At 40.4% G+C, this 72,089-nt stretch overlaps 2 protein-coding genes across 2 annotated transcripts; both read left to right on the top strand.

Annotated features, from left to right (window-relative positions):
- Window positions 1-26,177: 26,177 nt before the first annotated feature.
- On the top strand, window positions 26,178-50,787 carry SLC30A5 (solute carrier family 30 member 5). The gene is made up of 16 exons (XM_060761600.2): window positions 26,178-26,460; window positions 28,099-28,221; window positions 32,812-32,878; window positions 33,382-33,467; window positions 34,859-34,946; window positions 35,307-35,394; window positions 37,045-37,121; window positions 38,645-38,815; window positions 40,507-40,795; window positions 41,399-41,607; window positions 43,075-43,232; window positions 44,263-44,392; window positions 46,661-46,877; window positions 47,474-47,700; window positions 48,583-48,711; window positions 49,895-50,787. Exons 1-16 carry the CDS (start codon window positions 26,378-26,380, stop codon window positions 50,063-50,065), a joined length of 2,313 nt encoding a protein of 770 aa, XP_060617583.2. The 5' UTR covers window positions 26,178-26,377; the 3' UTR covers window positions 50,066-50,787.
- A 6,159-nt stretch (window positions 50,788-56,946) lies between these two features.
- On the top strand, window positions 56,947-69,178 carry CCNB1 (cyclin B1). Its single transcript, XM_067464576.1, has 9 exons — window positions 56,947-57,166; window positions 59,618-59,773; window positions 59,880-59,993; window positions 61,859-62,041; window positions 63,216-63,374; window positions 64,516-64,752; window positions 65,349-65,489; window positions 66,594-66,704; window positions 68,125-69,178. Exons 1-9 carry the CDS (start codon window positions 57,146-57,148, stop codon window positions 68,227-68,229), a joined length of 1,227 nt encoding a protein of 408 aa, XP_067320677.1. The 5' UTR covers window positions 56,947-57,145; the 3' UTR covers window positions 68,230-69,178.
- The last annotated feature ends 2,911 nt before the right edge of the window (window positions 69,179-72,089 follow it).

The following is a 72,089-nucleotide window of genomic DNA, read 5'->3' as shown; positions in this document are numbered from 1 at the left end:
ACCAAAAGGGGGATCTTAAATCACTGCTTTAAAAATTAATCCACACGATTTAAGGCATAGTTTTTCAATCCTGAGTTGTGCAAGTAGACATGAATTGTCATGAAAATAAAAACCCAGCTCAGCAGCAGAACCAAGAAAAGACTGGAATATTGCTCAAATGATTTAACAAGTTGAGCTCTTATCAGAAATAAAATAGCTGCTACTGAGATTTATAAAAAATCCCTTTCTAACAACCTTCCCCTTCCTAATGTATTTACAGTAAATGAATATGACCTGGCATGTGAGGCACCTTGTTTTTTCAGATCACATAACCCATCCTTTGCCCTGAAGGTTTATTTCTCAACACAATGAAGCTCTGGATAATATAAACACCGAATGATACTAAAATCCATTTTCAAAACATTTAGGCATATGTGTCGGTGCCCTTCAGTAGTGGCAACATTTTTATTTCAGGGGGAGTCCTTGGAAGTTGACACTGTTCATAGAAAACAGCTGATGCTGCCTTCCCCAAACTTCCAGATGTATTGAACTACAATTTATCCCCAGCCAGCGTGGAAGGTTTCCGTTTGGGGATGGCTAATCTGGAAGAACAAATAATAGAACAGTTTAAACGAAGTTTGTTCTCTGCCCCAATATTTGAGCTTGGAAGGGAAAAAACTGCCAGTGATTATTTTTCTGCTTTAAACTTGGATCTAGACAATTTGAAAGACTGTAACCCATTAGATCTCTAAAATTGTTTCAAGAGATGCTCCTCTCTGTCCCACTAATGTCTCAGGGCCCTTCCACACAGAACTGGGTTGCCCGAGTCCACACTGTTATATAACCCAGTTCAAAGCAGATAATGTAGAATTTTATACAGCTCTGTAGAAGGGGCCCTAGTCTCCTTTGGTAGGAACTAGCGAAAGAACCTTTTTGGTGGCCACTCCTAGATTTTAAAGTCCCTCCCGAGAGAATCCAGAGTGGTCTCATCCTTGATCTCCTTTTTTTCAGCAAATTAAAACATGTCTATGCTCTTTAGAGCCCCCTGTGGTAACAGCTGGACTTGCTGGCCCCTAGCCACAGCCAAGACCTGGCAATGAGTCTAGGATCACTCCCAAATTGTGAACCTGTGTCTTCAAGGGGAGTGTTACACCATACAGCACAGGTTGTAACCCTATACCCTGTTCAGCCTTTTGACTGACCAGGAGGACCTCTGTCTTGTCTGGATTCAATTTCAATTTGTTTGCGCTCATCCAGTCCAACATAGCTACCAAGCACCAGTTCAGGACCTGAACAGCCTCCTTAGTGACAGGTGGGAAGGAGTGACAGATTTGAACATCATCTGCATACAGGTGACATGAAAATGAAGGCACTATATGCACAACAAAAACAACTTATTGAATCACTATTTTTTTTCCTGTCTTAGGAATAGGGTTGGCTATAACACCATTTCATGGTTTATTTGGTTTTGGTTTTATGCTAGAATTTACAAAAAATATATATATGCAAGATTGGGGAAAATGACCTTAATAAACAAGTGGAGGGGAAATGAAGCAATTCCTTAGTTTAGACCAGGGCATCTTAAACTTTTCCACCCAATAAATTTTTGTGTGACCCTAGCTATATATGTATATAAAATAAATATAAAAACCAAACATTTACTGATAACTAATCATCATTTGCAAGATTCACTATCAGCAGTCCTCTAGACTACAAGTGAACATCTTCTGTTTTACACCAATATATTATGGCTCTATGTTTATACATCTTAGTAGCTTCAATGGCTGCTAATATCCTTTGGAGCAATGGTTCCCAAGATTTTCCCCCAAAATTCCAGCCAGTCTCACAATATTTCTGGGTGTCCAAGTTAGGCTTTCCAATTCAGGATAATTCAAGACCATGAGGTTTCCAGGCCATAACCTGAGACATGGTGATAGTCCCTGGTCATGCATACTATGCCTCTATTGAAGCAGCTCCACTGGCTGCCGACAAGATTCTGGGCCCAATTCAAGGTGCAGGTTATCTATATATATAAATTTGTTAGGGGCATCCAACGAGGAAACAAAACTCAAAAACCCCCCAACGAAGCTTAACCAAAATTCCCATGCCCATAACACAACCCACAAGGTACAAACATATCTACTCAAAATGAAAAACAACACAACAACACACTCACAAAACGGCAAAACAACAAAACTCAAAAATCCCCCAACAAAACTTAACCAAAATCCCCGTGCCCATAACACAACCCACAAGGTACAAACATATCTACTCAAAATGAAAAACAACACAACAACACACTCACAAAACACCAAAACAACAAAACTCAAAAATCCCCCAACAAAACTTAACTAAAATCCCCGTGCCCATAACACAACCCACAAGGTACAAACATATCTACTCAAAATGAAAAACAACACAACAACACACTTACAAAATGGCAAAACAACTGAGCATGCGCATTGGCGCCCAGCCGCAAGTTCCCTGGCGCGCGCACATGGCCTTCCGGCCAACGTTCCCTCTGCGGAAACCATGCCCACTCCAAGCCCCGCCGCGCCGCTTCCCACACACACACACACCCTGCCGCACACACACACGCAACCTCACGCTCTATCACTCCCCCCGCCGCCGCACACACACATGCAACCCCACTCCCCCCGCCGCCACACACACATGCAACCCCACACTCCATCACTCCCCCCACCGCCGCACACACACGCAACCCCACTCCCCCCGCCGCCGCACACACACACGCAACCCCACTCCCCCCGCTGCCGCACACACACACACGCAACCCCACGCTCCATGACTCCCCTCGCTGCCGCACACACACACGCAACCCCACGCTCCATCACTCCCCTGCCCCAATCTTACCTTCTTTTACTTCACGCCACCTCCAAACCCCACCCCGCCCCTTCCTGCCCTGTCAAAATCTAGGAAAAACAGGAAGGAAGGAAAGAAGGAAGAAAGAGAAAGGGAGGTAAAGAAAAAGGGGGGAAGGAAAGTTAGAGGAAGAAGAAAAGGAAAGAAAAGGAAAGATGGAAGGAAAGAAAAGAGAGACAGCAGAAGAGAACAAAAAAGGGGGAAGGAAGGAAAGAGATAGAGAAAGAAGAGGAGAAGGAAAGGTGGGAAGGAAGGAAGGAAGGAGGGAGGGAGGGAGGGAGGGAAAGAAGGAGGGAAAGAGGGAAGATTGGCCACAGCAACACGTGGCGGGTAAAGGTTGTTATTTCTATTATTATTATTATGCTATTGTTCCTATGAGACCCTTTTAGGGGGAATGGGAGAGGTGTCAGGTCCCAGAGGCAATGCATTGCATTATTGTTATTGTTATGATGGTGGTGAAATAAAAGGAAATAAAAAGTGAAAGAAGGAAGCAAACAGGGAGGGAAGAAAGGCAAAGGAAGAAAGGGAGAGGGAATGAAGGAAAGAGAGAAGGATGAAACCAAGTAGTGAAAGAAAGAAAGAAGTAGAGAAGGAAGAAAGGAGAGAAAGGGGGAGGAAAAGGGGGAAGGAATAGGTAGGTACCTCTCTTTCATAATAGTCCAGATATCTACCTCAACTTTGATAAGTTTTACTATAGGCCACAGCAACGCGTGGCAGGGCACAGCTAGTTACCTATAAAGATTTATACAGTTTCCTCAATGTCATTTCCTCCCGATGTCATTTCACTAGAAAGTATGGTGAAATGTCAGGCATGAGGGACAAGGCATTGACTAAACTTGGGCATCGGAGCCGGCACAACACGGAAAAGTTCCTACGTTTGCAGGGAACCGTCCAAGGACATTTCCACCTCAATTGGGCGTGAGGCCTCCACCGGAAGTCATATGACATCATGTGATGGCAGGCATGGAGCTCCTTCCCCAAAGCAGGCTGGAAGCATCCTAGGATGCTTGAGTTGATTAGTATGATGAGGTCCTTATTTAAATACAGAGGGAAAGGTTGAGGGATTATATTTTTCTGTTTGGAAATTAAGACAAGAATCACAATTAAAGCAGCAACTTCCAGATCAAAACAAGGTAATGGGATTATTCCTTTTCACTTACATTGTTGTTGTTTATTCATTCAGTCAGTCACTTCCGACTCTTCGTGACCTCATGGACCAGCCCATGCCAGAACTCCCTGTCGACTGTGGCCACCCCCAGCTCCTTCAGAGTCAAACTAGTCACTTCAAGGATACCATCCAACCATCTTGCCCTTGGTCAGCCCCTCTTTCTTTTTCCTTCCATTTCCCCCAGCATCATTGTCTTCTCTAAGCTTTCCTGTCTTCTCATGATGTGGCCAAAATACTTCATCTTGGCCTCTAATATCCTTACTTACGTAATTTCATTTACGTAGGGAGGTGGGATAAGGAACATTTCATCTAGTCTACTTGCTTCCAAGGGAGATGCAATACAGAGTAGAGGATGAGCCTATAACAATTAATTAAAAACCCTAGAAAATCTCTGCCATCTGCAGCTACAAATCAGTGAGAACTTGCAAATTGTAGCAAACTGTTATCCTCCTAGCAGAGAGCTCTTTCTTCTTTCTTGGTGCTGAATCACCAAAATTGGAGAATGTGTGCACTTGTCTTCCGTATGGAGATGACTCAGGTCCAGCAATCTGACAACTCCAGTTCTACTGCAAAGCTTCGGGGGGGGGGGGGGGGATTTGAGTACTACTGCAACAGGGCAACGGGGGACACATTGTGTTTTCTTTTCTTTTAAGGCTTACCTGGACCAGTTTAGTAATATGCCAAACTTAAGATATTTTTTATTTATTATTATAGATCCTCCAGTGGCCATACTGGTTATATGTGGGAGGGTGAGAGTTTGGGGCTGTAGTCCAAAAAGGTAGGGATGCTCTTCTCTATTCTTTTTCTTTGAAAGTATGATTCACTGATTTTTAAGAGACTGTTGTCATAGTGAATAATTTATACCTATTCATTCCAATTCTGAAAACATGGAGTTAAATCCCATTCCTTGGTTTGGCAAATCTTTGCAATCTGAAATTTCTAATTATAACAATTTATACCCCCATTTCTTTTATATAAGGTTTCACATCAATGTAACCCTAATTAAGAATTCCTCTTCGTATAAATTTTCCACTATCCAAACCTTTCAAAAGCCCCCTGAGCACTGCAATAAAGGGAGATTGTGTAGTATTTGAATATGCATTGGAAATCTACCTTATCTCTACAGCACAGCCACTTATACTTTAGCAATCTCTCTCTACAATCATTGTGCCTATTTTCTTTTATGCCTACAATGTGACAAACAAAACCCACATGATAAAACTAAGGTTATTTTGATGTCACATCAGGCTCCATTATTACAGGCTTTTAAGCGTTCTGGCCATGATTCACACATCCATTTTAGATTTAGCAAAGTCCCCACACTGTGATTTTAACTACCACATTTTCATGTAGGGACACCAAAGCAAATGCCGTTTTCTCTAAAGCAGTGTTTCTCAAACTGGGAGTCTGGACCCCTAGGGGGGTCGCGAGGGGGTGTCAAAAGGGTCGCCAAAGACCATCAGAAAACACAGTATTTTCTGTTGGTCATGGGGGTTCTGTGTGGGAAGTTTGGCCCAATTCTATCATTGGTGAAGTTCAGAATACTCTTTGATTGTAGGTGAACTATAAATCCCAGCAACTACAACTCCCAAATGTCAAGCTCATTTCCCCCAAACTCCGCCAGTGCTCACATTTGGGCACATTGAATATTCGTGCCAACTTTGGTACAGATCCATCATTGCTTGAGTCCACAGTTCTCTCTGGGTGTAGGTGAACTGCAACTCCAAAATTCAAGTACAATGCCCACCAAACCCTCCCATGTTTGTCATGGGAGTTCTGTGTACCAAGTTTGGTTCAATTCCATCATTGGTGGAGTTCAGAATGCTCTTTGATTGTAGGTGAACTATAAATCCCAGCAACTACAACTCCCAAATGACAAATCAATCCCCCCCAACACCACCAGTATTCAAATGTCGGTGTATTGGTTAAGTATTTCACATTTCTTCCAATATTGGAATACCTGTATTTGCATACACATACCACATGAGATATCTTGGAGATGGGACCAGAAGATATCACATAAAGGTGGCAACCCAGTATTCAGTCATAACAGTTGGTTAGAGCTGATCTGAAGCCTAAAACATCTGTCAGGCCACTACTGCCCAATCCTAATTTAGAGTGATGTCTGAACTGGATTACAATAATGGCATAGGCACAAGTCCCTTATCCGGAGATTGTATTCAACGCATAAATGAGTAAGATAATCTCCACTGAAAACAGTGAGTCACGCTTTTGAGTAAACACACAAGAGGGCTGCGTTGTTAGGAATCAGCAACATCTGGGAGCATTTGCTTCCACACAGGAAGTTATTCAACTTTGGAGGGGCAGCACAACAGGTGGTTTCTGCATGTGGCAGTTTGAGGCACACGAAAAGCCATCCATGTGGAGAGAACAGAAGCTAAACATAGCCTCTACCTGGCAGCTGTTCCTCAATTCTGGTCGTGAGAAGAGTCATTGTTTTTTCCTTAACTTAGCAAACACGACCTCATGACTTTTATTGTTTTCAGGGCATTTCTGAATCAGTGCCTTCTCTCCCAACCAAACACTGGAAAATAAATAACAAACTTGTTTTGCAAACCTTAAAGGCTAAAGTATTTCATTTGGCATGACATTTCATAGACTGCACTTCACAACATCAGACGCAATAGGTTTTAGTCCACAAAGGCTTATGCCAAATAAAACCTGTAAGCTCTTTAAAGTTATACACACAAACAAAACTTTACTCTTATTGCTACATCAGAATAACAGAGCTAACTTCCTCTCTATCCCAAAAGTGTTAAAAATAACAGTTGAGGGTGACTGAAAAATACTGTATGATCCTCAGTCACCCTCATCCTACTAAACTCACAAGACCCTGAAGCAGGCCCGTAGCCAGGATTTCATTTCAGGGGTGGGGGCTGAATTTTTTTCAGGGGGGGTTTCGGGGGGGGGGGGCTGAGTCTGAGTGAAAGAGGGTCTAGCCTAGCAAACCTTTTGTATCATTACCCCAATACCCCCATGCATATGGGATATATTGAGTATGGTGATCAGATCATGATATGAATAAACATAACAGTTTAAATAATGCACCAGTAAGGTCTTTTCGCAAACCACCATGAGAATTTCGGGGGGGGGGGGGGCTGAAGCCCCCCGAGCCCCCCCCCCCCCGGCTACATGCCTGCCCTGAAGGCAAACCCATATCTTTACATTGGGCTTTTAAAGACCCTGTTACTTAACCATGCATCCACAAGTGTTTTCCATCCTAGAAGTTTTGGGAGGAGGACACAGACCACATTTAAGAAAAGGTATTCTTTCAAAGATAATGTCTAACAAGCAAAAGCATTGTTTGCAATTTTATATCCCACTGTAATGGCACGCCCGAGCCTTTGGGAAAACTATAGTGTCTGGCTTTACTTGGGGGTTATCTGAATACCTTCTGTTAAGATTAAGACCCTTTAACACACAGAGGCACCTTAGGCAAGGTAAAAAGATAACCAAAATGAGTTTACTGCAAACAAGATGAATAAAGGGCTAACTCCCACTGGGACTATCATAAGGTAACTTAAAATAATACATTACAAAAGGAGCCTTTGCTGGCTACAGTCATCTCTCTGGATTCTTCTGCCTCTGGTGCAAAGTGATGGTTATAAACTGTCTCAATCTTCTTTCTTGTGAAGCTTAAACTGGTCATAAGCTTCTGCTGTCCTTTGGACTGCTGGTATAAAAATACTGCTGAATGAGGGTGCTAAGGATGTCTGTTTTAATTGCTTGGGCCTAGGATTACCAGACAATCCCAAGCCTAAATCACAGCAGGGAGGAGTCCAGCAAGAGAGCTCTATACAGGGAAATGGAATAGATCAAGTAAGGCTAGCCTCTGGGGGGATTTTAAGCTTCACCCAAAACTAATACAAAGGAAGGTATCTACACTATTGGTAAAACCTATAAACAAGAGGACTGAAGCAGAGAAGAGGAAAAGGCAGAGCTAAGATTTCACAACCACCCCTTCAAGGAGCCCAGAATTGTGATATGCATAGTTCTGCGCTTTAATTTTATTCTCATAATTACTCTATAAGGTAGATAAGATAGAGGCTGCTTATACACAGCCTTTTAATCCAGGTTGGGACATTAATTAAAGAGAACCATTCGTTTCAAAATGCCTACGCAGACATCCCACAAACCATTTCCAGGCTGGGACCATAGCCACAAAGATCCACTGATTGCAGATCAATCCTATCTAAGGATTTTTCCCCTACCTCGTCCAGCACGATGTGCTGATCAGTAGCAGCCTGATCGATAAGAATCAGCTCTGGATGGAAGCAGGACAAGGAAGAAAGGGAAAGTGTTTCAATGAGAATGCTATGGCTTCATCTCCAGGGGAAGGTCTTTGTTCATTTTCCAGATAAACTGTGCATCCAATTTCTTTCATCAAATGTTTCAGTGCTAGCCATGTCCTTACAAGTGGTCTGCATTTTGGCTTCAGATTCCTTCTCTGCATGGTATGGCTTGGTCCAGAATTTCTGGTGATTGTTTTAATATACTGTTTCTGGCTGGATACATGTTGCAACTCACATTGGGGATGAACCTTTTGTGAACACCACGACCTCGAAATGGCTTCAGACTGGATTCTAGTGCTTGTGTAGAAGGGCCCTGAAAGAGAAAGAATGACTTGGTGCAGCCATCCACAGAACAAACCCTCTTGGAATCACAGCAAGTGACGGCACTATGGTTTCCATTGCCATGGTTCCAACCTACAAAATCCTGGGATGTGCAGTTTAGGGAGGAGTACACAACCTTCTAATAAATACCAGCTGCTGTAGGTTTTCAGAGGAAGGAATTGGTGAAATGACTTCTGAGCATTCCTTGCCTAAATTCATGAGTTGTCATAAGCTGAAAGGCAACCTGAAAGCACATAAACACCTACATAGAATACTCAAAGACCTCTAGTACATCCTCATACTAGAAACCAGAATTTCATAGAATGTTGACATAGTGGAATCATTGTGATTTAAAAAAAACAATAGAATGTTAAAGGGCCCTTATGTGTACTCATTCATTGACTAGGCTTAGAGGTTGAAGGAACTGCAACAATGAAATTCTGGAGGTACAGTAAGTGTCTGGACTTTCCAAAGATGGTTCTGGACATGTGAGAGAAAAAGAGATAGAAGAAATATAAGGAGAAACAAGAGAAATATAAGCAGAAACAGGGAGAAAAGGTGACCTCCATTGAACTGCTTCCAACTTCTAATCTGTCATGCCTTATTGGACTCACAAGAGCAACAGTTGTGGATAACAAACAACCCAGCAATCAACCCTGCCTGAACACCTCTCTTTCTGGTGTGACTCTTGCAAGTCACACCAGAAGCAACTTGCAGTTTCTCAAGTCGCTCCTGGCACAACAAAAACAAAACAAAACAAAACAAAACCTTCACTTTCTGAAGCCTCTTGAAGCCTGAAATGGAAGTCACTTTCCACAAACAAGGACCACAGGTTGGAAATATTACTTTGGACTACAACTCCTAGAATTATCCATCATAGCCTCCATGGCGTCTCCAGATGTTGCTGGACTTCTCACCAAGCCTAGCCAGCATAGTAGCCAATGGTGACAAATGATGGGGGCCACAGTCCAACAACTTCTGGATGTCCGTCAGTTGTTGCTCTACCACAATTATCATGTTAGCAGCAAGCTCTTTACAAAGCAAATCATCACTCATACGGGTGTCTGGTGAATGGAAAATCAGCATTACTGTGCTGTTTGTATAACTTTGAAAATGATTTTTCAAAGAATCCTTCAACTATAATAAATAAGAGTCCACATCAAAGAAAGATGTTCTCTGTGTTCAATGTCATGACACAGAGAGATAATTTTGTGCGATTATGATAAATGTCCTTTTTAAAAGCTAACCGTTTCAAAGGAATATTAAGCACATTTAAGGCAATTATCTTAGGTACTGCCTTGCTGGCCATGTACTGTCTTGTTTTTAATATGCAGCGAATAGAACAGCTTCTGACATTTATGGGCTGCGAAACAGTGGTATTTCTGAGAATTAAAAAAGAAAGAAAGAAAACAATCGTAAGTCTTTTTTCTGGGGGCTATTTTTGGTTAGGTAAGGGGAATTTCCCCCCACACACTGACACGTCTAGCCACTCGTGTGACGGCTCCTATATGAATGCATATGAGTGGGCAGCTGTGCATTAACTTTGGCAGATCCGGTCCTTGTCTTCTGCAGAAGAATTCCAGTGCAAATGCAGTAGGGAGGGTTGTACAACTGATGCAAATGAATTCTTGTCTGTTTTGACCAAGTGAAGCATTTAAAAGTTCACTCCAGACACACTCTGAAAGACATGTCCTATATATAGTAAGGGTACTCTCTGTCTGAACTCTTTGTCACACACAAATGGAAAAAGTACACAAGACCCATTAATGTGAAAGAAGACATCCCAAGTTTTTAGGGGGGGGGGGGATATATTTTCCTAGAATTTTTCAATCAGCATGGTCAGTGACTCTACTGATTCTGGGATGTATAATCCAAAAAGAAACTCCAGCCTTGCATTGCACAAAGCAAAGATAACAGTGCATACACAGAGCATTCTGCATAGAAAATAAACCAGAGGCTGTAAGTGCAGTCCTCCCTTTGCACAAGGGTTGACGTGTAGGATAAAGTTTGCATGATTTACTAGGGGTCTTTGACAAAGTGTGGTGGTGCCTCACCAAAATACAATTCCCATGATTCCATAGTAATGAGTCATGGCAGTTAAGGGATGTCAGTCTGAATTATATTTATGGTGTAGATGCACCCTAGGTGATGGTAGCATGCAGTGGGGTGTGTAGAACAACCTATGGTATCTTCACTGTGCCATACAACCTGGTGATTTTCTGGTTACCACAGCTGCCCCTTTTCCCTTCACCACTACTGCCTCCTATAACTTTCTAATAAATGCTGACTGTTGGGTTGCCTCCAAGAGTGCATCTACACTATAGAATCAATGCAGTTTGATACTCCTTAAGCTGCCATGGTCCAATGCTATAGAACAGCATTTCTCAATCTGGGGGTGAGGATCCCTGGGGGGATCATGAGGGAATGTCAGAGGGATCGTCAAAGACCATCAGAACACACAGTGTTTTCTGTTGGAATGGGGGTTCTTTGCGGGAACCCTACCAATTCTATCATTGGTAGGGTTCAAAATGCTCTTCGACTGTAGGTTAACTATAAATCCCAGCAGCTACAACTCCCAAATGTCAAGACCTGTTTTCCCCAAACTCCACATTTGGCCATATTGAGTATTTGTGCCAAATTTGTTCCAGATCCATCATTGCTTGAGTCCATAGTGCTCTCTGGATGTGGGTGAACTACAACTCCAAAACTCAACGTCAATGCCCACCAAATCCTTCCAGTATTTTCTGTTGGTCATGGAAGTTTTGTGTGTCAAGTTTGGTTCAATTCCATCGTTGGTGGAGTTCAGAATGCTCTTCTCATTTTAGGTGAACTATAAATTTCAGCAACTACAACTCCCAAATTACAAAATCAACACCAGAATTCAAATTTGGGCATATTGGGTATTTGTGCCAATTTTGGTCCAGTAAATGAAAATACATCCTGCATATCAGATATTTACATTACGATTCATAGCAAAATTACAGTTATGAAGTAGCAGTGAAAATAAGTTTATGGTTGGGGGTCACCACTACATGAGGAACTGTATTAGGGGGTCGTGGCATTAGGAAGGTTGAGAACCACTGCTATGGAAGCATGGGATCTATAGACTTTAGCCTTCACTGCCAAAAAGTGCTGATGCCACTCTAAACTATAAATCCCAAATTCCATAGCATTGAACCATGGCAAAAAATGATGTCAAACTACATTCATTCTACTGTGTAGATGCACCCCAAGTTATAACCCCAAAATATCCAAACAAGAGTTTCATAAAGCAAAAGAAAATTTCCTCCTAGTGTTCCCTGTCCATTAATTTCACACAAGTCAGTCAACTGGTCCACCCCTTTTTCCCAGGTTGGAGAAGAAGGTATTAGTTTGGTTTAGTCTTAGCATGCTGTTTTCCACCTCCAATCCCCCCTCCTCCATAACAGCATATGCCAGCCCCCAAATTCTCTGCTTCTTGTGGAGATCCTGTTACTCTGTGGTGGTATTAAAGAACTGAACCCAGGCCATGGAATGCAGCCGTCTGCATGCTTCCCTTCCAAGAGCTCACTCCACTTTTGTATTTATGTATTTGAAAGCCTCACGTGGAAACTGTGGCAGCAGGCAGCAGAATGAGGAACCAAAAATACAAAAGCAAAGCCTTAGCATATGTTATAGCTTCTCAGGCTAAAACATGCTGGGCAGAGGGAGGCAGACAGATATACACCCACCCTCCACATGCTCAAAAACTCGGTTACTCAGCTGTCTTGTCTTTGACACTTCTTCCGGTTGCCATTGCTTAGTAAACAAAACAAAGTAAATTAAGGGTAGACTAAAGTTTAAAGAAACAAACTCCAAACTGAATATTTTTCATAGGCAATCTTCAAATTTATTCGGCATCTGTCTCAAAACTTTTTTTAAAAAACCAATATCTATTATCTATTTCTATCTATCTATCTATCTATCTATCTATCTATCTATCTATCTATCTATCTATATCAGTGATTCTCATGCCAATTAACAATCAGAACAGGGGGGCATGGCCATGCTTCCCCTTTTTGCCCCTCATTTAGACCTTAAGAATAGAGACAAGAGCTCCCTAACAAGGTAGGACACTTCCCTTAGCTCCATGTCACTTGATAATGATGTTACAAAACTTTGGAAGGGGAATTCCCAGGAGGCAGTTCCTACAGCAGCCATACCTGAAAGGTCCGGATCTTTGTAGGTATTTTTTAAACCCAGAATAAACCTGGATAATCAGGTTAAAACAGATTAGCCTGGAGCGTCATTTGAACACCTCAGGCAAATCAATTTCCTATGCTATATTACGTAGCAGCGTACATGAGGCTACATTCTGTTCACACATGCTACTTGGCACAGTGTGTGTGTACACCTCCATTTGCAATCCCTGGCTGGGATAGATTTCAAAATCCAATAATCATGATCACAGAATCATAGTTTTGGAAGAGGCCACAGGGGCCATCCAGTCCAACCCCCTGCCATGCAGGAAAACACAATCAAAGCAGCCTCAACAGATGGCCATCCATCCTCTGGTTAAAAACCTCCAGAGAAGGAGACTCCATCATGCTTCGAGGCAGCAAATGATTATCCGACTAATTTCTCATGTTGTGATCAATGCATTTTTTCATGTCAGCAGCAACTTGAGAAACTGCAAGTCGCTTCTGGTGTGAAAGAATTGGCCGTCTGGAAGGACGTTGCGCAGGGGACACCCGGATGTTTTGATGTTTTACCATCTTTGTGAGAGGCTTCTCTCATGTCCCCGCATGGGGAGCTGGAACTGACAGAGGGAGCTCATCCACACTCTCCCTAGATTTGAACCTCCAACCTGTTGGTTTTCAGGCCTGCTAGCACAAGGGTTTAACCCTTTGCCATTGGGGGCTCCTATGCATTATTAATCAGTAAGACTCACAACATGGACTTTTTTTTATTACTGCCTGCATTACTGGATTACTCCATGCTGGCTGGAGATTCTGAAAGCTGTAGTCAAAAGAGCAACTTTTCTAAGCTCTGGTGAGACTGAACTCTGGAGCGGGGCCAATCCCCCCCTACTGTGACAGCCGTCCTGTTTGTACATTACATTCATGTCTATGCTTTTAAGACCAGCGCCTGTCCCCAGAGGCAAAAGCCTTTTAAGTACCATGCAAACGAGTCACTCTTGTCTTTCCATACTTCAAGCCAGTGTCTTCCTAAGGTCAAGTTTTCAGAACTTCACATATGAATCCTGCCGTTTGGCAACATCTCCCCCTTCTGGATGGAAACTGTGTGCTATTAAAACCCATAATCATTGGAAATGTATACAATTACAATAGCGTGACGGGGTATTAAGACGATCACTAACAACCTCGGCGAGGTAATGAGTGGTGCTGTTCCCACAAAAGCTACCTTGAAAGCTGAGATTTACTGGCTGCGAGGTTCTCTGCTCCATGCCTTGCTCACAAGTGAAAGGGTTGGGTTTCCATGAATGGAAGGCCTCTGACTCACAGGACAACAATGGGATACTGTAGAAAGTGGCTCGCCATCTGGCATCTGCATGGGCGAGTTTAAAAATGGACAAGGTCAGCAAATACAGACAGCAGCTACAGTCTCCATCCTGACGTCTCCTTTGAGAACCCAAAGTAATATAGATTGTCAGTTGTTTTGCAATCTGCACAAAGGATCTTAAATCCCTCCTATGAGTCACTGAGACCCGGGGGGGTGGGGGTGGGCGGGGGATGCAATGTCTTCCCAAACTCTTTGCTGGAATTATTTCCTTTAAGACAGGGGTGGGCACTTTCAAAATATCTGGGGTACATGCTGCCCAAAAGAGCACACTTTGCCCATGGATATGATCCAAACTGTATGTCCCATGCCCATTCCTGATTAATGGGAAATGTGACATAAGGTCCTCCTCCATCCTGACCAATCCTTGGAAATGTCACTTTTAAGATCACTTCCCATTTGCATGGTAATCCAGAAAAAAATAGCATTTCCAATATGTGGTTCTAATCATCAAAATATGGATTGGTGGATTATGATTCTGCATGTGCATTCAAGCAATTTGTCTATGAAACTGTGTGTCAAAGCATTCTTCTCTTCACAAAGTAAGAGCATTGTTAGTAAGAGTGATTTCCATTGACTCAGCAATAGTGAAGAATTCTGCTAATCATATAATAAAATCACATACACAGTAGAGTCTCGTTTATCCAACATAAACGGGCCGGCGGAACGCTGGATAAGCAAAAATGTTGGATAATAAGGAGGGATTAAGGAGAAGCCTATTAAACATCAAATTACGTTATGATTTTACAAATTAAGCACCAAAACAAATCAACAGAAAAAGCAATTCAATACATGGTAATATTATGTAGCAATTACTGTATTTGCAAATTTAGCACCAATGTATTGAAACAGCTGTGGATCCGGGTGGAAGGCAGATTGCGTTGGATAATACAAAATGTTGGATGAGCGAAAGCTGGATAAACAAGTTTCTACTATATATGAAAATATTCATCTTGAAAAATACATAAAGTGTCATTATGTTTATGTCACCATTTTATATATACCATCCTATAAGAATTACAATCTGACACTAAAGAAGGTATCGTGTTGCTGTGAGTTTTTGGGCTGTATGGCCATGTTCCAGAAACATTCTCTCCTGACGTTTCACCCACATGGAAATGGAAAGGAAAGAGTAACAGAGGCAAAACACAAAGATACTTATTCATTGGAGTTCCTAGTAAGTAATAAAGGGTTAAGTAAGAAACTTCACAGAAAATATGGAATTTGATGGAAGATTTGAAAGCAGAAGGACAAGTGCCAATATGTTTGAAAAGCAATGTTGCACATGGGGAAAAGGAGAAGCTAACATAAAATGCCAGCGATCGATTTAAAATGATCCAATTAAAGGTGTTTTCACGCTACCATCTTCCACCGATTAAATCTGCCAGGAAGAAAAGGTTGCTGACACCATTCAGAACTCTAAAACAGATTCTCTCTCAAAAAGCTCTATAGCAGATTTTATAGCACTGGTCCATAGCAGTTATTTATTTATCATGTCAGAAGTGAGTTGAGGGTACAGTTAACATGTATTTAAAAACACAACGTTTTAAAGACTTGGCATTTAAAGACTTGGCATTTAAAGACAAAGGACATTGTGCTAAATGTCCTTTGACCAATAACTGGCAACTTGGAGTGCCTCTGATATCGCTGTGAGAAGGTCCTCCATTGTGTATGAGGCAGAGCTCAGGTTGCATTGTAGTAGGTGGTCTGTGGTTTGCTGTTCTCCACACTCACATGCCATGAACTCCACTTTGTAGCCCCATTTCTTAAGGTTAGCTCTGCATCTCATGGTGCCTGTTCAGTTCTTGTTCAGTGCTTTTCAGGTCGACCAATCTTCTGTGTGCCCAGGAGGGAGTTTCTCACCCGGTCTCAGCCACTGATTAAGGTGCACCCGTACCTTGGGAAGTCTGACAGCCATGGTTACATCCCATATAGAGTACTGCAATGCGGTCTACATGGGGTTGCCTTTGAAGACTGTCCGGAAGCTCCAACTGGTCCAGCGAGCAGCAGCTAGGTTGCTCATCGGAGCGATGCTCAGGGAGCATACAACTCCTCTGTTGCATCAGTTCCACTGGCTGCCAGTCTGCTACCAAGCACAATTCAAAATGCTGGCTTTGGCCTATAAATCCCTAAATGGTTCTGGCCCAGACTACCTGTCCAAATGAGGATGAGAGACAGGGCCTTTTCCGTGGTGGCCCCTTGGTTATGGAACTCCCTCCCTATGGACATCAGATAAGCCCCCTCCCTACTACCCATCAGGAAGGTAGTCAAAACCTGGCTCTGGGAGCAGGCTTTTGAAAATTAGGGCAATGCAGTATGCCGAATGTAAAATTATGTGCAATTTGACCTTGGAATGGCCTTAGACCTTGAAATCTGGATGGCGTGTTTTTAACTTTGAATGAATTTTAACCATTTCAAATATGTTGTAATTTTAAACTATTTTAAGGTTAATTTATTGTTTTGAGGCACTGTGTATGTGCCATTGTAAGCTGCCTTGAGTCCCCCTGCTGGGGTAGAGAAAGCTGGGGTATAAACATGGGAAATAAATAAATTCAAGTCCCATGGGTCTTCAAGACTTCCTAAACTGGAAATCTCAAGATTCCATAGGATGCACCCACTGTTGTTCAAGAAGAATCATAACATTTTAATTGTGCCCTAATCAATGGCTTAATAAGGGAAGCCTTTAGATTTTAATACCAATGTACAATCCCAGCTCCTTGAGTGGAAATAATGTATAGGTGGAAATTCCTATAGTGTCTGTGGCAGGCAAAAACTCCATACATGGATCCTGCTGTATTGGTGAGTGCTCCTTTCACTGAATTTCTGCTTATCAGTCCTATTAAACATATCAAACAAGAAATAAAAATTGGGAGCCCTCTCTCCAGAAAGGCTGTAGCTCTTTGGAGCCGTAGACCCTTCCCTCCAAAGAGATGTCACTACAAGAATGTTAAGAGGTAATTAATCTGAATGAAATGATGTTGGGACAGTGTGTTCCGATATTCATCTCTGGCCCACGTGGTCAAATCTGTTCACTGTGGTTGAATCACACAGAGAAAGCTTTGTCGATGCCGGGTGTCAAATGGCCACCCTTTGCCCTGGAGGGTGGCATGAATGTCTGCACTAACAGGGTCAGACGTGGCGAGTTTCAGGCTCGCCTTTCACAGCTGCTGGTCTGGCCTGAGAAATGGCCTCTTGCAGGGGCGGCCAACTCTGGCCATGTCTGCCAGAGAGAAGTCCAGCTGGCAAGCATGGGACAAGCAGGCAGGCAGGCAGAGACACAGACCTGTATGGGCATGACAGTGGTCAGGGTTGGGTCACACTGGATCAGGGGTGAAACCGAATGTAATTTCACACGCCGAAGCTCCCTGGCCTGGATTGCAAGGTGTGAAATTACACTCGTTCCTCAGGCCAACGAGGCAGGAAAAAAGAGAAGGTGGTGCGAGGAGAAGAGAGACCTTGGACTGCAGCCCCACCCTGATTTAATTGAAGAGAAACTTGAATGTGGAATAGTTTGGGAGGGGATTCAAGGTTGCAATTTCTCAAATTCTCCCAACTTACAAGAGGACTGTGGGATCTATAGTACAAAAAGGAACCAAGCTCCAACTACCATCATGCAAAAAAGTAGGAAAGAATTGCCCAACTGATTGGATAGAAGTGATGAAAAATAAATGCTGTAGTATTAGTAGCAATCGATCAAAATAAAGTTTCAGATTATTCTCTTTGCATGTTAACACATCACACAAAAGCTGCCAAATGTGATTTTTTTTTACATTTAGAAAATTTGTTTGGAGTGGTCCAATTTAAACTATGAGTTTGGTGGAAGACGTAAAATTCACTTTGAGGAGCAATCATGGAGATACTCCAATTATTTTTTACAGAATTTTTGAACAAATCTAAAGGATATGTTTGGTATGGGCTCACTTAAATAAATACAAAATCAATTTGGAAGCATTCCAATTACTCTTCCATTCATACAAAGTGGTGCAGCCCATATTTTGATTTTGACAAGTTGGGTCCAAAATTAATTTCCTTAATGTATTGCAGTAACAATATAAATAACATTTAGTTTAAGCCTATCATGTACCTCATGGCACATAACCAGCTGGATAGATATTCCCCAGATTTGGGTGAGGATGTTTGGGATGGTCTGATTTACCAAAAGGGATGTGGAATTCACTCGAGGAGACTGAATTTGAACAACCCAAATGTATCTTCTAAAATCACCTCATGTGGTAAAGATGTTTACTATATGTTGTTCCAAAATAGTGCAAAAAAGTTGGAATAGAAAATGCCAGAAGTCCAAACTAGATTCAGGAAACTAAGAGGCACTATGAATCATATTGCAAACATATGCTCAGTAAGGAAGAAAATCAGCCTATGACTTATAGGTTATAGCAAAGCCTTTGATTGTATAGATCAGTGGTGCCCAACCCACGAGTGGTCCCCAAGAAGTAAAATGGAGGTAGGTGTGAATGTTTCAATTGGCCACCTTGATTAGCATTTCATGGCCAGACAGTTTTTAGGTGTGGCTTGTTACTGCCTGGGAGAATTCTTTATTGAGAGGTGATTAGCTGTCCCTGATTGTTTCTTCTCTGGAGTTCTCCTATGTTTGGGTTTTGTGCTTTATTTACTGTTATAATTTTTAGACTTTTTTTAATACTGGTAGCCAGATTTTGTTCATTTCCATGGTTTCTTCCTTTCTGTTGAAATAGTCCACATGCTTGTGGATTTCAATGGCTTCTCTGTGTACCCTGGCATGGTAGTTGTTAGAGTGGTCCAGCATTTCTGTGTTTTCAATTAATATGCTATGTCGAGGTTGGTTCATCAGGTGTTCTGCTATCACTGACTTCTCTGGTTGAACTAGTCTGCAGTGCCTTTCATGTTCCTTGATTCGTGTCTGGGCAATGCTGCGTTTGGTGGTCCCTATGTAGACTTCTCCAAAGCTGTATGGTATATGGTAGACTCCTGCAAAGGTGAGAGGATCCCTCTTGTACTTTGCTGAACGTAGCATTTGTTGGATTTTGTTGGATTTTTAGCGGGTCTGTAGATTGCTTGTATGTTGTGTTTCTTCATCAGCTTCCTAGTTCAGTCAGTGGTTCCCTTGATGTATGGCAATAACACTTTGCAGCTCTTCTGATGTCTGAGGATGCTTGCCATAGATACAGGTGAAACGTCAGGAGAAATGCCTCTAGAACATGGCCCTATAGCCCGAAAAAAACCCGCAAGAACCTAGTGATTCCAGCCATGAAAGCCTTCGACAATACAAATAACATATACTAAGAAATACCTTGGAGGCACACAACAAGAGTAAATGAAGCCCAAGGATCCATGAATATTGAGGTCCAACCTAATATGCTTGGTAATGTAGGAGGCGGAAAGCCAGTGTGATGGAGTGGTTTGATCATTTCACTACAAATCTGGAGATCAGCACTTGAAATCCCCACTCACATATTGGGTGATTTTGGGGAAGTCCCAGCCTCAGAGGGAGAAAAAGTCAACCTCTCTCTGGGCAAATATTGCCAAAAGAAAAGCCCATGATAGGTTCGCCTTAAGGTTGCCATAAGCTGGAGACAACTTGAAAGCACACAACACAAAGGTAGAAGGCAGTTGGAAAGGAGGACCGCTTTCCAGATCAACAAACTGGAAAGGCGCTGCAGGGCAGTTGAGGACAGAGTGACCTGGGAGACTTTCATTTATAGAGCTGGCAAGTTCAATGTTGACTTGACAGCAGTTAACAAGATCAACTGCCAATAGCTTTAATAGTAATAAGACGCTAAATGGACTCTTCTAGCATGTTACATCTTCTACATCCAGTGGGGTTACTTTTGAGTACAGTGGTATCGCTGGGGTTTGGTCCCAGGACTCTCATGGATATCAGAATCCATGAATTTTCTGTCCTATATATAAAATGGCAAAGTAAAATAGTACCCTGCATATTAAATGGCAAAATACATGTATGCTTATATACCATGGCATGGTAAAAACTGAAATAAGAGAGTGCACAAAAAAGTATAGACTTATTACAAAAGGGACAAAACTTCAACTCCTGAGAATACTAAAACTATCAAATATTAGAAAAATTGGGGAAGGCAAACTCTTGCAGTATAAGATTTATAGGCATTTTCTGACTTGGCCACAGTGGTTCACGCTTTGGTTACATCCCGTTTAGATTACTGCAACGCTCTCTACGTGGGGTTGCCTATGAAAACTGCCCGGAAGCTCCAGCTAGTCCAACGAGCAGCAGCCAGAATTCTAACACGAGCAGGGTACAAGGGGCATACTACTCCTCTGTTGCGCCAGCTCCACTGGCTGCCAATTAGCTTCCGAGCACAATTCAAAGTGCTGGTGTTAACCTATAAAGCCCTAAACGACTCCGGCCCAGTTTACCTGTCTGAACGTATTCTCGCCTATGAACCATCTGGAGGGGCCCTGCTCTCGGTCCCACCGGCCTCACAGGCACGTCTGGTGGGGACGACGGACAGGGCCTTCTCAGTGGTGGCCCCTCGGCTCTGGAACTCTCTCCCACTGGAGATCAGAACTGCCCCTTCCATCTTGATGTTCAGAAAACGGGTGAAAACTTGGCCATGGAGTTTGGCTTTCGACGAGTGAGTCAATATTCTGTGATATGGATGGATTATGACGAATGACGAACAACGGATTTACTATGACGACTGACCATTGTAATTATGTGATTGCATTTTACTATTTTAACATTTTAGTTTAATATGCTATATGATGTTTTTAATGACGGTTTGTGATATTACTGTTGGAAACCGGCCCGAGTCCCTCGACAGAGGAGAAAAGACTGGTATACAAAATTGCTAAATAAAATAAATAAATAAACAAATAAATAAATAAATTTTCTTTCCACATGTTGCTTTCCTCTTTCTTTGTATTCTTACTTCCTGTATATAAAATAGCACACTCTGTGTATGCTCAAGCCTCTTTATATACAATGGCATAATGATATGGCATCCTGTATATAAAATAGCACACCCTGTGTATGCTGAAGCCTCTTTATATACAATGGCACAATGATATTGCATCCTGTATATAAAATAGCACACTGAGTATGCTCAAGCCTCTTTATATACAATGGCATAATGATATTGCATCCTGAATATAAATAGCATACTCTGTGTATGCTCTAGCTCCTTTATATAAAGTGGCTGGTACTGTTGCATTAATACTGTGGAGGCTACTAGGCGGCGCTAGGATAGTCCATTTTATGAGGGTGGAGTAAAATCATCTATATAAATAAAAATGTAATGTTCATTTGTGGGATTAACATAACTCAAAAACCACTGGACAAATTGACACCAAATTTGGACACAATATACCTTTCAGGCCAATGAGTGGCTATCACTCATAAAAACACTGAAAAACACAGTGGAAGAGACTTAAAAAGCCAAAACAAAACATACATTACAACACATGTGCAATACCACATGTACACATACATACACACACAAAACACATATTCACAGACTGGGCCACAGCTACACGTGGCAGAGGACAGCTAGTTTATAATAATAATAATAATAATAATAATAATAATAATAATAATAAACAACTTTATTTATACTCCGCCACCATCTCCCCAAAGGGGACTCAGGGCGGCTAACATGAGGCCAAGTCCAAAATTACATTTCCCCACATTTTCCTATTTTCCCACCACCCATGTCCCTGTTTTGGAAACACCCCTCTTTATGATATGGAAAATGGGGAGGGGGGAATAGCCAGAGAAAAGGGGAAAATGTTTTTCCTCCTCAACTCCCCCTGTAAAATGGACTATCCTCCTCTCTTTAGCACCCCCTTGTGGCTTCTGCCCAGATAATGGAATAGTACCCTGTGGTCTAGTAAAATGGTATCCTGTATATAAATTGGACATTTTCAAGCCATGGTGGTATCTGTGGATACTGAATCTGTGGATACGGAAGTCAGGGCCTCCCTATTGTGTCAGAAGCTAATTCAGAATACAGTTAAAATGCATTAAAAAACCACAAAGTCAAAAACTTGGCATTGTACTAAATTTCCTTTGACCAGAACCTGAACACTTCAAGTGCCTTTGGTGTTGCTGTGAGAAGGTCGTCCATTGTGCATGTGGCCAGGCTCAAACTGCCTTGTTGTAGATGATCTGTGATGTGGTGTTCTCCATACTTGCATGTCGTGGACTCCGCTTTGTGGCCCCATTTCTTAAGATCAGCTCTGCAACTCTTGGTGCCAGAGCACAGCCTGCTCAGCGCCTTCCAAGTCGCCCCATCTTCTGTGTGCCCAGGAGGGAGTTTCTCATTTGGTATCAGCCACTGATTGAAGTTCCAGGGTTTAGCCTGCCACTTTTGGACTCTTGCTTGCAGTGGTGTTCCTGTGAGTATCTCTGTAGATCTTAGAAAACTATTTCTTGATTTAAGACATCGGCATGCGGATGATATCCGAACAGAGGATGGGCCAGAGAAGCCAATGCCTTGGTCCTTTCATTACTGGCTGCTACTTCCCGACAGGAATCAGGTTGTGCAATACCAGTTAAACCAGGCATGGACAAACGTAGTTCCTCCAGATGTTTTGGACTTCAACTCCCACAATTCCTAACAACTGGTAGAGCTGAATAGGATCATTTTTCCAGCAGTGTTGGGCATAGACATCCTGTGATAATGCAAAATGTCTCATTAAGATCCATATCCACTGTTTTAACGTGGTGAGATGTATTCCACACTGGGCATGCGTAATTCAGCAGCAGAGTAGCAAAGAGCAAGGGCAGATATCTTCTTCACTGTGTCTGGTTGTGATCCCCAAGTTGTGCCAGTCAGCGTGCCCAGATAGAAAGAAACAGGGCAGCTCTGGGTTTGCTGTGAGTTTTCCAGACTGTATGGCCATGTTCCAGAAGCATTCTCTCCTGATGTTTTAGCCCACATCTATGGCAGGCATCCTCAGAGTTGAGGGGTCTGTTGGAAACTAGGCATGTGGGGTTTATATATCTGTGAAATGATGTCCAGGGTGAGAGAAAGAACTCTTATCTGTTTGAGGCAAGTGTGAATGTTGCAGTTGGCCAGCTTGATTAGAATTGAATAGTCTTGCAGCTTCAAAGCCTGGCTGCTTCCTGCCTGGAGGAATTGTTTGTTGGGAGATGTTAGCTGGCCCTGATTGTTTCGTGTCTGGAATTCCCGTTTTCTAAAGACCCTTCCACACAGCTGAATAAAATCCCACATTTTCTGTTTTGAACTGGAATATATGACAGTATGGACTCAGATAACCCAGTTCAAAGCAGATACTCTGGGATTTTCTGCCTGAGTTATATGGCTGTTTGGAAAGGTCCTGAGTGTTTTCTGAGGGCTCTTCCACACAGCCATATAACCCAGAATATCAAGGCAGAAAATCCCACAATATCTGCTTCGAACTAGGTGATTTGAGTCAACAATGCCACATATTTATTTATTTATTTATTTATGACATTTATATGCTGCCCTTCTCACCCTGAAGGGGACTCAGAGCGGTTTACAAGATATATATACATACAATCTATTAAATTATTAGCATAGTACAATATCAGTATTCTATATTACTATATTGTACTACACCATTATATTGTAATGTTATTAGTAATATTAAAATCCTGCAAATCTCTAGGGAAGACAAGTGGACAAATGTCAGTGTGCTGGGAGAGGCAAAGACCACCAGCATTGAAGTGATGGTCCTCCACCATCAACTCCGCTGGACTGGCCATGTTGTACGGATGCCCGACCACTGTCTCCCAAAACAGTTGCTCTACTCCGAACTCAAGAACAGAAAACGGAAGGTTGGTGGGCAGAAAGAGAGATTTAAAGATGGCATAGGCACTGAGAACTGGGAAGCCTTGAGCACTCCAGTTGGAGGTCAGCTGTGACCAGCAGTGCTGTAGAATTTGAAGAGGCACGAATGGAGGGCGAAAGAGAGAAACGTGTCAAGAGGAAGGCACATCAAGCCAGCCACTTGGAAACCAATGCCCTTACTGCGGGAGAAGATGCAGAATAGGGCTCCACAGTCACCTACGGATCCACTGCCAGTACACCGATCTTGGAGGACTATCATCCTCGGACTAAGAGGGATCACCTAAGTAGTATGTAAGCAAGTATTACATCTATATAAATAAAAATGTAATGTTCGTTTGTGGGATTAACAGAACTCAAAAACCACTGGACGAATTGTCACTAAATTTGGACACAAGACACCTAACAACCCAATGTATGTCCTTCACTCAAAAAAAAATGATTTTGTCATTTGGGAGTTGTGGTTGCTGGGATTTATAGTTCACCTACAATCAAAGAGCATTCTGAACCCCACCAATGATGGAATTGAACCAACGATGGCACACAGTTCCCCCATGACCAACAGAAAATATTGGAAGGGTTTGGTGGGTAGTGTCCTTTGGTTTTGGAGTTGTAGTTCACCTACATCCAGAGATAACTGTGGGCTCAAACAATGATGGATCTGGACCAAACTCTACTTGAATACTCAATATGCCCAAATATGAACACTGGTGGAGCTTGGGGAAAATAGAATCTTGACATTTGGGAGTTGTAGTCACTAGGATTCACAGTTCACCTACAATCAAAGAGCATTCTGAACCCCATGAATGATAGAATCGGGGCAAACTTCCCACACAGAACTCCCATGACCAACAGAAAATACTTAAGGCCATCCAATCCAACTCCCTTCATCAGGGCAAGAAAACGTAATCAAAGTCCTCCTGACAAAGAGCCATCCAGCCATAGATATAGATATAGATATAGATAGATGTGATTCACACACAGATATAGTATCATAGATTTGAAAGGAACCCTTAAAGGGACACCGGGATTGTGGCGCAGCTGGCTGAGTGTCAGCTGCATTAAGATCACTCTGACCAAAAGGTCATAAGTTCGAAGCCAGCCCGGGTTGGAGTGGGTGTCCAGCCATTGTGTAGCCTGTTGTCGACCTTTGCAACCCGAAAGACAGTTGCATCTGTCAAGTAGGAAAATAAGGTACCACCTTGTGTGGGAGGCTAAATTAACCAATTTATGAGGCCATAAAGAAAAGACTCAGAGGAATGTGGAATGCGGAAGAACTTCATCAGTGTTGCTGGTGGACGATGAAAGCAGCAGCTCCCCTGGCGGCCAGAAATAAGTTAAATAGCCTCTGTGTATTGTCTGTATATGTTGTTTGTCAAACTGGCATTGAATGTTTGCCATATATGTGTATACTGTAATCCACCCTGAGTCCCCTGTGGGGTGAGAAGGGTGGAATATAAAAACTGTAAATAAATAATAAATAATAATATTAAAGAAGGATAATGATATGTTGCATGTTCCAGGGTGGGCAAACCAGACACTCTCCACATCAACACTGACAAAGAAACAATAAGAAATACCATTTACCCACAAGCATAAAGAAACTACATGTATTAGAAACCAACACTTTCTCATTACTTTATTTTCCATATCAACAGACTGGGCCACAGCAATGCGTGGCAGGGGACAGCTAGTGTAATATAAAATATATAATTATACAATATATTATATTATATTAATTATATTATATTAATTATATATTATAATTATATATTATGTTATGTTATGTTATGTTATGTTATGTTATATCATATCATATCATATCATATCATATCATATCATATCATATCATATTATATTATATTATATTATATTATATTATATTATATTATATTATATTATTAGTAAATATATATTCCAGTTCAAAGCAGCTGTGTGAAAGGGGCCTCAAGCAGCTTTGTCTCTCTCTCTCCCTCTTTCACTTTCAGGACTGGGGCGATAGGTGGCGCTGTTACGACACAGTGCCCTTCCCATTTTTTTACAGCCCCCTCTGGGCGAATCCATTACTCTGCTATGGGAGGGGGGGAGAGGGAGAGAGGAGAGGAGGCGGAGAGGCGCGCGCCCAATGGACCGCGCCAACTCCCCCCCCCCCCCCCCGCTTCCCCAATCAGCAGTTCCGGCGGCAACTGAGGACGTGGCTCTAAGGAAGCGCGCAGTTTGCCGGCTGCTTCCTGTTCCGTCGCGGGCCGAGGTCTGCTTTCCTGCGGGCCTGGCCTTGGACGAGGATGAGGAGGAGAGCCCGCAGAGGAGGCGGCGGAGGAGGAGGCCGAGAAAGTCGAGGCGGCGGCAGCGGCGGCTGAGGGGAGCCGGCCATGGAGGAGCCCTTCAGCGGGAGCGGCGGGGAGGCCCTGGCCGGAGGCGGGAGGCTGGGGCCCGTGGATGTGCCCAGCGCCCGGTAACTGGAGAGCTCCCATGCACCACTCTGCCTTGTATAGGTTGAATCCCAGAAGACACTGGCCCTGTCAGACTTTTGCAGCAAAAACAATGAACCTGTAGAGATGGGATCACTTGCGTGGAGTCTTCAGTGGAGTGTGTGTGCCAGTCACAAAGGCTTCTGTTAAGAACCTGTTCAGTCAGTTCCAGTGCTGTGCAGAGAACTCTTTGTTCTTGCTTGTAGAGACACAGGGCCCTTCTACACGTCTGAATAAAATCCCACATTATCTGCCTTGAACTGGAATATAGGGCAGTGTGGACACAGATCATCCACTTCTAAGCAGATATTGTGGGATTTTCTGCCTTGATATTCTGGGCCAGGGGTCCTCAGTAGGAGGATAGTCTTCCAGGATCAGAATTCTTGTGAGTCTGTAGGTGTCTGTGGAGCCCTATTATACATGTACATACAAACATACATAGAGAACCACTACAATGAAGTCTATGGACCCTTCCACACAGCCCCTATATCCCAGAATATCAAATCAGAATATCCCACAATAGCTGTTTTGAACTGGGTTATCTGAGTCCACACTGCCATATATTCCAGTTCAAAGCAGATAATGTGAGATCAGCTGTGTGGAAGAGGCCTAAGACTATAGCACTTTGTTGATACATTAGATCAGTGGTTCTCAACCTGTGGGTCCCCAGATGTTTTGGCCTTTAGCTCCCGGAAATCCTAACAGTTGGTAAACTGGCTGGGATTTCTGGGAGTTGTAGTCCAAATCACCTGGGAACCCACAGGTTGAGAACCACTGCATTCGATGGATATATCTTTATCACTCTGCTTTCCTTTCTTGAATTACTATCTAGAAAAGTGCTTCAAAAACCACCTGATATGATGCTCCAAACTTGTACCATATTTGTGCCACATTATTATTGCATTTATTTTCTTGGAGACTTGACACGTACTAGCAGCTAGTGGGAACTATGGCCCACCTCATTCAGAAGCACTGCTCTGCAGTGGTTCCCAACCTTTGGTCCCCCAGCTGTTTTGGACTTCAGTTCCCACCGTTTCTAACAGTTGGTAAACTGGCAGGGATTTCTAGGAGTTGAAGTCCAAAACAACTGAAGGACCAAAGTTGGGAATCTCTGTAAGTAGAAACATTCAGAGCATATAGTAGTTTAGATACATTTGAGATAGTTCACAATTGTACATAGGGAAATGTTAGTGGATGGCTGGTCAGTGGTCATGTGGCCTGTGTTCACTTCCTCGGATAACTTTTTGAGTACTCTTGGAAATTCAGTCCATTTATTATCATTCTGTATCATCTCACAGTTTGGAGCCCCTGGTGGCGCAGTGGGTTAAACCCCTGTGCCGGCAGGACTGAAGACCGACAGGTTGCAGGTTCGAATACGGGGAGAGGCGGATGAGCTCCCTCTATCAGCTCCAGCTCCTCATGCAGGGACATGAGAGAAGCCTCCCGCAAGGATGATAAAACATCAAATCATCTGGGCGTCCCCTGGGCAACGTCCTTGCAGACGGCCAATTCTCTCACAACAGAAGCGACTTGCAGTTTCTCAAGTCGCTCCTGACACGACCAAAAAAATAATAATCTCACAGTTCACCATTTCATATAATCTCTTTTTTTCTTCTTTCCAGCCTGACAAAATATATTGTGTTGCTATGTTTAACCAAATTTTTGAAAGCATTGGGCTTGTTTGAATCCTATGACCTCCTGAAAGTAGTTCATCTTGTACAGTTTATCTTCATAGTAAAGCTTGGGTAAGTTGATTTTCACTTGAGCAGATTCAATGGTTGTGCACTGAAATGTCTCCTTTTCTTTTTTGTTTGCATCATAGAAAATTAGCTGTAGATGCCATAATGGACAGTTCAGTTCTGATGTTTCCTTATTGCTATGGAATGCCTCCCTTGTACGATTTTCTTTTTGGTGTTAGCTTTGATTGCAATAAACCCTCCACTTTCGTGGCCATTGGGGAGGGGGGCAGGAGGACTCTTAAAATGAAGGAGCCATGCATAAAGTAAACTACTTATTTTATCTGAGAGAATAGCTTTGTAGGAATCTTATGTCCTTCAACCCAGCGGTATGTTCAGTGGTTGACAATAGGATTGTACTAAAGGATTTATATTATCTCTAAGAACCTCTAGGTCCTCCAGCATGACTCTATGGTCAGTAAAACCACACTTGCTTTTTAAGTGGAGGTTTGATACAAAAATGCAGTTCATATTAAAAGTATTCTCTGCTTTTAATATTATTGCAGTCAACAGGCCATAAAACAGCATGTTAAATACAATATAACACAGCACATTAGGGCATTCAAGTTAAAAGCTAAAAGTATATCAATAACATAAAATGATAAACTTTAGATTGAAATACAAAAAAGCAATTTCAGTAAGGCCTTTGACAAGTTCCCCCATGACTCCAGCAAAGGATCACCGCCTTGTCGGGGCGCTGGAGCTTGAGCACCTCAATGATGTCATGAGCGAAACCGTGAAGGGCCACCCAAGACGGGACGGTCGTGGCAGAGAGGTCAGACCAAGCGTGATCCCTGGGGAAGGCAATGGCAAACCACTCCAGTATCCTTGCCAAGAAAACTAAATGGACCAGTACAACCAGAGATATGTCGATATGCCATTGGAAGATGGGACTCCCAGGTCGGAAGATGGCCAAAATGCTACTGGGGAGGAGCAGAGGATAAGTTCAACTAGCCCCAGATGTGATGACGCAGCTAGCTCAAAGCCGAAAGGAAGGCTAGCGGCCGACGGTACTGGAGGTGAACGACGAATCCGATGCTCTAAAGATCAACACACCATAGGAACCTGGAATGTAAGATCTATGAGTCAGGGCAAATTGGATGTTGTTATTGGTGAGATGTCAAGACTAAAGATAGACATTCTGGGGGTCAGCGAACTGAAATGGACTGGAATGGGCCACTTCACATCAGATGACCACCAGATCTACTACTGCGGACAAGAGGAACATCGAAGAAATGGAGTAGCCTTCATAATTAATAAGAAATTCGCTAAAGCGGTGCTTGGTTACAACCCAAAAAATGACAGAATGATCTCAATTCGAGTGCAAGGAAAGCCTTTCAACATCACAGTGATCCAAATATACGCCCCAACCACAGCTGCTGAAGAAGCAGAAGTAGATCAGTTCTATGAGGATCTGCAGGACCTACTGGATAATACACCAAAAAGAGACATTATTTTCATTACAGGAGACTGGAATGCCAAGGTGGGAAGTCAAATGACAACTGGGATCACAGGCAAGCATGGTCTGGGAGAACAAAATGAAGCGGGACGCAGGCTGATAGAATTTTGCCAGGAAAACTCACTGTGTATAACAAACACTCTCTTCCAACAACCTAAAAGACGGCTTTACACATGGACTTCACCAGATGGTCAGCACCGAAATCAGATTGACTACATCCTTTGCAGCCAAAGGTGGCGGACATCCATCCAGTCGGTGAAAACAAGACCTGGGGCTGACTGTAGCTCAGATCACGAACTTCTTATTGCTCAATTTAAAATAAAACTAAAGAGATCAGGGAAAATACACAGACCAGTTAGATATGATCTCACTAACATTCCTAGCGAATATACAGTGGAAGTGAAGAACAGATTTGAAGGACTAGATTTAGTAAACAGAGTCCCAGAAGAACTATGGACAGAAGTCCGCAACATTGTTCAGGAGACGGCAACAAAGTACGTTCCAAAGAAAAAGAAAACCAAGAAGGCAAAATGGTTGTCTGCTGAGACACTGGAAGTAGCCCAAGAAAGGAGGAAAGCAAAAGGAAACAGTGATAGTAAGGGGAGATATGCCCAGTTAAATGCGCAATTCCAGAGGTTAGCTAGAAGAGATAAGGAACTATTTTTAAATAAGCAATGCATGGAAGTGGAAGAAGACAACAGAATAGGAAGGACAAGAGACCTCTTCCAGAAAATTAGAAACATTGGAGGTAAATTTCAGGCAAAGATTGGTATGATAAGAAACAAAGATGGCAGGGACCTAACAGAAGCTGAAGAGATCAAGAGAAGGTGGCGAGACTATACAGAAGATCTGTATAGGAAGGATAATAATATTGAGGATAGTTATGATGGTGTGGTGAATGAATTAGAACCAGACATCCTGAGGAGTGAGGTTGAATGGGCCTTAAGAAGCATTGCTAACAACAAGGCAGCAGGAGACGACGGGATCCCAGCTGAACTGTTTAAAATCTTAAAAGATGATGCTGTCAAGGTGATGCATGCCATTTGCCAGCAAATATGGAAAACACAAGAATGGCCATCAGACTGGAAAAAAATCAACTTATATCCCCATACCAAAAAAGGGAAATGCGAAGGACTGCTCCAACTTCCGTACAGTGGCCCTTATTTCTCATGCCAGTAAGGTAATGCTCAAGATCCTGCAAGGAAGACTCCAGCAATACATGGAGCGAGAGTTGCCAGATGTTCAAGCTGGGTTTAGAAAAGGCAGAGGAACGAGAGACCAGATTGCCAATATCTGCTGGATAATGGAGAAAGGCAGGGAGTTTCAGAAAAACATCTACTTCTGCTTCATTGACTATTCTAAAGCCTTTGACTGTGTGGATCATAATAAATTGTGGCAAGTTCTTGGTGGGATGGGCATACCAAGCCACCTTGTCTCTCTCCTGAGGAATCTGTACAAGGACCAAGTAGCAACAGTCAGAACTGACCACGGAACAACAGACTGGTTCAAGATTGGGAAAGGCGTACGGCAAGGCTGCATCCTCTCACCCAACCTTTTTAACTTGTATGCAGAACACATCATGCGATGCGCGGGGCTGGATGAATGCAAAGCTGGGGTGAAAATTGCTGGAAGAAACATTAACAACCTCAGATATGCAGATGACACCACCCTGATGGCCGAAAGCGAGGAGGAGCTGAGGAGCCTTCTAATCAAGGTGAAAGAAGAAAGCGCAAAAGCCGGGTTGCAGCTAAACGTCAAAAAAACCAAGATTACGGCAACAAGAATGATTGACAACTGGAAAATAGAGGGAGAAACCGTGGAGGCTGTGACAGACTTTGTATTTCTAGGTGCAAAGATTACTGCAGATGCAGACTGTAGCCAGGAAATCAGAAGACGCTTACTTCTTGGGAGGAGAGCAATGTCCAGTCTCGATAAAATAGTGAAGAGTAGAGACATCAGACTGGCAACAAAGATCCGCCTAGTCAAAGCCATGGTATTCCCTGTAGTCACCTACGGATGTGAGAGCTGGATCTTAGGGAAGGCTGAGCGAAGGAAGATCGATGCTTTTGAGCTGTGGTGTTGGAGGAAAGTGCTGAGAGTGCCTTGGACTGCGAGAAGATCCAACCAGTCCATCCTCCAGGAAATAAAGCCTGACTGCTCACTGGAGGGAAAGATACTAGAGACAAAGTTGAAGTACTTTGGCCACATCATGAGGAGACAGGAAAGCCTAGAGAAGACAATTATGTTGGGGAAAGTGGAAGGCAAAAGGAAGAGGGGCCGACCAAGGGCAAGATGGATGGATGGCATCCTTGAAGTGACTGGACTGACCTTGAGGGAGCTGGGGGTGGTAACGGCCGACAGGGAGCTCTGGCGTGGGCTGGTCCATGAGGTCACGAAGAGTCGGAGACGACTGAACGAATGAACAACAACCCATGACCTTCTGGCAAACAAACTGGGCTAGGCAAAACTATGGTTAGGTGGATCTGTAATTGGTTAAGCAAACGAACCCAAAGGGTGCTCACCAATGCTTCCTCTTCATCCTGGAAAGAAGTGACAAGCAGAGTGCCGCAGGATTCCATCCTGGGTCCTGTTCAACATCTTTATTAATGACTTAGATGAAGGGTTAGAAGGCATGATCATCAAGTTTGCAGATGACACCAAATTGGGAAGGATAGCCAATACTCCAGAAGACAGGAGCAGAATTCAAAAGGATCTTAACAGCTTAGAGAGATGGGCTAAAACCAACAAAATGAAGTTCAACAGGGACAAATGCAAAATACTCCACTTAGGCAGAAAAAATGAAATGCAAGGATGCAGAATGGGGAATGCCTGTCTCAACAGCAGTACGTGTGAAAAAGATCTTGGAGTCCTCGTGAACATGAGCCAACAATGTCATGTAGGTTTTATGATTTTAAAAATCCACGATTGAAGTATTATTGCAATTATATGTAGAGAGCCCGGTATATTAATTACAAAAAGTCCTATAGTCCTTAATTCATAATTAGCAGCTCAGAGTTTGTTTTCTTCTTATAGCACTAAGAGCAAAACGCAATGATTGTGTGAGACGAGCATGTTAAGATGAGCCTTTGAACACTGATTGTGAATGTCACTTAATCTAACAGAAATCCTTATTTGCACAGGTCTGCATTTTTTATGATTCTGTTTCAAAAGCCATTTTCATCTGGAAAGCCTGTTACCAAGCATCAGGTGAGTAATTTCAATAAGAAAGCTTCTTTACAACATTCCAGCTTTGAACTTTTCTGTTAGCATTTTAAATTGTAGATATCTTGATATTCCTATGTGTTGAAGACAACGTTATGAAAGTTACTGTAAAACTTTCTTATTCCCTGCTCTATCAGGACTATGGAAACAACTTTCCTTGTACAGTTGCTTTGCAATTTTAGGAAGTGATGGGTCTTGACGGAACTGTTTATTTGCTGGCTGATATTGTTAAGCTTGTTATTTATAAAACAGCTTTGTCTACTGTGATAATTACAATAATTATTTTGCAACGTCATGGAACCATTATGTTGACAATAGTTTGATATGGGACCATTGTGTTGAGAATAATACTGACGCTGTTGATTTTAACCCCATTTGGATTGTATGTTTCTGAATTGGCAAACAATGTATTGAATAATAATGCTTTTTAAAATGACTTGACAGTAAAATTTTGTACAGGCGTGTTGATGCTGCTTTTTCTTTTGCAGTGGATCAAAATAATTAAACATGCTGTTGTTGGCTGCATAATTTCACTTTTGTGGTTTTTTGGCCTCACCCTTTGTGGACCTCTAAGGTAAATATGTCTCAAAAACAAGTTGTTAGAAATGACTGGCAATCAGAGTTTTGTCATCTAAATATAAATGGACTACAGCACCTTTCACTATTTTTGGGGGGTCAGAATAATTAGAGTTACAGTCCAACTACAGCTGGAAAGCCATACTTTGCCCACCCTGCTGCTTTATTAGACAAAGATAGCAGATACTTTGGCTGTGGAAAGCCAATATACCATTGAAATAGGTCAGAGGTTCTCAACTTGTGGGTCTCCAGATGTTTTAGCCTTCAACTCCCAGAAATCCTAACAGCTGGTATTTATTTATTTATCAAATCAGAAGCGAACCAAGGGTAAAGTTGTAAGGTATTTAAAAACCCAAAGAACATTTTGAAACATTACTTTATACTAAATGTCCTTTGGTAAACTGGCTGGGATTTCTGGGAGTTGTAGGCCAAAAAACCTGGAGACTCACAAGTTGAGAACCACTGAAATAGGCGTTCTTGCATTGCTAAGTGATGATTACTCTGACTAAAGTTTGTTTGTGTATTTTTAGGTAAATATAGAATGATATTTTGAAAATCTTTGTTCTTAGATCATGTTTGACTTCCATTAAAAGCATCTGTGTATGTTTGATGGAATCACATAAGGGAATGATAATACAAGACTTCCAATAATAGATATCGAAGTGAAGATGCCCTTCTAGACAATTGGTTTTCAAAAAGCAAGGGAGCATCCCTAATGAGCATATGGTATCTATATATCTATCCTTTCTGTTTGACCACAACAACAGCTTGATTTAACCATGCAGTATGGCATTAACACAGTATTGTGTGACATCCTGAAAGTTTGTTGTTTTCCGTACAGCTTCCTACATACTGATATATGCCTGGGATGATATAGAGAAAAAGCATCCTAAGCATTCCTGCACCTCTATGCTCCTTGCACCTGTTTATGATCAGTCTCTGAGACACCATTTTGTATAGATCACTTTTTTGCATTAAACTAGATAACCAGGGCAGGCTTCTGCAACATTTCAGCTAATGATTTCCAAATTTGTGGTAGTTAGAACTTTGTCCTTCAGGATATACATGCATAGGACAGGAAGAAAGTAAATGTTGTGGCATGTGCTCACCTGCGGATAAAATCCATCAAATTTGGGACTGCAAAGTAGGTGTGCATAAGATGGATCTTTAGCTCCTTGGCTTTCTGTTGCACACCTACACACAGAGATGTTTTCTCCTCCAGAATTCCACCCTTGCTAGGATGAGTGGAGTCCCCAAAGTTGTTCTGGGCATTGGACTTACTTTTGAGGGTTCCCAACGGCCAGAATCCTCAGCCAACACCTCAGCAAAGCATCTAGATTTTTTTAAATTAAATTTTGTAATGAGATTATTTGAATCTTTTGTTTTCAGAACTGTATTGCTTTTTGAGCATAGTGATATCGTTGTCATTTCACTGCTTAGCGTACTGTTCACAAACTCAGGAGGAGGACCAGCAAAGGTATGCCATTTCTTTTGTGAATAATATACCATAAATAATTAAGAATCTAAAAATTGTGATGATAAAATCTGCCCAAAATTCACAAAATTATCATTCTAGCTAGAATGTATGATTTTTTTCTTCTTGGACTGCAAGTACTTTCAGAGGAGAAACTAATTCAAGATGAAATACAGCAGAGCAAACTCAGAACATAGTATATTGAAACCCATTTCACAAGATGACTTGTTGTGAATTCTTCTTGCTGTTTCATATATATATATATATATATATATATATATATATATATATATATATATAAATGTATGTTTAAGAAATGTTCTGACTTTCTTTTTTCCAATTTTCTGACTTCCTTTTTTCCAGACAAGAGGTGTGGTCTTTTTCATTACTGCTGTGATCTGCCTCTTGCTTTTTGATAACGATGACCTCATGGCTAAAATCGCAGAACACCGTATCCTTTCTGAACATGTTTGGACTCAATACTGGTTGGCCCAGCTCCATCAGTATTTTGATGGGTCAACAACAGACCTAATGCAGTTGGACAAGAAGGCGATTAGAGATAAAATCCTTGAGATGGATGCATCTGACAACTTGAGGACTAGTAAACAGCAGGATTTCACTACTTGGTATCCTCTACTAAAGAGTGACCAATATTATCAACAATATCTTCAAGAATTAATGTCTGTAGCCCTTAAAAAAGAATTTGTTGCCCTGTGCTTCCAAACAATGCCATCAGGCTGGCTAGAGGGAAGATACAGGGGGACCCTTCATGCCCAATGACTTTGTATTTGTGGGTTGTGGGGAAAAAAAGATTTAATACATTATCTGTTACATTGCCCTTAGTATAATGACCCTAGAAACAATCTTCTGGGAACCCTTTTGGAAGAAAGGGCAGCATGGCAACAGTCAGCAGTTATGTGTGACTTCTTAGTGGATTATTCCAAAATATAACATTTATAAATATAAGCCTCTGGTGGCACAGTGGGTTAAACCGCTGAGCTGCTGAACTTGCTGACTGAAAGGTTGGCAGTTCGAATCTGGAGAGCAGGGTGAGCTCCTGCTGTTAGGACCAACTTCTGCCAACCTAGCAGTTCCAAAACATGCAAATGTGAGTAGATCAATAGGTACTGCTTCTGCAAGAAGGTAATAGCACTCCATGTAGTTATGCTGACCACATGACCTAGGAGGTGTCTATGGACAACGCTGGCTCTTTGGCTTAGAAATTGAGATGAGCACCACCCCTCAGAGTTGGACATTACTAGACCTAATGTCGGGAAAGCTTTACCTTTACCTTATTACATTAAAGGTTGCCATATTTGCAGTCGCAGCCCAAACAATCCAAGCTAAATTAGTAAAGTCCACAGTGGAAGCTAGAAATGGAAATGGAGATAGTTTGGGATGACAGAAATCAGACATTGTTATTATTATCATGTCACTTCTACTGTAATTTTAAAAAGACAGTATACAGAATAAGTTTTAATATTTATATTGGAAAGTGCTTATTGTACCTTTAAAGGTTGTATATTATTTGATGTCATGGCCTATGGCTGGTACAATAAACCATTCATTCATTCATGGATCAGGCATACATTATTATTGTTTCACTTGTCTGAATGAATCAAAATACTTTCCACAGTTGATTCCTGGTACTGAAAAATGCTGAAAGATTTAAAAGAATTGCTATAATTTTTCTCTGTCTAAATCTTTCTCTGCAATTTTCCAGTTAAATATAATGCAGCAAAACAAGTGGGGAGTCTGGAGCTCCTGAGGAAACGTCTTTGGTTGCTCACCTCTGGTCTAAACAGGCAGTTTCATTTGTTCTTATGTGCAGGTTGAAACTTGCCTTAGAGGCCACTCCATTTTACTTGAATTGATATTTTTCTTTTTTAAATGCAGTATATTGTTTCTAACAGAGGCTTGTTATCTACCAAAGATCCTATGTATTAATACAACATGCTATATATCTGTCATTAACATTTTTACCCTTTTTTTAGTTTCTTCAGGGATGGTATTTATTTATGAGAAAAGTTAATGCTTCACTGAGCCTGGGGGCGGAGGGGTAGGATTCCTCTAGCGTTTTCCTGAACGTTCTTTTCTTTAGCTGAAGGGCACCATGATAGTGCTCTAACCCACATACTTTATACAATCATCGCTTTCTTAGGAGTTGCAGATCACAAGGTAAATGCTGCTGCTGATATGATCTATCATTCATACTATTTGATGTTAGGAAGCTGAGTGAGCTTTTTAACTAGTTGCCCTTGGCAATTATCAAATTTTTAAATAGCTTTTAATTTTGTTAAAAAACATATTTGGGAGCCAGAATAATTATTAAATATATTTATGTATTGTTTATTTATTTATTTAATAGTGAATTTAATTTAAACGTAAAATACAGTGCAATATGTGCAAATACATTGACCTCTGATTTTAGTTTTCACTAATATAGTACTTTTAATTTTATCGATCGACGCTGCCCATTGTTTGTATTCAGTCAAATCATGTATTGTTTTGATGATATCCAATTCTATTTTATGTGTGGCACCTTGAGTGCTTTGGGGAGATGGTGGTGGGCTCCAAATCAAGTTTTATTGTTTTATTATTGCTTCGTATGCTGCCATTCTCCAGTCTCAACACTTTTTCTATGCAAAAATATCATTTTAATTGAAACTTATTGAATAAAGATTAAATTCTTATGAAAATCCTAAGAACCTTGTCAGAAAAGATATAAATTATTTTTATGCTTTCATTTTCACTACTTCTTGAGATCGTAGACTCCATCTTGCCACTAGAAGTACAGAAACTCTTTAAAGTTTAATAAATAGTCTAATATTTAAAGTAAAAGTATGCTGAAGGGAGAAAAACACAATAATAGAGCAGCATAACATATTCAGGGTTGCAGTCACAGTCATGCATTTGTAAGATTAAATGCTTTGGTAATTAGAGATTTCCAGAAATTCACCAGTGTTTGGATCATGATTGTAGAGTATGGAAAGAAGAGTTTGGAGAATGCAAATTGCAGTGTGATCAGCTAGAACAATGTAAACCTTTATGTTCTGTTTACTTATTTATTTACGACATTTATAGCCCGCCTTTCTCAACCATACGGTAGCTCAAGGCGGGTTACAGATTGATATGATTCGATGCCATGCATTCATAAAAGTGTGATTAAAAACAGTCAACATTACAATATAAAAACATAAATAGAAACCATTTAAATGTGTAGTCACCAATGTCATCTTGTCAAAATCGTTTTCCAGTAACATCGTCTGGCCACTCCATGTTCATTGTTCATGTTATCTAGTCCGCTGCATTCTCAAAAGCTTGCTCAAAGAGCCAGGTTTTTACCTTTTTTTTTTTTTTTTTTTTTGGAAAGTCAGGAAGGAGGGGGATGATCTAATATCCTCGGGGAGGGAGTTCCATAGCGTCACCACTAGGAAGGCCCTGTCCCTTGTCCCCGCTAGTCACGCTTGTGATGCAGGCGGGATCGAGAGTAGGGCCTCCCCAGACGATCTGTTCCTGTTTGCCAAGAATGCAAGTGCATCTTAAGGAGAATGTCTGTTCATACATTGTTTTTGAACCTTGTAAGGGTTGGAAGGAAGGAGATTTTTTCCCTACTGGCAGTAGCATGTAAAGAAGGTGGGAAATATTTGATATACATACCAATATATGTTGTCGTTCTGTCTCTTTTGTTGTTGTTGCAGGGAGGAGTCATCTTACTAGTTTTAGCATTGTGTTGCAAAGTTGGTTTTCACACAGCTTCCCGGAAGCTTTCGGTAGATATTGGTGGAGCCAAACGCCTTCAAGCATTGTCTCATCTTGTTTCTGTCATCCTTTTGTGCCCGTGGGTCGTTGTTTTATCTCTGACAACAGAGGCAAGTATCACTACAGCTGATAAGCAAACAGTTTTAATGTATGTATTTTTAAAATCACATTTTATATATAAATTGCTGTTCCTTTTAAACAGGTGCCCAAGGCAAAGGACTGGTCTAAAAATCTAGTGAAATGTAAGATTTTGTTTAAAGCCTCTGATGCTAAATTAAATGGAACACCTGAAGAACACTAGGTTTTAATAAGATTTGAAGTTTAGAAATGAAGTAATTTGGTGAAATTCTGTCAGATAGAACCAAGGTGGAGAAAAGGGTCTGCTCGCAGCTTCAAGCAGCGAGGTGCAAAAGCAGAGTCTCACTTGATGATCCCAGTTCAAGCAAGATTGGTGTCTGGCTTAATACCAGTGCCTTGCATTGTATCCAGAAACAAACTGTTCAGTAGTACATGTCAGAGAAAGCTACTATTATTATGCTCTGCTTATTTTGAAATGAGGCAATTAGCAACTTCCTGCACTCGTTAGAACGTCATGTATGTTTTGAAGCACAATTCCCTGAAGAGATGGAAAGGGCATATTGCACTTTTCACCAACATAACACCCCAATCCTTTCTTGGGGGGTGGGGAGATGAAATATATATATTTCTGGGGTAATGGCTTTGCATTTAGACAGGTTCTATGGGTTCCACATGCATGACCATTTGTTTCCAGCTTTTTAAAATTGAGGTGGGTTGGCTGGGGGTGTGGGGAGCTTTGTTTTGCTTCATGTAAGCATTTGGTTAGCCCTACCAAATTTGCCCACCTGTGCCCTAGAAGATAAAACAATAGTCATGTGATGAAATTATCAGGTCATTTTTGTTAGACCCAATGGCGCAATGGGTTAAACCCTTGTGCTGGCACGACTGCTGATAGAGAGGTTGGCAGTTCGAATCCGAGGAGCAGGGTTAGCTCTAGCTTCTCATGCAAGGATATGAGAGAAGCCTCCCACAGGATGGTAACACATCCAGGTGTCCTCTGGCAATGCCCTTGCCAATTCTCTCACACCAGAAGCAACTTGCAGTTTCTCAAGTCGCTCCTGACATGAAAAAAGTCAGTTCATTGATGGATTATTCCATATTTTACATTATTTATTGCAAAGTAAGAAATATGACATGACTTGGATGCAGCCAATTCTTACTTCTTACTGAAGCCAAGTATCAGTGTCAAATTTATCTGTTTTAATCAGTTTTTATTTTTGAAATACTTACTGTGTCAACTTTGGCCACATATTTCAAATAAAGACATTTTATTACATTTTTGGTGGTATACTGGGCAGTGGAATAAGCAAACCTCTTTTAAATATGCTGTAGTATACATCAAATATGGTTAGAAGGTAAGCTTTGGACTGCTAAAATACAAAATGCCAGTGCTTGCTAGGATTCTTACAAAGAATGCTAGAATCAGTAGACCTTGGTTTGATCAAACAAGGTAACACCTATATTCTTAAATAAGAGTACTGTACATATATGAAATCACTTAATATGTTATTCCTAAACTGTTAAAACATGCTGAAAATGTCCTATTGCTTTAGAACTTCAAAGTGTTTTTGATAAACCTTGCAGATTCTTGTGATAAGGAGGAAAAGTAATGAGAATGTCTGCCCGAAGTTTCACAAGGCTCTGAATATGAACTAGTTTTGCTGCCTATGTTACAGTTACTTTTTTAATAATCTTCCTTAATTTTTATATCTTTTCTTTGCAGAGTAAAGTAGAATCCTGGTCTTCTCTCATCATGCCCTTCCTAACGGTTATCCTTTTTGTTATGGTTTTGGACTTCTATGTTGAATCTGTATGCTCCATCAAGATGGAGGTCTCAAAGTGTGCCCGTTATGGCTCCTTTCTAATTTTTATTAGTGCACTACTTTTTGGAAACTTTTGGACACATCCAATAACAGACCAGCTTCGAGCAATGAGCAAACCAGCACACCCAGAAACCACAGAGCATGTTATTTCTGGAGGAGTGATTGTCAGTGCCATCTTCTTTATATTATGTATGTATTGCGTCTCCTTTCGGAAGAATGGTGAAATATTACTAATCTGTTTTCCATATACAGATAGAAAGTGATTCATTATGCTTTGATATGTTGATGCTATGAGTAGTGTTAGCTTTAATTGTCATTTTGAGCTTTAAAATCATCACTAACAATTTAAGATAAAAAGTTTGCAAAGTATCCAAAGTTTGGGTTGCTGTGAGTTTCCTGGGCTGTATGGCCATGTTCCTGAAGCATTCTCTTCTAAAGTTTTGCCCACATCTGGGTGAAACATCAAGAGAGAATGCTTCTGGAATATGGCCATACAGCCCGGAAAACTCACAGCAACTCAGTGATTTTGGACATGAAATTCTTCAACAACACATTATCCAAAGTTTCTAGCATAAAACACAATGCTTTGAGGCATCGGATTGTATTCTGACATGAAAACTAATACTTTCCAATGCTGGTATGATTTGAAGTTAATTCAGTTAGATAATTATGCAATCAATGTGTGCTATGAAACCACTCTGTTATTACTGAATGCTTTTGGAAACATGTATAGAAGAAATGCTTGTATTACACTGTTGATATAAAATGCAAACAAATTCATTATCTTTTCAGCTGCTAATATTCTGTCGTCTCCAACACGGAAAGGACAGAAAGGCACTCTCATTGGTTATTCTCCAGAAGGAATACCACTATACAATTTTATGGGTGATGCTTTTCAACACAGCTCTCAGTCTTTACCTCGATTTATTAAAGACTCGTTAAAACAAATTCTCGAGGAGTCTGACTCAAGGCAGATCTTCTATTTTCTGTGCCTAAATCTGGTAAGTCCCCAAAACTTTGAACAAACTTTTCAGGTCATTCAGGGAGATGTATAAATGTAGTTGTAATATCCAATATGCTGGATGTGATGTAAAGCCAGGTGAAAATACTTAACTTGGCATCTGGTCCTGCTGCTCAAGTTTTAAGGTATGATGACATTATCTCTTTCATAATTATTCAGTGATAGCTAGTCAAGTTATGTAAGAAGGAAGTTACACAATCTCTTAAACTTGATGAAGTGCCCTAAAGTCCATGAAAGCTTATGCTGCATTGTACCTGTCTGAGAGTTGCTACTACATTCTTCCTCCTACCCCATCCTTTTTCTTTCTTCCCTTGGTATTCACTGGGTTTGGGTCCAGAATCTCCAATGAATGCCCAGTTCTGTAGATGCTCAAGTCCCATTATATACAATGATGTAGTAAAATTGTGTACCATATATAAAATAGCAAAATCCAATTTTGTTTTGGGGGATTTTTTTTGGGGAGGGGGTTACTTTTGTCATGGATGATTGAATCCATTGATACAAAGTCTGTGTATACAGGCATCCAACTATTACCAAGGCTTTCTCATTGAAAACTGACAAGTTTACTACTCCATTTAAGGGAGTTCAGAAACTCATGGCCAATGACCATTTAAACCATTGTCCCACCCTTTTTGCCACTTTGGGAATTTGCTTTCAAACTGAGGGAAGGTTCTAAACGGTTCTAGAGAGCATGTAGTGTGTTCAAAGTTTCTTTTAATCTTCAATGTTGACAGTTCTTGGCTGTTGTGTTATAGATGTTTCCTTGTTAATAATCAGTTTGCTTCATCCAAGATTATATTATCACCAAACATCAGGAATACATATATTGACTTTAGAAAGAATGATCCTGTCCCCATTTTGAGTATAAACAGCTTTACACCATTCAATCCAGTTAGTAATAACAAGGAAGCTGTTCCACCTGGAAAGGAGATGACATTTTGTCCCATCTTGCCATGGACACAGCACTCAGCCATTTTCTTCAGTAGCCCTGCTAAGTTGGGTGTTAAGACCACGTTGCTATGCCCTCAAAAATTCATGTTCTTGCTAATAATGCAAAAAGAGATAGATAGGAACATATCCTTTTGTCATTATCACAGTTAGAAAATAAGGCTATATCAAAAGAGGTTTAGACAAAATTGTGTAATAAAATATGGGAGAGAGTGAGACATTATAAAACTTATCTCCTCATTTTAATAGCCTCAGCAAACATATTACAAAGCAGGGTTTTAAGATCAGTATTCAGAATGCACTTTGTGACACAATATGCTGTATTGAGTATTATATATCTATTTTCCTTATTTTTTTATGACAACCCTTTCATTAATATGAAGTATAAAATGAATAAGAGATAATTTTACAAAATCTGTTGACCATTTACTCTTACAATACATCATTTTATGTTTTATTTTCAAGGACAAAATCCAAATTTTCCTCAAATTTGTTACAGGCTTTTACTTTTGTGGAACTCTTTTATGGTGTATGGACCAACAGTCTAGGACTGATATCAGATGGATTTCACATGCTGTTTGACTGTTCAGCTTTAGTTATGGGTCTGTTTGCAGCATTGATGACGAGATGGAAAGCAACACGTATCTTCTCCTATGGGTAAGCCCGTTGAATTTATTACTAAAACATATTAAGAGATGTCAGTTGAGTGACAGCTGGGCTGTGATGGGAGATTCTGTGAGCTGTAGTACAAAAAGAAAAAAATTACAGGAGCGAATAATGCCAAACACCAGGGGAAGTTGTTTTATGTTTATCTGAACTGTGCATCAGTTTTGCCCAGTATCATTTGATATGTTTCTTTCTTTATTTCCGGCATTTCTGACCTGTCCTTTTCAACCACCAGAGGGGGACTCAGAATGGCTTACACTCGGCAACAATTTGATGCTGCAACACATAGTAAATACAAGAACATAACAATTTAAAACAATAGATAAAACATTAATTAAAACCAATTTAAATACATTATTATGAGCCATATAACCATTCCAGTTCAGTTCCACATCCAAAGTGCTGTTATGCCTGCTGTCCAAATGCCTGGTCGCAGAACGATGATTTCAATTTCTTCCTGAAAGACATGAGGGATGGAGTCGACCTTATCTCGCTGGGAAGTCAATTCCACAGGCGGGGGGCCATCACCGAGAAGGCCCTGTCTCTCATCCCCACCAAACGCATTTGCGAGGCTGGCGAGACTGATAGCAGGGCTTCCGCGGATGATCTTAAACTGCGAGGCGGGACATAGAGGGAGATACATTTGGACAAGTAAGCTGGGCCGGAACCATATAGGGCTTTATAGGCCAAGACTAGCACTTTGAATTGTGCTCGGAGGTGGACCAGCAGCTATGGTTTGCCTAATTGTTAAGAAAATCATTGATGTTTTTTACATCATTTGAAGGAACTAGCATTGTTCCTTCAATCTAGCAATATGCCATATCATAATAGACTGTATAGTTATACCATTAGGGAGTCTGGAAATCAACCAAATGCATAGAGGCCTGGCTCATTTGTTTGATTTTCTTGATCAAATGATTCTTATTCCCAGCATAATAATTGTGGGCTTTAAGGCATTTGAGGACACTGCAACATGATCTCCTACTTACGGTATTTTTATTCCTCCCTTTCTGAATTGCAGGTTTGGTCGTGTAGAAATTCTCTCTGGGTTTATTAATGGCCTTTTCCTCATGGTAATAGCTTTCTTCGTCTTCATTGAGTCTGTGGCCAGGCTGGTTGATCCTCCTGATATTGATACAAATATGTTGACTGTAAGTTTGACACCTTATTTTCTGTTTAACATTGAATTTACTTCTGCTGAGCATATTAACCTATGTGGTGAAAACAAGGATTCAAGCATTGCTGGTGCTCTTTCCATTTCATGGATGTTAACCTAAGGTAGTGATGCATGAGAGGCAATAAACTATACTTGGTTCGAGCCAAATTCCCAGAGTACTAAAAATAAAAAAAGCTTTTAGCTGATATATAGAAGGAAGACTTATTAATGCTTATCCTCCTCTGAAAAATATATGGTAATAAGATAAAGTATTGATCCACATTGGTAATGTTTGCCAAATTTGAATATAATATTCTTACAGTGTATGTATCAAGTTTTTCCTGTTATATAAGCTCCATCTATCCTAAAACCAAAATAGGCTCTGCTTCTGTAATGTGGCACATTGACTGTAAATTGACTAGACTTCTGTTCGATAGGGATTCTCTCCCTTTAAGGCAGAAGAAATAAGTTCTACAAGTTTAAACGATTATTGAGGAGCTTTCCACACCTTGTCTCTTATCACCCACAATAGTTTGAAAGAAATATGTGAAAATAAGTGTTACCAATATAGCATCAAATGAGAAAATGTTGCTTTTCTTAAGATGAGTTTTAAAGGCCATTTTAGTGCATTTACTGTATTCTAATTCTGTTTTTACCACACTGTTATTTAATTGTTTTTTAACTTTTGTATTGTACCTTTTAAACCTGTTTAGCGTAGAGTGTTAGCTGCCTTGAGTCCCCATGGGGAGAAAGGCAGGTTATAAATAAAGGTAATAATATTAAAAAGTAATTTTTGCAGCAATAGCGGCTGCTCTTGGCTGAGGGGTTCTAGGCATTGCAGTCCAAATATGTTTATGAGCTCAGGTCTGGGTTCAAGGGATACTGGCATTATTTAAGGTAGAACAATGTAAATATGTAGTTTTTAATACTTGACATGTTTTTAGCGGTTGGCTTTAATGTATATGTATATTTTGCTGGATGTTTGTTTGTGTGGCATTGAATTGCTGCCTATATGTAAGCCACTCTGAGTCCCCTACAGAGTGAAAGGGGCAGGGTATAAATATGATAGATAGATAGATAGATAGATAGATAGATAGATAGATAGATAAAACAAGACAGTATGTACTGAATTTTAGTTGAATGCCACCCATGTGGCATTTGTTGAAAGCAAAGATGCACGAAGCAATATGAATCCAAGTGAAAATAAATTATCTACAATAACGCAAAGACATCTCAGTCATTACTTAGAGGCCAGGGAGAATGATCTGAGATCAGGCAGAAAACTAATTTTTTGCATATAGCAAATGGGATACAGTAAGGCTAAAACATATGTGGCCCCACATCACATTGTTTGAAAAGCACTGATATACTGTTTTAGATCATTATAATTTTTGTGCCTGCTTAATTTTTGTTTTTATTAAAATGAAAATTAATTTTTTAATGTTTGCTTGACGTAATAAGAACTAGTGGAGACAAAGCAATTGTTTTAATAATGATGATTACATCTTCTGTTCTTTTTTCTTTTTTGCCTGATTTTCATCAACTAGCAAAAACAAAAGGAATTACACTTTTGGCATATCAGCCATAATTAGATGCTAAGTCAACTTACATATGATTTTTTTTTGTTCCCAAAGTAGCAGAGTGTACTAATTCTTCCTTTTTCTGTTTTTCCAAAAAAAAAAAAATCTATTTTGCTTTTTTTTAAAAAAAACTGAGGTGGAGGAGAGTTTTCCTTGCAATATCAAAAATTCCAAAAATGTTACATCTCTATCTTAGCAAATCGCATTTTGCTCAAACAAGGTTGTAAAACCTTCAAATACTGTAACCATTGCACATGAGTGCCTCACACTTTACATCAGCACAGAAATTAGGTTATTTATGCTAACTATGGTTTACATAATGCTTCAGATTTCAGGTCTGGCTTCATGTCCTAATTAAATTTATAGATCACCCCATGGAGGAGTTGTTGCTATGTGACAACTGGTTTGGGGAGCAGCCAGAGAAGCTGGCTATTCAGTAGAGGTGATGGAGTGGCTTCTCATCTCTCTTCTGTTGAGAAACCTCTGGTTTTCTAATTTTCATTGAACTACAACTCCCATAATCCTGACCAGTGTCTCTATTGATTAGGACTGATAGGAGTTAAATTCCAGCCACAGCTGAAAAGCCATAGGCACTCTGCTTTTATTACACATGCATCTTTCTTAGGCTTTATGGATGAGAGGAAATCATGTTTTAAAGGTATTTTTTCCTATCATTTGTGCAGCCTGTCTCGGTTGGAGGATTACTGGTAAACCTTGTTGGTATCTGTGCCTTTAGTCATGCCCATTCCCATGGACCTTCTCGAGGAGGATGCCATGCACATGAACATGGTCATTCACACCATGGCCATAGCCACAGTCATGGCCATTCCCACAATGACTACGGGCATGGTCATAGTCACGGACATTCATCAGGAGGTGGCATGAATACCAATATGAGAGGTAAGCCAAGGCAATGGATTTGTTTGCCCTTTGAGTTCCTATTGTTGAGAGTAGGAAACAGTATGACAATGCTAGACTGGACAATGATTCACAGAGGTACTGTGGAGTAGCATGTGCTCATAATATGTATTTGGTAAAACTTGAGTTATGATATTTGACTTGTAAGTTGATCTACAGCTGACAAAGATCCAACCACATAAATGTTGTTGTGTTTTTAATTGTCCTTCTGGAGTGGCGCAGCAGGTGGCGCAGCAGGTTAAACCCTTGTGCCGACAGGACAGTTTGAATTTGGGGAGAGTGGATTGAGCTCCCTCCCTCAGCTCCAGTTCCCCATGTGGGGACATGATGGAAATATGGTAAAATATGGCCTTCAGGCTGCATGTGTCCTGATGGCCATTTTGTATAGTCCCCAAGGTGAATTTTGCAGCACTCAGACCTTTTCTCACAGCCTGCTGGTTGTTTTTTCTATAATCTTTCCAATTTTTTTCTTGGCTTGTCCAGCCCATACTGGGTCTTAAGGATAAATAAAATGGATCCTGGACACCTGGAGTGTTCCTATCCTTGAAATAAATGTTTTGCTTTGTTTCCAATTTCAGGAGTATTTCTGCACGTCTTGGCAGACACCCTTGGTAGTGTCGGTGTAATCATATCGACAATACTCATTCAACAGTTTGGATGGCTGATAGCTGACCCCCTCTGCTCTCTCTTTATTGCTACGTTGATTTTTCTCAGTGTTATTCCACTTATCAAAGATGCTTGCCAAGTACTCTTGTTGAGGCTGCCACCTGACCATGAAAAAGAATTGCATATGGCTTTAGAAAAGGTAAGAATAGCTCTCTGTTTTCTGATTTCCTTAATTCCTTGTCACATGCTATGTGTAGAATCCCAGAGAGTGCTTAAGTTCCAGTTTTATTATCTTAATACATTAATCATTGCTGTTTGCAGTGTGGTGGTAATTGGGATTTTTTTATTTACATTTTGTTTAAGTTGTTATGTTTAAGATGTCTTTTATGTGGGGTTATTCTGGGTTATTATATTTGTACTTATTTTCATTGAGGCATTGAATGGTTACCCTTTTGTTTGTTGGAAGCTGCTCTGAGTGCCCCAGGGGAATAGGGCAGAATATAAATAAAGTTTAGTATTATCTTTTGAGGAAAATCCATATTGGGAGATTATTTTTTTTAATTGAAAACCTGGAGGCGTGGGAAAACTGTCTCTTGATTTTTGTCATGGGTCCATTCTGTGGTGGTTCCCTCTGTGTTCCTGCTTCTTTTTGTTGTGCATCTTTTTCAATTTTTCAGATTTATTTGGCTCCTCTTGTTCACTTATCTTCTCCTCTTCTTTGGGGGCCAAGTCTGTCATCCTCTAATTGCTATTTAATGGCTCCTTATGATATATTGCTTCCTGGTCTTTGGTTTGTACATCTTCTTTCTTTCTTTCTTTCTTTCTTTCTTTTTTTTTTTTTTTTTTTTTTGACAATTTTATTCCCTTTGTTCATATTCCTGTTCTTCCTCCTCTGGGGCCAAGCCTGCACTCTTCAAGTTGGTATTAAATATTTAAATTCCCAGTGTTGCATTCCCCAAATGTAATGCCTTTGTTTTGAAACTTCGTAAGTTAGCAATAATCTAACCATCCAGATTGAGCATTCCTTTTGAATATTATTACATATTCTGTTACTACATAATCGTTGTTGTTGTTTTTACAGATCCAGAACATTGATGGTGTCATTTCCTACAGAGACCCTCATTTCTGGTGTCACTCTGCTAACACTGTAGCAGGCACTATACATGTCCAAGTGATGTCGGAAGTCATGGAACAGAGAATCATACAGCAGGTAACTTCATGTACCAATTCTTTATCCACCGCCAGTGCCCATGGTTTCCAGTTTTTCTACATATGTAGGCTGTTAGGACTTGTGGGAGTTGAAGTTCACACCGCTGGAGGGCTGAAGTTTGCCCATGCCTTGTCTAGCCAGCCTGGTGGGAGTAGGACTTCCTCAGCATTTGGGGCTCCAGAGATTCACCACCCCTGTGTTGCAGACTCAGAATTTTAGCCTTCTTGAGTAATTCTTATGTATATCAGACACATTGGGAAAGGATAGGGGAATTCAAAATAAATGTTGCATTTTGTTCATTGTTACTTAGGAGATAAAGTTTATTATTTGATTGTTTTGTTTGGTTTATATCCTGCCTTTCTCCAACATTGGAATCCAAGGCAGCATACACTTTTTAAAGCACAACACAGTTTCAATATTGTGAACTGAAAAGTTAAAACTCAAATTAAATTTCTATGTTAAAAAAGTTAATAATAGCATTGAAAACAAGTATAAAACAACATTTGAATATGTTTAAAAACAAAAAAACCCTATACCCTCAATAAAGCTGTGTCTGCTGTATACACAATAAACAAAACTTATTTAAGTGAAAAGTCTTTTATCTACTTGCAGAAAGACTGCAGGGGTCAAACAGACCTCTTGGAAAAGACAGTGTCATAAATTGGGATTAGTCACAGAGAAAGCTCTCTTGCTGGGAAAATGATGGTACTAAGAGAAAATCTTTCCCCGCAGATCTCAACATGTTGAGGGTCATACAGAAAGATTTTTTAAAATCCAATGGGGTAACCTAAGACTCCAGGGCAAGAGCTGTCATGGAAAATAAACATTGAGCTATGTTTTGGTGAAATAAAGTTTTTTATGTATCCATTTTGTGTTTTCTGGGCATGTCAGATATAGATTCTGTGTCGGATCTCAATGAGCCCTGCAGGTATTTTATCCATTCCCAACATGGTCTCTCAATTGACCACTTTTTGATCCTGTGCTCTATTAGCAAAGTATAGATAGTTGTTAAGCTTTTGAGTTCAGAAAGATTCACATGTAATACTGTTCTCTCATGCAATTCTTTGTGGAAATATAATTGTGATGCAAATTGCTATCTGTCCTACATATGAAATATATTTTGCTTAAAGCTGCAAAGAGGCATTTCCTAAAGATTTAATGTTCATATTTTCATTCTGCTCAGGTTTCAGCAGTTCTCAAAGATGCTGGTGTCAACAATTTAACAGTCCAGGTAGAAAAAGAAGCCTATTTCCAGCATATGTCTGGCCTCAGTACAGGATTTCATGATGTCCTTGCTATGACAAAACAAATGGAATCTTTGAAATACTACAAAGATGGGACTTACATCATGTGATTCAGAGCTACGTCTGTCAGTTCCTTATCTGGATGATATCAGGGGAATTTGCACATAAATGTACAGAAACATGTATATTATATATTTGGATTTTTAGGGGGGAAAGTATTATAACATTAAAACTTAATCAGGTGGTTTAAGAAGTAATGGGACACTCGGAACATATGCTGTATATGTGGACATGGTGGCGATGTAAAAATACTGTATTTGGTGTCTATTAAAACAATTGTTGCTATCTGAGTGTGGATGAGCACAAATGTATTGCACACTTTCCCCAAAAAGGAATATTGACCATTTCTCTTCCATCTCAGACCTAAAGGAAATCATTCTAGGTTTTAATAGAAACAAATTAACTCCAAAAACAATGTCTTCAAAATTATTTTGAAGTAGTGCTGCTGTCTGTGTATTTACACATAAAGGTTAATGCAAAAAGGTGTTTCTGTTCATTAGATACAATGGAATCTGTACAATTTTATATTTATTCCATTTCTGTATAAAATCATATTTTCTAAGCTCAGCTTTGTAAAATGAAGGGTAATCGATTCTACCATTTAAAAATCGTCAATGAGCTAATTTTTTAAGAGAAGAAAATCTGATAGACATATTGGCAATGAGCCAGGGAGAAATAAAACTACATCATTTTTTGATACACTCCTCTGTTTCTGTTCAGTTGCAAAAATTAATTTGAACCACTATGTAAAATAAACATTTCATAATTTTTATATATTTTCTAGTGACATATTATTACTTAAACTACAGCTTCAGAAGTTCGATCTGTTTTGTAAAATGCAATGATACATCCATGCTATCTTCTATTTAGAGTGTGACCTAAATCACACTCATCACATGCACTGTGAAAAAAGTGGTCTGATACAAACATTGCATAGAAAATGCAAGGTTGAAATAGCAGAAAAACTACAACTTCTCTCAGTTTACAACAGTGTTTCTCAACCTAGGGATTGGGAGCCCAGGGGGGGGGCACAAGGGGGGGTTTCAGGTAGATGGTCAAAGACCATCAGAAGACACATGTTTCTGATGGTCTTAGGAACCCCTTTGGCGGAGAAAGCTGAAGATCTTTCCGCCTGCCCTCTTCTTTTTTGGTGTTGGTGAATTCAACTCCCAGAATTCAAAAACAGCCTCTCCAACCCCAGCAGTATTCAGTGTTGGCCATGTAGGTAGGGTGCCAAGTTTTGTGCAGATCCATTGTGGGCTGGGTTCGGAGTGCCCTTTGATTGTAGGTTAACTATAAATCCCAGCAATTTCAACTCCCAAATGTCATGGTCTATTTCCCCCAATCCCCACCAATGTTCACATCTGGGCATATTGAGTATTGTCCAGATCCATCATTTGAATCCAGTGCTCTCTTGAGGTAGGTGAACTACAACTCTAAAAGTCAAGGTCAATACCCACCATACCCTTTAAGTATTTTCTCTTGGTCATGGAAGTTCTGTATGCCAAATTTGGTTCAATTCCATTGTTGGTGGGGTTCAGAAACTATAAATCCCAGCAACTAAAACTCCCAAATGACAAAATCAATCACAACCCTCCCAACCCCACCGGTATTCAAATTTGGACGTATTAGGTATTTGTGCCAAATTTGGTCCAGTGCATGAAAAAGCTATGAAGTAGCAACAAAAATAATTTTATGGTCGGAGGTCATCCCAACATGAGGAACTATTAAGGGGTTGCAGCATTAAGAAGGTTGAGAACCACTGGTTTAGAAAGTATGTATGCTTCTATTAATGCAGATTCTAGCGAAAAATGAGGAAAGTTTGAATAAATTAGGCATGTTTAGCTTTGAAAAGATGATAGTAAGGACCAGATGACATATTTCCAGTAACCCAAGAGACTATGAAACAATAAGTTGGCAGGACTAGATCGTGAATGCTAGGAGGGTGGTTTTTGAGTGAATGTTAAGAAAAACATCATGACAGAGCAATTTTATGAACTCATTTGATGTAATGGCAGATTTTCCCGGATTGGAAGTCTAACAGAGATGGAGGGGACCTAAAAGGCCATCTAGTCCTGCCTCCTGCTCAAGTTATAAAATATCCCCAGCAAAAAGCTGTTCATCTTCTTTTCAAAGATGTTCGGAGAACACAACCCCATCACCACTTTAGGCAATTGATTTTCATTGTCAAATCATACTGTCAAAAAAATTCCTTCTGTTCAATTGAAATTAATCAAACCATTGGTCCTGGGGCTGCAAGAAATAGGCCTGCCCTCTCTTTTCAGTGACAGCCCTTAAGGTATTTAAAGAGGGCAATCATATCACCTGTCTACTTTTCACCCGGCTGAACAAGCCTAGTTCCTTCCATTTTTCCTCATGTTTTGTTCACCATACTTCTCACAATCCTTGATCCTTTCATGCTATCCTGTCTGTATCCTTACAATGAGGTACCCAGAATTCACAATACTCCAAGTGAGTCCTAACCAGCACAGAATATAATGGGTCTATAACTTCTGTCATCTTCGAAACTATGCTTTTATTAATGCAGGCTAAGGGATGGTACTTGTTTTCATGGCTATAGCATCATACTGGTGGTAGATCTTCAGTTTATGACCATCGATAATCTCAAGGCCCTTTTCATTGTAGTTCTACTGAGCCATGTTTCTCCCATCCTATACTTGTGCATTTGGCTTTTGTGGCATAAACATAGAACGTTGCATTTGTTTCTGTTGAATTTTATTCTATTAAATGCTAGTGCTATATTTTATCTAGGTCCTTTTAAATTATATTCCTATGTTTTAGCCACCCTTCCCAGTTTTCTGTCATCTAAAGGGGCATCTAAACTGTAGAATGAATCCAATTCGACACCACTTTAACTGCTATAGTTTAATGCTATGGAATCCTAGGTGATGTAATGTGGCAAGATACCAGCACTCTGGGAATGAAGATGAAAGAGCTTACAAAACTATATCTCCCATGGTTCCATAATACTGAGCCATGGCAGTTAAAAGTGGTGTTAAACTGCATTAACTCAACAATGCAGATGCACCCATAGTCATTTATGAAAAAGTTGAAGGGCAAAGACCCAAGGATCGAGTCCTGAAGCACTCAACTTGTGACCTTTCAGTTTCGAGCACAGTTCTGCAATCAGATATGGATCCATCAGACAGTGTTCCCATTTATTTAATTAATTTTCTAATCAATGCATAGGAGACCTTTGCTAAAATCCAGATTTGGAGCATACAAGTCATTCCCTCAATCTACTAAACTTGTGACCTGATTAGAAAAAAAGATGTAAGATTAGTTTTGCAGGATTTGTTCTTGACAAATCCATGCATTGTCATGAAGATACTTGCAGAACAGATTCACTATTTGTTCATTTTTCCCCTTGTAATGAAGTTAGGCTGACTAGTTGCCTGGATACAGTAGCATCTCGCTAATCCAACAAACAGACCGGCAGAATGTTGAATAAGCGAAAATGTTGGATAATGAAAGATTAAGGAAAAGCCTATTAAATATCAATCAGATTTTCCAAATTAATCATCAAAATATCATGTTTTACAACAGATTGACAGAAAAAGCAGTTCAATACACTGAAAACATGTAGTAATTACTGTATTTACGAATTTAGCACCAAAACATCGCAATGTATTGAAACAGTTGTGGATCTGGGCAGACTGCATTGGGTTATACAGAACGTTGGATGAGCGAAGGTTGGATAAGCAAGACTCTACTGTATTTCTCTTTTGAAGAAAGGGATAATGTTCCTTTAAACTTTCTTCCACAACAGCTTTATCATTCTCATGAAACTTAGTAGCATCAATTCAGTTAGTCCAGAGCTGCTTCCAGGTGAAGTAGAGCTCAGCTACAATCAAGTCATCCCATAAATGGATTTGTAACCAAGCCCACCAGATGTATTGCGCTTTTGAGGGCAGTGGACCCTCACCAAAAAATCACAAATCGGAGGCAAGCACATCTGGGGAAATAGTTAACACAGCATTTATAAGGAAGCCTTTATTATAAATGCTTTATGTAACATTTCCAAGTGTTCAAAGCATTTCACGTACATAATCTTGATGTTATCCATACAATTATTCCATGGGGTTTGTTTCTATCCACAACAGTTTTCAAAGCAGCAAGAGCATAGAGCAACTTACCCGGGGTACATCTACAGTGAAGAATTAATGCAGTTGGATACCAACATAACTGCAGAACCACAGGAGATGTAGCCTTAGAAGGCCTTCCACCTTCTCTGCCAAAGAGTGCTGGTATATATAGGATCGACCAAAAGTCACAAAAGAGTTTTAATATTTAATGTTGTGTTTGTTTTTAATTTACAATAGCATAGCATCATATACAGTATATAAAGAAATAAATGCATGTAAATCGTGTTCAATATCTTAGCATCATATACAGTATACTCTGTGTGTGTACAGGAACCCTTTGTGACTTTTGGCCCACTCTATATATATATATGTGTGAGCATTGATACACATATGTATATATACATATAGTGTAGGGCAAGTTTAAAATATTCCATATCCCTAAATTAAGTATCCTAGGAATATATCCCACACTCCAAAATTTTGTTAATCTTGAGTCTAAACTCAGCTTTCTCAGTTTAATTAATGAAGAGCCCTGTTGTGACTTTAAGGTTAATGATTATTAAGTACATTGACTACAATCTACTTCTTCAGGTGTATGGAGTATAATCATGGAAGTGGGCCATAGATTGCAACAGGTCATGCCAAAAATAATTTACTTTTAAAGATGCCATAAGGCTCTTTCTTTAGCTGTAACAGAATCATATGGCAAACCTTTTGAATTTTTTCGCTCAGCTGGGTGGGTAAAAACCCCAAATCTTAGCATTAATAAGCACCAAGACATAAAAGGTCTATCCTCTGCTGAATTAAGAAAGGCGGCAAAGTGTTTACTTCACCTGTTTCCAATGTAACCCTACTTTCAGAAAAGCGACGCTTGTTAATACTTATTTTTGGAATGCACATTGTAGACTCCCCTGAAACACTGGACAATTATTAGTCCCTTACATCATGAAGCAAAACAAAACATTTATTAGTCCCTCACATCACAAAACAAAAAAAAACCTTCCCCAAACTGTCGTGAGAAACATTAAAATTGCCTAATTTTTATAATTCCCATAAAATGTTTTTGCTTGCCTAAGGCCACCTGGGTACCAAAATATTGATAGAAAAGGAATTTGATCCAGAAACCTTTTACGATTAATGCAGTTTGATACCTTTTTAGGTTCAATGGTATGGGATCGTGGGATTTGTAGTTTGCTCCTAGCCCTCTTTGACAGAAAATGATGGGAGTTACAGCTCCCATCATTCTATATTACCAAGTCATGGCTGTACAGGTGATATCAAACTTTACTAATTCTACAGTATAGACTGGGCATGGGCAAACTTCAGCCCTCCAGATGTTTTGGACTTCAACTCCCACAATTCCTAACAGCCTACCAGCTAACAACCTAACAGCTGGTAGGGTGTTAGGAATTGTGGGAGTTGAAGCCCAAAACACCCGGAGGGCCGAAGTTTGCCCATGACTGGTGTAGATGCACCCCTTACACATATAGGGTTTTTTCAAAAAGACCTATTTAACCCTTTTATAGTCTAATTTTGTAGGATTATTTCTGCCTTCCTCCTCCTTAGAGATAGACCTCCTTTATGATTAAAAAAAACATTTTATTGCTGAGTCTAGCCTGTCTCAAGGTACTCCCTTGCCCTATAATTTTAAGGGCTGTATGAGAAGCAGAAATTCAACAGGTTAAATGTATTATCTCAAAACAGTTAAACTCTTAAAGCGGTGTTGAATCTTTCATTGTTATGTAGATGTTATAAGGGAAACAGAAAAAAATAAGTAGACATCTATTAGATATAACAATGAAAAATTCAACATCGCTTTAAGAGTTTAACTGTTTTGAGATAATACATTTAACCTGTTGAATTTCTGCTTCTCATACAGCCCTTAAAATTATAGGGCAAGGAGGTACCTTTCTTATGAGAATTAAAACTGATTTCTCTTTCCACTTTTTTATTTTTTGGGGAGACAAAGGTAACATTTATGTGTGAGAAAGTCGCCAGTGTGATGTCTGTACTCTTCACTACTTTTCTACCCTTATGTGTGAGAAGGAAACAAAGGATTTATTATAGCCTTTCCCTTTATAATCCTTGTATACAAGCTGGTGGTGCAGCGGGTTAAACTGCTGAGCTGCTGACTGAAAGGTTGGCAGTCTGAATTTGGGGAGTGGTGTGAGTTCCCGCTGTTAGCCTCAACTTCTGCCAACCTAGCATGCATGTTTTCGAACTGCTAGGTTGGCAGAAGCTGGGGCTAACAGCCGGAGCTCACACCACTCCCCAAATTCAAACTTGCGAACCCGCACCTGAGTTCTGCAATGTCTGTACTCAAAGCAACATTCTGGAAACATCATAACGCTAGCAGCATTGGGTCCCAGCTATTGTACTATCACCAATATTACAGTATAGTGGTATAGTACAATATAGTAATATATAATACTAATATTGTGCTATGCTAACAATATAATATCTTGTATGTACATATAATTTGTACGCCGCTGAGTCCGCTTTGGATTCAGAAGGGCAGCATATAAATGTTATAAATAAATAAATACATAAATAATAAAACATCTGGGGACCCACAGATTGATAACTATTGTATTGCATTGATTCATGGCTGCAAAAAGTCACTGGATTAATCCTACACTAGTGTAAATACGGCCTTGCTTCAATTGAGGATTAGGCCCACCTTCCCCTCATTATCTCAACAGCCTTCTCTGCTCCAGCTGAGTTTCTAATCTGGGGGTGGGGCGCGAGATGTCACGTGACCCGACGACAGCCAATCGCTTCCCTTTTTTTGAACGCTAGCAAAAAGAGTGTGAGGGGGAAAAAAGGGCCTGCCGTAGCCGTAGAAACGCATTCAAGGGTAGCCAATCGGGAGCGATCGAATCCGGCCAGGCAGCCAATGAGAGCAGCCGGAGCGAATTTTAAACTGGCGGTGAGAGCCATCGGACACTCGTGCATCAAACGGAGGCAGGAAGGCCGGCGGGCGGTTGTGAGAAGCTAGTGCTGCAGGAAGCGAAAGCCGGAGCCATGGCGTTGCGGGTCACTCGGGTAGGAAGAGCGACCTACACGCAGAGTTAACGGGGGAAAGGGTGCCTCGCCATCTCTCCTTGTTTGGGCTGCAATTGTATTATGAGTTACTGCTATAACCATATTTATATTTATTTATAGTCGCCTGGCTCGCTCTTAACTACTTTCTCCAACGTTGTATATAGGTTTTAACTCCTGAGAAAACTTAGTGAACTTAGGCTGTTTCTACATGGTAGAATTAATGCAGTTTGATACCGCTTTAACTGGCTCAATGGTATGGCATCATGGGAGTTTTAATTTGGGCAGGCAGTAGCCCTCTTTGGTTAAGAGGGCTAGAGAGAGCTTGCAAAACTACAATTTCAAGGATGCCGTAGCAGTTAAAGCGGTATCAAACTGCATTCATTCCAAAGTGTGGATGCAGCATATCTTTCAGATATGTTTCTATCACCCAACAGTCTCTCTTAAGCCAAAAAGGTTTGAGAAGGAAGTATTTCCTATTTCTCAGCTTTAATTTTCAGCCATGACCGTTAAATCGGTATCAAAATGCATTCATTCCAAAGTGTGGACACAGCATATCTTTCAGATATGTTTATATCACCCAACAGTTTCTCTTAATCCAAAAAGTTTTGGGAAGGAAGTCTTTCCTATTTCTCAGCTTTAACTTTCAGCCATGACAGTTAAAGCGGTATCAAACTGTATTCAAAGTGTGGACGTAGCATGAGGCGTGCCCTCTTTCAAATATGTTTATATTACCTCTCTTTAAGCCAAAAAAAGGAAGGAACAAAGAGCTTTATTTCTCAGTCGCGTGGTGCTAAGCACAAAGCTTAGTGAATTCCTATGGTAGGATTTTTAAGCACTTACATACTCAAATTTCCATATCTTACCCGCTTCTCATTGACTAATCTTTCTAAATCCTGCTCCCCAGGTGCCAGGTGTTTGTAATATCCTAGGCTTGTGTACATTTTCCTTCTTAAAGGGGTAGTGCTTCACCAAATAGGAACCCTACTTGGCATAGACTAGAATAGGCCTGGGTACACTTGGGCCTTCCTCTAGGTGTTTTGGACTCCAAATCCCACCATTCCTAACAGCTTCAGGCCCCTTCCTTTTCCCCCTCAGCCGGTTAAGCGGCTGAGGGGGAAAAGGAAAGGGCCTGAGGCTGTTAGGAATGGTGGGATTTGGAGTCCAAAACACCTGGAGGAAGGCCCAAGTTGGCCCAGGCCTGGACTAGAAAGTATATAATTCTTGCTCACACTGCTACTGCTTTATAGACATTGCAATGAAATCATAATAAATTGCATTCCTTATAAATGTGGAGCACAACACAGTTAAAGCACCTGCATAAAATACAAACAATACATTGCATCTATTGCATTAATTACACAATTCAATAAATTGAATATATACATTACTATAAAATATGTATATTAAATAAAAACACCCTGCTTTCTGCCAAAAAAAAATCTCTTGTGCCTTACCTATCACTTATAATTGGGTATGTTGTGCATGAACTCCCCAGTCTTTCAACCTCTACCCAGTTTCCCAGACTCGTCTCTAAAGAAAAAAAAAGTAATTTGCTTAGTTTCCAACAGGCCTCATAACCTCTAAGTATGTCTGCCATAGATGTAGGTGAAATGTCAGGAGAGAATGCTTCTGTAACATAGCCAACAGCCTGGAAAACTCACAGCAATCCAGTGTGGTATCATGTTTTGAAGGTGGAACTAGGATTCTGGTGAGCGGAGTTTGTACCTGCACTTAGGTGACCTTGAGCAGATCACACTCTCTCAGCCTCGGAAGAAAACAAAGACAGCTGCCCCTTTAAGAGAGCTCAAACACACAGCAGCCCAGTGTGGTATCATGTTTTGAAGGTGCAGCTAGGATTCTGGAGAACAGAGTTTGCACCTCCACTTAGGTGTCATTGAGCAGATCACTCTCTCAGCCTCAGAGAACAAAGATAACCGCTCCTTTAAGAGAGCTCCATCATAACTCAGAAAGGACTTGGAGGCACAGAACAGCAAAAACTCTGTAGAGGAGATACAGGACTAATGGATGAGGGAAGGAGGTGAGAAGGGCGTTGGCTGTAGTCTTACAAATGCTGCATCTACACTACAGAATTATGCAGTTTGATCCCACTTTAACTGCTATGGCTCAATGCTTTGGAATCCTGTGACCTGTCATTTGGAGAGGCACCATTCCTCTTCGGTAAAGATAGCTGAATACCTTGGAACACTAAGCTCACATGTTTTCATAGGATTGAGCAGCCAAAGTGGTGTCAAACTGCAGTGTGGATGCACTCTCCATCTTCCAGAGCAATTAAAATCCTTAATCTTTATTTACCCCAAGTTGCGTACATAGCAGGAATTTTAAAGCTCACTCCTTTCCTCCTCTGTCTCTGTTGTTATCCTCATGTTAGGCAAACCCTTCTGTAAAACTTGTGTTACCTATATGACCTAAATGTTCCTCTCTTTCTTACAGAACACGAAAGTCAACCTGGAGAACAAAACCAAGCCCGGAATGGCAGCCACCAAGCAGGTGATCGGGATTGCCAAGCCCACCTTGAGGTCTAGGACTGCCTTGGGAGACATTGGCAACAAGGCCTGCGAAGCAAAGCCCAGGGATGCTGCCAAAAAGGTAAAAATCATCTCTTCTTGTCCGTCATCCAGCAAAAGCCATGGTTTTCAAAACAACAGAGTTGTTGCACTGACTTCTTTCCTTTTCTCCTCCATCACTAAAATAGGAAACACTAAATCCTGCAGTTGTGGAGAAAGTTACCATTCGAAAAACCACAAGACCAGTTGAAAAGACAGTTCTGCCCATAAAGGAAGAAAAGCCAGTCCCAGAACCTGTTCAGGTATCCAAAGGTTTTCATAGCAGTATGTGGCAGAGTATGGAAGATGCAATTTACCTTAAGGATGATACTTTATAGTTTCGTAGCTACTTTTCATCCAGTAAGATGAAGTGTGGTGTATATTTTCTTCCTTCCATTCTCCCATCTTATTGCAATCCTACAAGATGTGTGTGTAATTGGCTTAGTTTCATAGACTCATCCAGTGAGTCTTCTGCATTGATGAGGACTAAAGTTTGTGTTTACATCTCCCAAATCCCATTACAGGTTGAGCATTTGAAATTGCAAAATTGCCCAAAATCTGAAATTGTCCCTGTGGTTGGCTGACGTAGTGATATTAAAAAACAAACAAAAAACAATTGCATCAAATTTCCTTTTATTCAAGGCATAATTAATTTCAATGTTTATTCTTCAGGCCTGTCTCCCAAGATAATACAAGTCTTACAAAATTTGAAAAACAAAATACTTCTGGTACCAAACATTTTGAATAAGGGAAACTCAACCTGTACAATCCTTTAAGCATAGTGGTGTATCTAATATTCCCTTTGAGGATAACTCTGCTACTTCTGGTGGTCAAAGGCAGATAATATAATTGTAGTTTAGTTAATGATTACTCCAACTTTTAGAAATGTGTATTCTAAGTACTAAAGGCGTATGAGCAGTTTTAGGACAACGCAGAGAATTTTAAGGAAAGTATAACAGTTTAAATAGATTTTTTTTCTAGGCATGGTCGGGTAGATCCTACTGTTAAGATCAGGTTAAATGACTATTAGGGTCTGTATTGCATTCTCTAGGGATCCTGGAAACTTGCATCTCAGAAAAAACCGTTTTGGAGGAAATGGAAGCCAACGTTCTTTTGGAGCTCATCACACACATTTTACTGTTTGGTTTTTTTTTCTTTGTCCTCTTTAGGCCATTGTAGGGGCCCTTCTCACAGCCATATAACCCAGAATATCAAGGCAGGAAATCCCACATTATCTGCTTTGAACAGGAGTGTGGACTCAGATAACCCAGTTCAAAGAAGATATTGTGGGATTTCCTGCCTTGATATTCTGGGATATAGAGTGTGGAAAGGCTCTGGGTCCAAGATCCTTCTGCTTGCTTTCTGAATAACATTCTTTTTAAACAGGATGTTATTCAGAAACCAACTTCTCTATTGGGGGGTGGGGGGGGGCACTTTTCCTGCCTGGAAAAAGCCTGAAGAAGCCAAAAACGTGCAAGAATTGCCTCCTGTACTCTCAAGGCATGTTGGAGGGAATTTGATAAGGGGAAGATGCTTGATTGCATTTGAGAACAACCTTTTGTTTCTGTTGTAATAAGCATCTTTGAAATTGAATGTGAAAATTTGGTGTGGTGATCCTGAATTACAGGTCTTGAGGCTCTCATCTTCTGGTCGAGTTGATAAGCACTACTTTGCCCTTTAAACGAGTGCTTGATGATGGCTGCATGCAATATTACTGCCATTTTGAAAATATGCACATCTCCCTCTGGCTGCCATGTTGAGATGGTGCTCACAAATTAAAATGGCAAAATTTGTCTTTTTGACCACAAAATAGTGGAGATGCCTCTACTGAATTTAAAACAGGTCCTTAACAAAGACTGGTGGTTTTAGATAACATAACCTTTAACACCTGTGTGGCCACAGATGTGGCATAACATTGCCTTGTGGTGCAGCACTTTACTGGGATTGCAATTATACTGCTTGCCAATTATTGCTGTTGTAGCTTGAACATAACTGAATGTATTTCACACAGTACCCCGAAATCCTACATGTGCCATAGGATGGAATAAAAACATATGCAACTTATTAAAAGCAAGGTTTGCCTATCATAAACAAGTACTAAAGAAAGAGAATATTTTTCCCCTGATAGGTGAGGTCTCCCTCCCCTAGCCCAATGGAGACTTCTGTTTCTGAACCATCGGAGGAGATCCTGTGCCAGGCTTTCTCCGATGTTCTGCTGGAAGTGAACGATGTCGACACGGAAGACGCTTGCGACCCAAACCTCTGCAGTGAATATGTGAAGGATATCTACATCTATCTGAAAGACCTTGAGGTTGGTGCAAGCTGAAATTGCACTTAAGGCAATGGATACTGTTAGCACTCTGTACCTATATATTATTCACTTAAAAACATATTCTTGTAAATATATTTTTAAATAGCCTTGCTTTTCCCGTTTTATGTAAGTGGCACCCTTTTACTATTTATTTATTTACAAAACAAACTGGAATCTAACACACATGAATGCCAATGTATTTAAAAGGACTTGAGCATCCAGAGCTTTTGGTATCCGCAGGGTCCTAAAACCAAACCTTTTTATTTTATGTTTTATAATATCAATGTATTTCGATTGTTGTTTACATGATTTTAATATGTTGTAAGCTGCTTTGGGTCCCGTGAGAGAGAAAAGCAGGATATAAATAATAATAATAATAATAATAATAATCTTTATTTATACCCCTCCACCATCTCCCCAACGGGGACTCAGGGAGGCTTACATGAGGCCAAGCCCAGACAACATATGACACGAATAAGTATTATATTATTATCAAGGGTCCACAGCACCACAAAATGCCTCTTTTGCATTATAGTCTAGGTATCAGTGGTTTAGATGGACAGATTGGCTGTCCAGCTTAATAGAAGTGGATGGTTAAAAGTAGTACATGCCTGAGAGCTGGAGGGGGAAAAACTCAATCACTACAACTCTCCTGGCACACAAGCAGAGAGATCACACAGCACATACTCTCCATACTAAACTAAGAATGCAGAAGTCAGATTCAAAAAGGTTACAGTAGAAAAGTATCCATTTTAAACAACTAATCAGAAAGAGAGCAGGAACAGAGGAGAGAAGAAATACAGGAGACGAGGGAACGGAATTCCCTCAACTTATACTAAACTAGCTAGCCGCTCCTCATTGAGGACTTGAGACTTGAATTTCAACACATACAACCTGGTTCTCATTTCGGATAGGAAGAACTGAGCGTAGCCCCTTCCAAGGGCTATTTATAGAGGGGGGAAAGGTGGGCGGGGCTACGCTAACTGTCAAACTGGTCTCGAGATCTCTCTGTTACTGCCTGCGTGAGCTCAGGAATATACCATATGTGCAAATTCACAGGTGACCACTCGGGAAACTATGTTTACAGGTAAGCACCTACATTTCTCATTTCTGGGAAATAAAAGCAAGATAGATGTAATCATTTACAGATTTCTTCTTTATTTTTATTTTATAGGGTTCTCAGGCAGTGAGACCAAACTACTTGGTAGGCCAGGAAGTCACTGGAAACATGAGAGCAATCCTAATTGACTGGCTTGTGCAGGTCCAAATGAAGTTCAAGCTCTTGCAAGAGACCTTGTACATGACTGTTGCCATCATTGATCGTTTTCTGCAGGTAAGTGATTCTACCTTGCACAGGCAACAACTGGAGTAGAGTTCCATGTAAAGCTTTTCTTATGCTTAAGGTCAAGGCTGCTATTAAAATAAAAGCTTTGAATGCTAGGTTTGGTTCATTTGCTGCCTTTGTTTCCCTGCCATTTTCCCACTCGGGGATCGGTATATCTTTTAGGTCAAGCTCTTGCATTTTGTCGGTCTGCTCAGAAAAGGACATGATTCATAGAATCATAGAGTTGGAAGAGACCTCTTGGGCCATCCAGTCTAATCCCCTGCCAAGAAGCAGGACGATTGCATTCAAAGCACTCCCAAGAGATGGCCATCCAGCCTCTGTTTAAAAGCCTACATAAAAGGAGCTTCTGCCACACTCTAGGGCAGAGAGTTCCACTGTTGAACAGCTCTCAGTCAGGAAGTTCTTCCTAATGCCCAAAGATGAAGCCTCCACCACACTCTGGGGCTGAAAGTTTCACTGCTGAACAGCTCTCAAAATTAGGAAGTTCTTCCTAATGTTCAGGTGGAATCTCCTTTCCTGTAATTTGAAGCCATTGTTCCATGTCTAAGTCTCCAGGGCAGCAGAAAACAAGCTTGCTCCTTATGACTTATTTATTTATTTACATCATTTTTATCCCGCCCATTTCAGCCCGAAGGCGACTCAGGGCGGCGTACAGACCGGCAACAATTAGATTCTATATGTATATGTGTGTATGTATATATATATATAGAGAGAGAGATACACACACACACATACAAATATCAGTTAAAACAATTAAATCACATCATAAATACATATAAAAATAAGTTATAAAAATCTATAAAAAAAACAATGTCCCCCTAGGATGACAGCGTCCTAGTCTCCAGGGCAGCAGAAAACAAGCTTGTTCCCTATGACTTCCCCTCACATATTTATACATAAATATTTATATATTTATACTTCCCCTCACATGTTTATGTCTCCTTTTCAATAAACAGTTCAAGTTGTAGTACTTACATAGACTTGGGTGTTTCGAGTTGCTATTTTGACTAAAATTTCTAGGCTTATACATGGGTCTATAGGGTAAATGACTTGGCTAAGATGTAATGAAGCACTTTTATGGACTGTTTCATCTTGCAAAAAGTTAATATGGGGATTTTTTCTATTACAGGACAACAAAGTAGCTAAGAGGATGCTGCAGCTGGTTGGTGTCACAGCCATGCTTGTTGCCAGCAAATATGAAGAAATGTATCCTCCAGAGATTGGTGACTTTGCCTTTGTGACTGATCAGACTTACACCAAACTCCAGATCAGACAGATGGAGATGAAGATCCTGAAGTCTCTTGATTTCAACCTTGGCCGCCCTCTTCCCCTGCATTTTCTGCGGAGGATCTCAAAAATTGCAGAGGTAGTGTTGCATTGAAGCTTCCCCACCTATGGCTTGCCACGATGTTGCAGAAGGACACTCCTCAATGAAATGTGTGTTGGAAAATCAAATTTGAAAACTTGGTATTACTCCAGAACATTCCTCCTTTTGGGATGAAAGGATCAAGACAAATAGCTTTGTCTTGATAGGTCCTGCTACTTAGTAAAGGTAAAGGTTTCCCCTTGATGTTAAGTCGAGTTATGTCCGACTCTGGGGGGTGGTGCGCACCTCCATTTCTAAGAGCCGGTGTTATCCATAGACACCTCCAAGGTCATGTGGCCAACATGACTGCATGGAGCACTGTTACCTGCCAGCCGAAGTATCTATTGATCTAATATTTGCATGTTTTTGAACTAAGTTGGCAGAAGCTGGGGCTAATAGCAGGAACTTGCCCAGCTCCCCAGATTCAAACCGCCAAACTTTCAGTCAGCAAGTTCAGCAGCTCAGCGGTTTAACCCGCTGTGCTGCCAGGTGCTTCTTACAGGTGTCAAAATACAGTTTGAAATACACTGATGTGCCTATGAAGTTATCTGTATAGATTCGTAGTATGTGACTCAACCTTCTCTTCGTTATTTTAGGCAGATGTACAACAACACGTTCTGGCAAAATACCTGATGGAACTCTCACTGGTGGATTATGAAATGGTACACTACCCTCCTTCTCAGATTGCTGCTGCAGCCTTTTGCTTATCCTCTAGAGTTCTTGAAGAAGGGGAGTGGGTGAGTAACTGACCCCACTGGATGTTTTGCTTTTTTTTTTCCCCCTTAAGGCAGATTTTAAAAAATTTAAAAAGCGCAGTATTTTCCATGGTGTTTGTCCTTATACTTGCGTTAAGGGTTACTGTCATAGTGTAGCTTCAAGAATATTGCAGGGATCCATTTGGGTTATTCTGTTGATGGAAGTGAAATTATGCCGTTTTCTCTGAAGCATCCCATGCATGCTTAGGAAGTCTTCTGGAATGAAGGGCTGAAGGCACCAGGGGAAGAGCATGAAGTCCCAATCTGCTAGTGCAGTATTGGATTTAATTCTATAACACATGTTTGGAAGATTTGTCTCTGAACTTTCCTTTGCTATATAATCTCCGAGGACCCAGAGGTCCTAAACCTGTCTCTACCTGGTCCCTTACCTGATTTACAGAGTCGGTTAAATGTGTTGTCAAAGGCTTTCATGGCCGAAATGGAGCCCATATGTACCATGGATAGCGCAGATGAGCTCCCTCTGTTAGCTCCAGCTCCCCATGTGGGAACATGAGAGAAACCTCCCACAAGGATGGTAAAACATCAAAACATCTGGGTGTCCCCTGAACAACATTTTTGCAGACGTTCAGTTTTCTCACACCAGAAGCGACTTGCAGTTCCTCAAGTTGCTCTTGACTTACACACACACACACAAAATGGCCGGAACCACTGACTTGCTGTGAGTTTTCTGGACTGTATGGCCATGTTTCAGAAGTATTCTCTCCTGATGTTTTGCCCACATTTATGACAAGCATCCTCAGAGTTTGTGAGGTTCTCCTCTGACATTTGCCAGGAGAGAGGTTTCCAACAAACCTCACGATCTAAGAGGGTGCCTGCCATAGATGTGGGCAAAATGTCAGGAGAGAATGCTTCTGTAACATATGGCCATACAGCCCGGAAAACTCAGCAATCCAGTCTATGTTAAGTTCTAAAGTTGAGCTGGGTTTTTTTGGTTGTTGTTGTTTTTGTTTTGTTTTTTCAAAAAGAGCCTTTGAAAAGTTTAATGGAAGATAGTAATATCCTTCCAAAATATGATACAAGTTGCTCTGTAATACTTCTAACTCAAACCTTGCTTCTTGATCTTAGACACCAACTCTGGAACACTACATGTGTTATGCCGAGCATAATCTTGTTCCTGTTATGCAGCATATGGCCAGGAACATAGTGTTGGTAAACAAAGGCCTTACAAAGCACATGGTAAGCTAATTCTATACTAGTGTCTATCTGCCTCTTTTCATTTACCTGTATCTATGTGCTATAGGAGTGAGGCTTGCAGGTGAGTCAACAATATGCAGCAAGTCCATTTTGTAGATAAACTTTCTTCTTAGATGAGTAATGAAAATACAGGCAGCCCCCGACTTAGAAACAATTCATAGTCAAGAACAGGGTGAGACAACAGAAGTGAGATAAATCCACCCCTAAGAGAGGAAATTCACTCTGTAAATACTTATCGTGGGGGGAAGGTGTCTCCACTGAAGCATTATCAACAATCCTTGTTTCCCACAACAAACCATTTTTTTCCCAAATTATCACAGGGGCAGAAAGTGAGATGAAATCTTCTGTTTAGGGGCACAGACAGCAAAAGAAACACCACAAGGGTGTTAATCCTTCCCTATGCTTTCCAAAGCTTTAAAATACATATTTTTGGTTCAAGTTATACTTAAAAATGTACCTGTTCCAACCTACATATAAATTCAACTTGAGAACATACAGACTTGTATGTAACTTGAGGACTGCCTGTATTTGCATTTGGGACTGATAAAGTGAAGTAGAACATAGATCAAGAAATTTTGCTATTTTTATCATGTCTGTTCACAGCGGTACACTTGTCAGTCTTTGAAAGTAAAAAAATAGGATTTAGTAAATAAAAATCATATATTGCTCATGTTATGTGCCGCATGACTCGAAATAGTTTTTTTCCCATGTTTTGACTATTTCAAGTCAGATAGTTTTTTCCAGGTTCTAACTACCTGACTTGAAATAGTCAGAACATGGAAAAAAACTATTGGATTGAAAAAAGGATTGGCTAAATAATAAATGGACTGTAGCCCTATCAGAAAAAGTAACTTATAAGTTAAGATTAGCAAAAAGAGAAATAAAGGAAGATCTGTTTGATAATACATAGAAACTGTTTATCATGTGTAAAATTAATGACAAATTCAACCCACCAGACAACCATGAAAGCTTATGCATGAATAATAAAAATATAATTATATTCAATTGACAAAATTAGAATTAAAAGTAATAGAACTGTTAACACTAAAAACTCATGCTATGAAAATAGGAAACTATTTTTTATCAGCAAATCTTTGCTATAGTTAGATTGCACACTTTGAATATAATAATAACAGTCTCCACAAAGGGACTTAGGGCGGCTTACACAAGGTGCCTAAAAACAAACATAAAAGTAAACACATTATAAAATACAATAAAAACACATGCACATATAGCTAAACACTTGGATTAAATTTCTGTTACTGTTGGATACTTCACTACAGTATAATTTTAGCAGAATGCCAGGTACTGATAGGGCTTCTCTTGTCAAAACAAGAAATGAGAGTGTTTAATTCAGAATGGTGTCTGATACTGAGATACCCTATAACCTTTATTTCTGCAGACTGTCAAGAACAAGTATGCCAGCAGCAAGCACGCGAAGATTAGCCTCCTTCCTGCACTCAACTCTGAAGTCGTACAGAACCTGGCTAAACCACTACTGAAATGAATCTGATTGAACTGTTGGACAGAGTTGACACCATGTGTCGCTAGTTGTGTGTATATGTAAATGCTTTCATTTAAAGCTTTTAATAAACTTTCCCTTTTACTTTTACAACTTTGTCATGACTAAATGGGAGGGTGGAACTTTCAAATACTGTATAAATTAATAGTTTGTGTATTAGGTTGCTATCTTAATAAATGAGTTAAAATAAATCCTTCGTGAGAGTGAAGAACTGCTTGCCCAAGATATAAAAATGTGCTGTGGGATTGTGTTGCCTTAAATGTTTACCATGCCAGCTGGATAGGTTTTAAGTTTCTTTAACAACCAGGAAAGTTTCAAGAACAGTCATACTGCTTCCAATAGATCACTCCAGCTTTCCCTGTTTGCTTAAAATTCATTGCATTGGTCACATTGCATACAGGTTGAAACCAAATAATCTAAGTAACATGTAACATCAGATGAGATGTACTTAAATTTGCTTATATAGATCTGTTGCTACTGCCCAGGACTTCAAACCACCGTTCCTTCTTTTTCATTGTAAAGCACCATCCTTGAGCTAAACAAAACAACTGAAATGGACAGCTCTTGTGTCTAACTGGGCCTTTCCACTATTGACTTTTCTTTAATAAATGTTCCCAATCTTCTGTGAATCGCTTTCTTTATGGAATGATAGGGTCATACATAGATATCAATGCTGCTTTTTGAACTGCGTACAGGAATCTCCCCAAAATGGCGGACTGTATGTGAACATGTATAGCAGTAACATAATTTCAGAGCAAAGATCAGTGAGTGTGCAAACTTCCCCTGAGTTGTTACTACAACCTGTTAAGAAATAATCTTCTGAGTTCATAGTTTTAAATGGTAAAATATAAAGTCAACAGTTTTAATATGGGTTGGTAAGCGAAGGCATCTTTTGGCACCTTTGAGAATAAAAGCAGATGGTATCTTTGTAAAATGTTTGTTGTTTTGTGTTTTGTTTACACTGTAAGCTATTAATGTGTGTCAATAATTTTTTATTTTAAAAAATTAGAATGTAAGAAAATGGTTGCATTTTTGTGAATTGGAGTCTATTTCATCAGATGCATCCAGTAAAGTAGCCTTAAATTGAGGGAAGTTTATGCTACCAACTTTTTTCAGACGCAAAAGTGCTACAACACACCCTTGCAATAGGCCTGGGTAACAACGCAAAAATTTGTTTCTAAAATCGATTTGTATTTGGGGGGTTTTTGCGTTTCGATATTTAAAATAATTACAAAATTTTCCTTTGAAAAAGTTCAGTATTTACAAAATTTCGTTAATTTCGTTTTTAGAATATTTTTTGAATTTTTTTGAAATATTTATTTATAAATATTTTTTGAAATATTTAAAAATGGAAAATTAACAATGCTTGCCCTGTTGTGGAGCGAACACAGCCACAGGACAGGGACAAACTCACACACACAGGCACACAAGGGTCTTTTCTTTTTTTAGAATATTTTTTGAATTTTTTGAAGAATAAATGAAAGATATTTTTCAGAAATATTTAAAAATGGAAAATTAACAAAATGCTTGCCCTACCCTGTTGTGGGGCGAAAACAGGGCAAAGCCTCCCCGCTGCTCCCAGCAATGAATGAATGAATGAATGCAAGCAAGCAAGCAGCCAAGAGCCAACCATCAAGCCTCCCTCCCATCTCCTTCGCAATGAGCAATGCGGCCACGCGGAGCCGCTTTTAAAGGGCAGCCCGCCCAATAATAATGAGCCACGGTGCTTGGGAGCGCCGAAACGGGCGGAAGCCCGTAAAAAAGATGGAGGATGCCGTTTCAATATTTAAAAACACTTCCGGGTTTGAAAATATGTTTTGTAATCGTTTTGTAATTGTTAAAAATAACGAATATTTAACGAACTACAAAATTAACAAACGAAACCGCCCAGGCCTACCTTGCAAAGCTTAAAATAATCTATGTTCAGAACTAGAGGTTTAGCAAAATGACCTAAGCTTGTTCTTGTTTCTGACCAATAGTAATCACAGGGTTTTTAATTGGTACTTATTTTCCCTAGTAGAGAGTGGCTGAAGCAAGTCTAACATTTCTAAACACCTATATTTCCAGAAAGGTAATTATCCTAGCCTTTTAAAAGAAAAAAAATTGACACAGTAATTCCTTAAATGCTACATTTATGAGTTTTCATGGGGCAGTTTTCAAGGAATCCCACTGGAGCATTGCAGCGCACCCAAATACCTGGGAGTCACTCTGAACCGTGCTCTGACCTACAAAAAGCACTGCCTGAATATCAAGCAAAAAGTGGGTGCTAGAAACAATATCATACGAAAGCTGACTGGCACAACCTCGGAATCACAACCAGACACAGTGAAGACATCTGCCCTTGCACTATGCTACTCTGCTGCTGAGTATGCATGCCCAGCGTGGAAGACATCTCACCACGCTAAAACAGTAGATGTGGCTCTTAATGAGTCATGCCACATTATCACGGGGTGTCTGCGCCCTACACCACTGGAGAAATTACACTGTTTAGCTGGTATTGCACCACCTGACATCCGCCGGGAAGTAGCAGCCAATAGTGAAAGGACCAAGGCAGTGACATCTCCAGCTCATCCCTTGTTTGGGTATCAGCCAGCACGTCAATAACTTAAATCAAGAAATAGTTTTCTAAGATCTACAGAGACACTCCCTGGAACACCTCAGCAAGCGAGAGTCCAAACGTGGCAGGCTCAAACCCTCAACCAATGGCTAATACAAAATGAGAGACTCCCCCCTGGGCACACAGAAGACTGGGCGACTTGGAAGGTGCTGAACAGACTGCGCTCTGGCACCACGAGATCCACTGCTATATGCTATAAACATGCCTTTATCTTTAAGGCAGTGGTCCTCAACCATTAGGTCCCCAGGTGTTTTAGCCTTCAGCTGCCAGAAATCTCGGCAGGTTTACCAGCTGTTAGGATTTCTGGGAGTTAACGACCAAGACATCTGGGGACCCACAGATTGAGAACCACTGCCTTAAAGGAAGACAGGCATTTTTATTGTCAGCAATTCCCTTCATACAAAGCTTTTAAGTGTTCTCCAAAATTTCTCATCTACAAATCTAACTATGACTTTAAACCACTAAACCATTACATAATAAGTAACATAAATAACATTTCAACATTAAAACAAAGCATTGAAATATATTAATATAAATATTAAAATCACATAGATGTATTAAGACCAGAATGCAAAGTACTGTTTCCGAATTTTAAGTGCTCCTCCTTAACCACTTTCCATCTCTGTCATTGGAGACCCCAGTGGCGCAGTGGGTTAAATGCTTGTGCCGGCAGGTCTGAAGATAGACAGGTTGGACAGGGCTTTTGGGAGTTGGAGGCCCAAACATCTGGAGCGCCACAAATTTGACACCTTTGCTTAAGTGAACAGATTCCAGAAGATTATACAATCTAGATATAGCTTATACCGTATACACTCGAGTATAAGCTGATCTGAATATAAACCGAGGCACCTAATTTTACCACCAAAAACTGGGAAAACATTGACTTGAGTATAAGCCGAGGGTGGAAAATGCAGCAGCTACTGGTAAATTTCAAAGTAAAAAATAGATGCCAATAAAATTACATTAATTGAGGCATCAGTAGGATAAATGTGTTTTGAATATTTGCATAAAACTGTAATTTAAGATATATATTTTTGTCGTGTCAGGAGCGACTTGAGAAACTGCAAGTCGCTTCTGGTGTGAGAGAATTGGCTGTCTGCAAGGACGTTGCCCAGGGAATGCCCGGATGTTTTGATGTTTTATCATCCTTGTGGGAGGCTTATCTCATGTCCCCAGCTGGAGCTAACAGAGGGAGCTCTACCCGGATTTGAACCTGCGACCTGTCGGT

The sequence above is a fragment of the Anolis sagrei genome, chromosome 2 (assembly GCF_037176765.1).
Source record: "Anolis sagrei isolate rAnoSag1 chromosome 2, rAnoSag1.mat, whole genome shotgun sequence".
In the NCBI taxonomy this organism is placed as follows: Eukaryota; Metazoa; Chordata; class Lepidosauria; order Squamata; family Dactyloidae; genus Anolis; species Anolis sagrei.
The sequence above is the reverse complement of the archived record's forward strand: the minus strand, read 5'-3'. Positions and strand labels throughout refer to the sequence as shown.

Coding starts and splice junctions, on each gene's coding strand:
- SLC30A5 (XM_060761600.2), top strand. CDS start 26,378: ATGGAGGAGCCCTTCAGCGGGAGCGGCGGGGAGGCCCTGGCCGGAGGC. Junction 32,879..33,381: donor AGCCTGTTACCAAGCATCAG/GTGAGTAATTTC, acceptor TTTCTTTTGCAG/TGGATCAAAATAATTAAACA. Junction 34,947..35,306: donor CAGGAGGAGGACCAGCAAAG/GTATGCCATTTC, acceptor CCTTTTTTCCAG/ACAAGAGGTGTGGTCTTTTT.
- CCNB1 (XM_067464576.1), top strand. CDS start 57,146: ATGGCGTTGCGGGTCACTCGG. Junction 57,167..59,617: donor TGGCGTTGCGGGTCACTCGG/GTAGGAAGAGCG, acceptor TCTTTCTTACAG/AACACGAAAGTCAACCTGGA. Junction 65,490..66,593: donor TTCTTGAAGAAGGGGAGTGG/GTGAGTAACTGA, acceptor TCTTGATCTTAG/ACACCAACTCTGGAACACTA.